The following is a 70,743-nucleotide window of genomic DNA, read 5'->3' on the forward strand; positions in this document are numbered from 1 at the left end:
AACATGAGACAGACCAAGCGCGGCCGACAACAGACACGGCTGGAGGACTCCGCCAGCTTTACCGCCTGGAAGGACAACAGGGGACAGCAGTTCCCAGTCTTCCGATCTGCAGTCGGAGCCCCGGGACCAAAGCCCTTGGAGATCAAGAGCGGCCTCACTCACCAGAGCTCTGGATCCCTGCCAACTCAGCGGGCGCCACGCGCCTCCCCTCACCTGCAAAGCCCGTCACCTGAAGAGAAGTGGTGTCCAGAACCAACACGGCTCGGCTCCAATCCCGGCTCAGGGGGTCACTCCAGTGACCTTGGGCAAGCCGCTTCACCACTTAGAGCCTTGGTCTCTTCTTCTATGAAATGAAGGGATCACAGCAGATTCATGTCCTCTTCCATCCGTCGTGCTGTGGTCAGAGTCCGGGCTGCTCACACCGCGTGGGGCTCCTCTGATCACAGTGCTCGTCCTCGGACGCCCGCATACCGCATCCCCCCCCACACACGAAGGGGCACCGGGTTGGCACCTGGGGTGGGTTCTGGTGCCAGGTCTCCTAACCCACCGGTGTCCTGTTGCACCTCGGCAGTGGTGTTGAGCGCAATCTTTTCCTTTCTTAAAATAGACTTTCGTTTGCCCCAGTTTCCAGAGAACTCTGAAAACAAACCTGAAGAGATGCCCTTCTGATATTTGGTGCCTGTCCTCCCAGCCTCTGTGCGCGCACGGTGCATGTGCGGGTGCACACGAGTGTGCGTACACACATGTATCTGCACACAGACGCACATGTCACAATTCCTCAAATGCACAGTGGATTAGAAGCATCATATCCTTTAATCTTTCTGGTGACTTTATGATGCACGTATTATCACCCCCCCTTTTTCTAGGTGGGGAGTCATTGCTCAGAGAGGGTAAGGGCTTGCCTGGGGTCACACAGCTACTAAGCGGTAAAGGCTCCCACAGGCAGCTGGGAGCAGGTCGGGTAGAGTCACCTGAGTGGGCAGAGAGCAGGAGCAGTGGTGTGGACGGGCGAGGGTCCACTCAGAGCATGTCCAGAGGTGGGTGGGCAGTCCCGTGCCCGCTCCCAGTGCCGGATGAAGGCTGACAGACCACAGAAGGCAGAGGCCAAACCCGGGCCCCAACCCACCCGCCATCCAGAGGTGACGGACGTTAAGGTGATGGACCCACACTCCTGGCGGCATGCCTTCTAGCCGGCTTCCTGCACCTAGCAAGCCGCCGGGGACACCCCTGCGACGCTGACTGTGGGGATCCTTCGTCCCCAGTGCATGGACGTGACCCCAATTTCGGATCTTCTGGGAGGAACATTCCCATTGATGAACCTCTTCCCACATCCTCAGTTATTCCCGGAAGTTCTGACGAGAGGGATCCTGTGCCGCAGGGGCGCGGTGCAGGCGCTGGCTGCCCGCTGCGGGGACAGGATGGGGCAGCTTCGTCCGGGGCCCGGCCGCCCGCGTCCTGCCCGCTCAGCAGAGGCGGCCCACGCGACCGTGCCGAGGCCTTTCCACGACCCCAGCAGAAGGTGGGCATTCGGCCCAGCGCGTGGGATCCGAGCAGGGCGCGTGGTCTGAGTGGGCACGGGCGTCCCAGGGCAGGCAGCGCCGTCCCGCCGGGCACCCTGGGGCATCGGCAGACCCCGGGGACCTGGATTCTGTCTCGCCTGCTGTGGACTCTCCGGGGACCCTGTGAAAGTCGCCCCTCCCGTTGGCCAAGACCCTGGGGGAACTTCCAGGCGGGAAGCGCGATTCCCCGGCCCCAACGGGCAGGTGTCCCCCGAGCCAGTCGCAGGACCACACGGAGGCTTCGGGACTGGAGGCCCCTCACTGTGGTCACACTGCAAAGAGCAGCTGCACCCGAGCCCGGGCGCCTGGCCCCTGCCCTGTGGCTTCTTGTCCACGCTCAGCGCTGACGGGCATGTGCACGCGTCCCTCCAGAGGGGGTGTGTGTGTGTTGGTGACAACCGACGGCGGCCCACGGCTGGCGAGTGTGCACTCCTGTCTCGTCCACCTGTCCGTCCTGAGGCGGCGGCCTGGGCGTGTGCCCTCACGCGCACGCGCATCCCTGGGCTCGGCGGCATCTGGCTGCACCTCTGTCCAGGTGTGCACAGGTGAGGCTCGGCTCCAGCGGGAGCCTGGGCTCTGGTTTGTCTCTGCCCAAACATCCTGGGGCTTGGGCCACAGGGCTGCAGGACACCCGGGCGGGCAGAGAGGGCAGGGAACAAACCTGGCGTGGACCAGGACACTGGGGTCTAGGGCTGCTCAAAGCAGGCGGGAGGCAGCTGTGCAGACCTCCGTGGGCCCCAGAGCAGGCAGGGAGCAGGCGGGAGAGACCCACGCAGCCCGATCCTCCCGCCACCTGGAAACAAAGTGTGGCCGCTGGCCTGGCGGCCCACCCTGTGATCCCAGCCAGCAGGAGGCTGAGGTGGGAGGATCGCTGGTTCAAGGCCAGCCTCAGCCACGCATCAAGATCCTGCCTCAAAATAAAACATCAAAAGCGCTGGGATGCAGCTCCGTGGTGGGCGTCCGGGCTTGGTCCCATTTCCACGGCTCCTCCGTGTTTGTAGGATCAGGCACTTTGTCTCCCTGCTGCTCGATGGGTCACAGGTCTGTTAAGGCCGACTTCCTCTGACGCCTGTGCCAGGCACGGCCCTGGGAGCATCCCCGGAGGCACGGCCGAGCAGGAGCCTGACCTCCGGTAAGGTCCCCGCCCCCGATGGGCGCCGGCCACCCTGTCCCTCCAGCCTGGCTGCCCCTCTGCTCAAGGAAGAAAGGTGGAGCCGCCTCCACCGGCAGCTGGAGGGTCCACGGGCGAGGCGCAGTGTCCGAGGGGGGCCACCCGAGTTCAGCGCCCGGGAGAGGCCCGTCCACACCCAGCCCGGCGGGCGTCTCTCTCCTCCTGGTCCCTGGGCGGCGCCGCAAAGCAACCGCGAGCAGTGGCCTCCACGCAGCCGGCGCGAGCAGCCAGGTGTGCGCTGCCCACTGCAGCCCAGCCGCTGGCCACGGGGCAGCGGGGTCACCGGAGCCCGGCGTTCAAGGCCAACCCGGGGCAAAGCCAGACCTGCCCCCAAAAGGAAAAGGCACACGGTGACCTAGGAGGACTTAGGTGGACAGAGGGACCCGCGGGGTCTCTGGAAACGCGGCGCCCTTTCCCTGGGCCGGCCGTCCTCAGCCACGCTCCGAGGCTGCCCCAGGCGTGGACTCTGTCTCTTCAGTGAGTCCCCCACTGCCGGGCAGCTGAGAAGTCCCCGCCTTGTTCAGCTGTGAAAACCCGCTGCTCCGACCTCCAGGGGGCCTGGGTGCCCAGGTGGGCAGGGCGGGGGCACCGCCGGCTAAGGGAGCCGCAGGGAGGGGCAGGTGCCAAGGGGAGTGGCCAGAGGCCCACCTGGGGGAGGGGCGGGGGCAGGCCAGGCTGGACAGACGACGGGACCCAGTCCCTCAGGGTGGCTGTGGCCTGCTTCTGGGTTTGGACACTGGCCACAGGGGACTTAGTGGAGGGAAGCTGTCACAGGCCAGGGGACAGGGAGTGGCACATGGGACCATCTGGGTCATGAAGAAGAGCAGAGGGAAGAGGGCGGAGAGGCTGCAGCCCAGGCCCTGTGCTGAGGGACTCTCCCAGCTCCACTGCTTGGCAGCTGTGTGATCCTAGGAGAGTTGCCTAACCTCTCTGTGCCTTGGTTTCCTAAGATGGACTCGTAACAGTGCTTGCCTCTTGTTGTGAAGGTAAATGTGTCCCTGTGGATTGTCCCTGGACAGCTTCATGGTACTCTGTGGGTCAGCTGCAGCATCCACCAGGAAGGGATCCTGTGTCCTGGGAAGACAAATGAGCCCCTTCTGTCCTGTGGGGAGGTGGGTGGCCCCACCTTGAGGTGGAAGGGCTCCTTCTGGAAGGAGCTGGACGTGACAGCTGTATCTCCCTTCTCTTTGAATCTTCCTCGATACCCACGGCAGAAGACTCTAACCACGGACTGGTGTTTAATACATAGTTCTCCAACAAGCTCCCGGGCATATTTCTATAGAAACCCAACTTTTATTAGTCATTAACATTTTAGTGTGAATTAGAGTCCAGAGGCACTAACTGGGACAGTCTGGAGGAAGCCCACGTAAATTCTGTGGGTCCCGAGTCAGGATTAGGGAAATGAAGTCCTAAAGGAGGCCACGGGGCTGCAGGAAGAGTCAGAGCTGGAACAGACCCTGCAAATCTTCTAGGAAGGGAAAGGAAGCTCAGAGTCAGACGGGGGATTTTCCCAGGTTGCACCGCGTGGTGAAGGAACACCTGGGATGAGATCCGAGTCTCCCCGGGACCGGGCTGTACATACCCTCTGTGTGGGGAGGGCGATGGATCATCTCTGGGTGGATTCCTCTGGGGATGAGTTTCGGGCACTGTGGTTTGTGGTTAGCTTCTCTCATCCTCCCCGTGGGTGACGTGCTGGGTCGACTGATGCGTTGTCTGCTGACTCGGCAGGCGGCATCCTGCTTCTCGTGACAACAGAGAGATGGAGAACGGCCTCGCAGAGCAGGGCGGAGGTCGGCTTGTCCACAGGGTGATCGGTTGGTGCCACGGGCAGATTGTCCCCCATGAAGGTCAATGGCCGGCTCTGGTCCCTCATCCACCTGAGCCTCTTCCCCACTCACCTGCCCCCTGCCCGACACCACCCTCAGGGGAGGCCTCAGGGGAGGCCTCAGAGCCGGACTCAGCTCGGCGGAGCCTCCCCACCTGGCGCTCCCAGTGGCTGCTGGACCCCCTTCGAAGCGTCTGGAACTCGGCCGGCCAGCGGCGCTCCAGCTTCCAGCCAAGCCTGTCCTGCTGGTCCCCAGCTCGGATGGCAGCGCAGGGTGGGCAGGAGGAGAGCCCCACCCTGTCACGGTGGCTTGGATCTGGATGTCCCCAGAGCTTCATGTGTGGCAGCAGTGTCCAGGAGGCGAGGGGTGAAGGGTCAGGGGTGGAGGGTCAGAGGTGGAGGGTCAGAGGGCCTGACCTCCAGGCCTTAATTCACCCATCAACTCGGAATTGAAGGGACCCGGGGGGCCGCGGGGAGGCGGTGGAACCGCGGGAGGCGCTTAGCTGGAGGGAGTCTGTCGCCGGCACGTGTCCCTGGCCCCTCCCCCCCTGCTCTCTGGCCGCCGGGAGCCGGGCCACCTTGCACCCCACGCCCTTGACCGGGAAGCTCTGCCTCCGCTCAGGCCCGGAAACCGTGGAGCCAGCCGACCGTGGACGGAGCCTCGGGAGTCGTCAGCCCCAACAAGCCTTCCTCCTTCACGTCGCTCTCCTCAGGCCTTTTGTCACAGCGACGGGAAGTGACTGAGAGGCCCCCGAAACAGGGGCTCGGCCGGGGGTCTTGTGCAGGGAAGGGGGCTGGGCCCTCGGGAGGAAGGGGCAGCTTCGCGGGGCTGCACCGGGGCCCACCCGGAAGCTCTAGAGAGTGAGGGGGACACAGGGACCGGCCCTGAGGCAGGAGGCTGGCCTGGCGAGGGGGCGGGCGGGGAGCAGCACCCCAGGGCAGGGTGGCCGTGGCCAGAGCAGCTGTAGCAGCCGTGGCAATGCCTGGGTGGTGGGCACGCCCCTCACGCCCCAGCAGAGGGGCCAGCTCACTCCTGCAGCTGTGCCATCGAGAGCAGCGTCACCGCCCGCCAGGCCACCCTACCTGTGGCCTCCACCAAGCTCGTGGCCTCCTCCTCCAGGTTTCCAGCTTGGCCTCCTGCAGCCGTCCACGTCCAGCCCCAACCACTGCGTCAGGTCACTGTCCTGCTCCTGGACCCCTCCAGTGCTGTCCGCAGGAATGACACCCGACACACTGTGGCCTTCGGGGCTCTGAGTGCTCTGGCCTTCCCCGCCAGCCTCCGCACCCGGCCTCCTGGCACCCCCCACGCTCAGCCCCGCCCAGCCCCCCTGCTCCCTGGACTTGCCCAGCCCGTCCTGGCCACAGGGCCCTCGCCTTGCTGTGTCCCCGATGTCCTCCCGGGCCCTCCCGTCTGGGGGCTCTGAGTCCCAGCCCCTCTCCTTCCCCAGCCCCTCTCCTTCCCCCTTTGGTGTATCCCTGGCGGATCCTCTTCTCCGCATTTCAGCCACTTGCGAATATCCTGTTATTGTCCCCACCTGCTCACTTCCGGGTCCCCTCTGGGGAGCGGTGAGTCGGGAGCCTCGGGCTCCTCTGCAGTCCCAGGGCCTGGACTGGGTCAGGATGAAGACAAGGGGCCGGTGACTAGGGTCTCTCCTCCCGGCTCCCCCCGCTCCTGGCTGTGGACAGAGGGCCTGGCTCTGGGGGCCTCCCCCACCCACCATGGGCAGCGCACGGCAGGAACGGACCAGGCCAGGCCCCTCTGCTCCCCAGGGCTGGCCCGACCTGCACGTTTCCTTTCTCGTGCGTCCTGGTTGAGGGTGGCAGAAAGTGGCAACTCCGAGCTTCTTCTCGGGACTGGAGATCACACCCCGGACTTGGTGCGCCCGAGCAGGCTCTGCCCCCGAGCCACACCCAGCCCCACACAGCCAGACATCGGGCACGTCCCTGTCCAGTCCCCAGGGCTTTAGCTCTTGATGTCAAACTGGAGTCACAGATGCGTGGGACGGCATCAGTAATGGCTGGATCCAGGAGCTCCAGTGATGGTACCAAGACCCTGGCTGCCTCTCCCATCCCTCTCTCCCTAATTTTCAGCACCGCTTCCTTCTGTGTTGTTGACTTAAATCCCCGATAAACTTTTCTCCACAGGGTGAGAAAAACAGTTCTGCTACATCTGTGTCCGCACTGCTTCCGATCCAATAGGTTGCCTTCTCCCAGAGCCCGCACCTCTGGAGGGAATCTGATTGGCTGCCTTTAGATCAGTTGCATCCAGAGGGGTGAGTACCACGGCGAGATGGTGGGCAGAGAAGGGTGCTGGAATTAATGTTCCCACTGCAACCACACGGATGCTGTTCTCAGGCCCAAACAGTCCTGGGGGGTGTAACACTGCGCGCCCCACCCTGTGCTCCTGGGGGGCAAACAGAATCAATGGTTAATTAAATACAGGCTAAAAAAAAATCTATCTGGCTTCTTCATGCAGGACTTCTCAGAGTCTTTACTATGCTAATGAATCCTGTGACTTTCCAAGAGGGAGAAAGAATTGGCAGCATCTCCCAAATGCTTTGCTGGAGAAGTTCCTGTGGCATGTCATGTGATAGATCTCAGCCAGGGGAACACTTGGAGATGGAAAGAGGATGGGGTTTGGAGCTCAGCTCTGCCACCAGGCTGCAGTGACCTCTAGCTTTCAAGCCTCAGTTTCCTCATCTGTAAAATGGGGTCATTATTGTGATTGCTTCGCGGGTTTTACCTTTGCCTTGTAATGAGGTCATGGGTGCCCACTACCCTGCAGAAGACCTGGCACAAAGCTGCCCTCCTCTCAATTAAATTTTGCTCTCGCAGCAGAATCACCAAAGGAATTGCATATTGTCCCCTGGTGGGGACAGCCTGAGAGTGTCACCCACACTGAATCTGCCAGGTACAGACATCTGGTCACTTTGGGAACTCGAAGGCTTGCGGAGAGGTGAAGGTCAACGTCAAGGGCCTGGGCGCACACGGGCGGGGAGGTCACGTGAGTCAGGCCCAGAAGCCTCTGAACAGCCTCTTCGTGCAGGCGCCATTGGGGTCTACCCCGGGGACCGTCAGACTCGACGTCAGAGCCCCTGAACATCTTACGTTATTAAAACTTCAGGGGTCACACACTTTATAAATCCCACCCGGCGCATATCATGTGGGGTGTGCAAAGAGAAAAATGCTGGATTTGGTCACATTGACACTCCGTGCTGCAGTAGCCAGGACACAGGGCTGGCTCAGAGGGCATCTGCTGGGAACTGTACCCTGAATCCACCCCTTTGGCATCCACCTCTCTTCTGTGGCATTGGGGGGATCCTGAGTGGCTTCCAGGAGTTGTCAGGGTCCTCATCCCTGCTGAAACCAGGGGAGCACGCAAGAGTGAGATGCAGGTACAGATGGCCTGACCCCCAAAGCTGGCCTTTAAAAACTCCAGCTTCACCTGCCAGTGAACACATTCTGTTTCCCTTGAGCTGAGTCATGTTCTGCCTCTTATGGACTCAGAGTCTTGATCCTTAAAAGAAGTGTTTGAGCCATTTATTCACAAGCAGTCATTGAACAAATGTTCACTAAGCACCTACTATGTGCCAGACCCTTCTATGAACCCTGGGAACACAACAGGGAACAGTGCTGGCAGGTCCCCCGTCCTCCTAGGCCTGTCTGAAGCACAGACCCTGTGGACAAACTAACCTGAGAACATTATGCATAAAATGAGTCCAAACCCCACGGCACGTAAAATCGGTGGGAAGAGACACACCAAAAAAAGTAGATTTTAAAACCCACTTAAAACCTCATTATCCAGGACAATCCATGTTAACGTTTTCATGTATTGGGGGGTTTTTTCTCCCCAAAACAAATATGTACAGTTTTTTCTTAATGAAATAAGATGGAATATATAGTTATCTTGTGTTTCTATGAAAAGCACTATGGGTATTTTCCCATGTCATGAAATAGTCTTCAAAAATTTGGTTTTGAAAAAACATGATTTGAAACAACAGCATTGTATTTTATTCCACGGATAAACAGGATGGAAAAACATGAATCCCCTGCCGTTGGACAGCTAGGTTGCTTCCAATGTTATGCTGTCATAAATAACCCTTGAATGAACTTCCTCATGCAAACAACTTTTCCATATCAACGGATTTCTTGGGATAATACTGGAGAGGTACAATTTTGCTAAAATTCATGTTTTAGTGTTTCTTGATTCCCATTGCCAATCTGTCCTGCAGAGAGCTGTGTAGATTTGTCCCCACTCCAGTGGAACACAAGGGGCAGGGCCCTTTCACATCATCCTACCTCTCTGGGGATTTAACTGGGCCGGGATTAAGAGAGGCCCAGGAGACACCTGCCTCGGGCACAAACTTTCCAAGAATGCTAAAAAAGTCAGTAATCAAGATAAATATTATTTTAATGTGATAGTTTCGAAAAAGCCAAAGCTAATGCAAAAGAAAGAAAATCCACAATGACGCATCAAAATTGAATAAGAATTAAATCAATGTCAAAATTAAATATAAACAATATTAAAGAGTGCCCATCAGTCTACCCTGGTGGAGGTCCAAGAAAAATGTGTGCCCTGTGTACACAATTTATACCGTTTTCAAAAATCTCTCTTCCAGGGGGTTGAAGTGTTGAAAATAGACGGCAAAGCTGAACAGTAGATCCACTGAAATCCACGACGGGGTTTCAGCCTAAACCTTTGGGAAGTATGTTCCTATCTTTTGCTAATGTTTTGCATTTATCAAACCTATTTTCCAAGTGTTCTCTCATTTGTCGTGACTCACAATTCCCAACTGGAAGTGAAATAAGCAAAGAAACACCTTTTGAATTCCGATTTTTATTAATGAGTTTGCCTCCATTGAAGTCAGCAAAGCTTACAGTATAATAAATTCTGATTTAAATGAAATCGTTAACGTCAGTTTCAATACCTCTTCCTTTCATGTTTTTGGTATTCTTTATTGCTCTAGAAAGAAATTATTAAAAAATGATATAAAAACATGTAGACAGCGGCCCATGTGTCTCCCCCTGCTGGGAGGTACTGCAGGGCTCTGCTCATCCCTGGGACTGGGAAAACAGCAGTGGTCACATAGTCAGTCATTCAATTTTGTGCACATTTTATGCTCCTTCCTGGGGCAAGGTGGGGCCTACAGAGCTGGTGCATGCCTGGAATCCCAGCCACTCAGGAGGCTGAGGCAGGAGGATTGCAAGTTCGAGGCCAGCCTCAGCAACTCCGTGAGATCTGTCCCAAATAAAATGTGTAAAAGGGGGCTGGGGGTGTAGCTCAGTGGTGGAATGCTTGCCTAGCATGTGGGAGGCACTTCGTGTGATTCCCCAGGACCGGGGGCAACCGTGAGTAGAGAGGACTGGGAATATTTCCAACCTAAAGAAATGAAATAGCAGATATTCAAAGGATTTAGATGTCTGAGGTGATGGACCTGCCGCTTACCCTGACCCAGCCATGACACACTGCACAGGTGTGAAATGTCACACTATTTCCCATGGACAAGCGCAACCGCCATCTGCCAACTGAAAGTTAAACTATTTTTAAAATATTTAAAATTATTTAAAAATATATTTTAAATATATTAAAAATAGAAAAAGGAAAAAAAAAAAAACAGCCTCTCTTCCAGGTTGTGGAACTAAAACAAGACAATAACCGTACATTGCCCCTGGCACAGCCAGGCACTGAGAAGGGGCGACCCTTTCCTGCCCACACCAAGGGGCGTGGCCGGCACCCCTATAACAAAAGAGGGGAGGGTGTGAGTTTATTGGTCGTTTACACAACACAAGAGCCTTCAGATGAAGACTCCATGGCCCAGGAGGCCCAGTGAACCATCCTGCTGGCCTGCAGGCAGCCCAGGGAGCGCAAGGGGCAGAGGGAGGCATCCACAAGCCCACTGCCCAGATGCAGGAGGTCGGAGCAGGACTTTGCTCCTGGGCCTTCTCTTGGGGTATCGTTTCTGAGCCCCAGCATGGGCACGATAATCAATACATCCAATTACTTCAAGTCGTGCGTTCTGCCAGTGATTACCCGGCACTGCGATTAGCTCTCAGAATTGTGCCAACAACATTTTCCTTGCCCTTCAGGAATTTATGATCCAGAGAACAGCAGACACACAAATGGATACATCATAACAATGTCGCAATAGCAACCTGACAGAAACTGGGCTTTGCAGGATGAGTAGGAGTTTGCTGGGAAAAGAAGAGAGGCCAGGCGGGAAGAGCTGGGAAACAGTGCAGACTCTGTTGGGCCTCCACGTCTGGGTGGCAGGGAACCAGCAAGTACTTTCTTCACCCTTGAAAGAGTCCTAGGAGACCCGGGGGGCCAGGGCTGAGCTCAGCCCTTCCTGTCTGCCTGCTGCCAAGGTGCTGAGTGGAGGGTGGGGGGGTTGTTCAGGGCACAGAGCAGGGCACTCCGGGGAACTCAGGCAGTGAAGGCCCCTCTTCCTGTCTCTGGGGAAGCCAGTTCGCCCTTCGTCCAAACCCATCCCTTCAAAAGTCCCCTCTCCTGCCACCACGCACATGGACTGTCCCCGACATCTGGCAAGAGATGTGTCCAGAAGCAGTGGCCTGTCGATCGCACGGTCAGCCTGGAACCCAGGGAGGCCGATCAGTGCTGAACTCCCTGCCCATCTCCCCCACCCTCCTGACACCCTGAATCCCCAGGAGGGTCCATGGCTCCCGCCTAGCTGCTCCCCCAACACTGGGGACTGGGTGGCACGTGGAAGGTGTTGGACAACCTGCGTGGAGTCGGCACAACCCAGGTGACTGACCACCCTCTGGAAGTCTCAGCCTCCGGATGACCAAGGGGGTGGCCTCTCTGCCTCCTTCCCCGGGCTGCGCCCCACGGGGCCTCCCAGCCGCTCAGTCTGGAAGTTACTGAGCTATAAACAGACACTTAAATGAATGAGTTTAGCCCTTAAAGAATCCTTTGAAGCAGGACTGCAACGTGACTAATCGTCCCCTAATTTATTGGTCTGTAAATTTGCATTTCCCTACAATACATTTTTCTTCTTCTCTGGGCTCAGGCCCCCCTCCAGGGCACAAAGGCAATTTCAGCTGGGCCGCGCATCTCACTGGAAGCCACAGAGGCCTGTCTCTTACCGCATTACAGTCATTATATTGTTTTAATGTCCATAACGAGATTATAGGCTGGTGGGAGGGGCGGGCTGGGGCGGGGCCGGAGGAGGCGCGGGGGAGGGGCGGGCAGCCCCTGGGGCCTGCCGCGCTCGGTACCTGGGTCCCCCTGCCCCGCCCCCGCCCCTCCCCCATCCCTCAGCCAGGGGACAGGCTCAGGCAGGATTTATGGGCTGGCCCCTGCGGAGAGGATCCGGGGATAAATCTCCGCTTATTTAGGAGTGTGATCTACATTTATTGCACTTAATGTGATCTTTAACGTGTCCAAAAGGGGCCCATAAATCCCGGCCTGGCTGGCTCCGCCGGCGGGGCCCCTGGGCCGGCCCCTCCTTGCTGGGCGAGCTGGTGAGAGTTCCTGGGTCAGTCGAGCCCCCTTTTCCTGCGCTCCCTCCGGGCTCAGCAAGAGGGATCGGTGCCCTCCCTGGCAGGCTGAAGCCACCTGGCCCCGGCCGCATGTGCCCGCAGGAGCTCCCCTGGCACGGACCGGGCTCTGCTGAGACCCAGGGCCCTCCCGGGGTTGGGGGAGAGCGTTCGCGCCTCTGCCCGAGCAACTCCCAGGCTGCTGGCCCGGCGGGCGGGATGCGGTGACTGACCCCGGGAGGCGGGGCGCCCGCTGGAACGCGTGCCCGGGGCAGAGGCGGGGGCGCGGGGACGCCGCGGTTGCCGGGGCTTTTACGAACGTGAGCCCGCGTCCGTGCCATAACGGCGAGCCCTTCGGGTGGGTGGCGACCGCGCCGTCCTTCCTGCGCCCCCAAGAAGAGGAGGGTTTCCAAAGGGGCCGCGACTCGCTCAGATCGGCTGGGCTGGGGGCTGGGACGGAACGCGCCCCCGACCTTGTGCACCGGCCGCATCACGCGTCTGCCGCGCGCTCTGCTGCGTCTGCGCGCACCTGCTGAAGCGCAGCCCGCACGCTCTGCAGACCCGCAAGGTCACCGCGCAGAGTTCAGCGTTTGTCTCTGGTTTCCCCTCAGTGCAGGGAAGCCAGGCCTCCTGTTAAGAATCTGTGCTTTGGCGTGCGTGTGTCACTTGGGTGCATGAGTGTGTTTTGGGGTGGGGAGGGGGAAGGATGGGGAGGGATCCCAGGGAGCCCCCTCTCCTGGGAATGATCAGAGCAGCTCTCTGATGCCAACATCTCTTCTCTGGGTTGAGATGACTGTCCAACCCCCGTTTTGCCGTCTGCTGGCGGCCAGCCCAGCCCTGAGAAACACATCTGTGTGCACATCTGTCTGCACACTCCTACGTGCACACGCGAGACCCCAGGGTAAGGCCAGGCCCCGGCAGGACCCATGCGATCATCGGGTCACGTGAGTGTCGGTAAATGGCACGGGGTCTCCATTAAAGGTTTGCGGCCAAGCGTTTCTAAATCCCAGGGCGGGATGATCAAGTGTGCCCCTCTGGGTTTAATGGGGAGGTTATACTTCTGTGTCTGATTTTCTAATGATGACTATCTGCTGCAGAAATTTTAGAAAATCAGGAGAGAGTGGTTAAGAAAAAGAACTTATGCAAAATCATTTGCTGTTCTGTATGGGGCTGTCTCATTTTGGGCTTTCCAGCAGATACCCCATCGGACATTTTCCTACGCGTGTATATATTTCTTTAAAACTAGGCTTCTCCGATGAGGACGATTTCGAGAACTGTTAGCACTTGGGAACATTCTTGCCCAGAGTCCGTGTGTTCCTCCCCTGTGTTGTCTGAGGATGGATCTCATTCTGGGCCTCGGGGAGCCTGAGCGGACATTCCAATTGACTTCAATTTTCACTTTTATGGACAATTCTTGAGGCTAAGCTCCTGCATCCCAAGATGTGTTCCTTAGATTAAATTCCTAGAAGTAGCACTGCTGCGTCCAAAGCTAGGCCGCCTTGAGAGACTCCCAGAATTCTTGCTGAATTACTCTCTAGACATCAGGATCTGCTCGTGTTGGTCAGGGTTGGGAGGGCCCACTTGATAATGGGGTTTTGTTAATAAAGGAGAAGTTTGGGAGTCAGTCCTCTGGGAACAAAGGGCTGGGGTCCACCTGGCTCTTCTGTCGTGGCAGACATTGGAGCATGGAGAGATTTAAGAAGTTCTGAGGGTGCACGCTGGTAATCCCAGTGGCTCGGGAGGCTGAGGCAGGAGGATCACACGTTCAAAGCCAGCCTCAGCAACTTATTGAGGCCCTAAGCAACTCAGTAAGACCCTGTCTCTAAATAAAATATAAAAAAGGTTGGGGATGTGACTCAGTGGTTAAATGCCCCTGGGTTCAATTCCTGGTACCCAAAAAAATAAAGAAGGAAAGAGAGAGCGCGAGAAAGAGAAGGAGAGGGAGAGAAAGAAGGAGACGGGGAGAGAGAGAGAGAGAGAAAGAAAGAAAGTTAGTTAGTTCTGCCACCCTTCATCCTTGGCTGAGGACTGGCCTGGCTGCCTGCCACCTGTCCTCTGTCCCTAACACCACATTGCAGTCCTGGTGCATGGGGCGGGAGCTGAGTCAACACTGTTGAGCAAACAAATATTTGTCGAATGGCCCAATGTTTGTTGAATGTTCAAAAGTTTGCTGATTGAACAAATGTTTGTTGAAAGAACACTATTGTTCTTGGAAAAGCTGCTGCTGATTCACAGGCTGTTTTCCCTTCTCTGAGGTTCCTGGACTAGAATGTAAGCTCGGAGTCCCCGCAGCAGAGCCACTTGGGGGCCGGCAAGAGCCTTGGTCTTGCCTGGTCAGCAGCTTCTGGAGGGAGGGCTGAGCACATGCCGTCTCTTCCTTTTCCCTCTCCCCCACCCTCTTAAAGAAATGCCAGTAAGGTGGCCACAGTGGTGCACGCCTGTAATCCCAGCGATTTGGGAGGCTGAAGCAGGAGGATCACAAGTGGAGACCAGCCTTAGCAACTTAGCGAGACCCTGTCTCAAAATTAAAAATAAATAAAGAAAAAAGCTCAGTCTCGGTGGTGGCGTGCCCCTGGGTTCAATTGCCAGTATAAACAGAAAAAAAGAAATGTCAATCAAGTGGATAAATGAATAAATGACTCGGTTTTAGCTCCCTGCTTGACTGACCACTTCCTGTGGACGTGACATAGGGTGGGTGGCTTAACCTCTCCAGCCTCCACTATCAGATGTGAAACAAAGAGACCAGCCTCGCTGCAGCTGTCTGGCTCATTTTTAGAGCAGTTTTTTTTTTTTAATTTAAACAAGGCCCACTCCAAAGTGCTGCTTCTTCCCTCAGTGGAACCCCCCGGGGTTCCGTGGCACAGAGTTTAAGAACCTCTGCAACTGCTCAGGTCTAAAGTCCAGATTGACCCAAGGACACCCTGACTGGTTCACACTCGGCTTCAGGAACCCAAACCCTAAACGTGGGTCTGTGAGGAAAGGACTCGAATCCTGAGGGAGCACCGTGGACCAGACAAAAGAGGTGCCCACACTGAACGCCCTGGTTACCTATGGCAGGTTCCGTGGCTCTACCAGAAGGTCTTGTTCTTAGGAAACAGGGCAGATGTGTAAAGACCAGCGTCCAGCAGACTTTCAAATGGTCCCCAAAATGTGAAGACACGTATGTAGCGATAAGGCAGATCCAGCCCGTTACCGATGGCAAATCCGAACGGCAGACCTTCAGCCGCTTCTTGTGCTGTTCTTGCGACTTTTCTGTAAGTGCAAAATACCTCAAAATAGGAAGTTTGTTTCATTTTGTTTTGAGGTGCTGGGGATTAAACCCTGGATCTCAGACAGGCTAGGCAAGCACTGTACCACTAAGCCACACCCCAGCCCTCAAAGAGTTAAAGAATGAAAAAATTCCTCTTTTACAAATTACTTGTCAAAAAAAGTAAAAATTAGGTAGGGCTTGGTGACACACACCAGCAGCTTGGGAGGCTGAGGCGGGAGGATTGAAGGTTTGAGGCCACCTCAGCAACTTAGTGAGAAGCAGCCTCAAAATAAAAAATAAAGAGGGCTGGGATGTGGCTCAGTGGTTAAGCACCCCTGGGTTCAATCCCCAGTACCAGGGGGGAAAAAAAAAAGAATAAGAAAGAAAAAAAAGTAAGAATTTCAAATTTTCCTGTTTAAAAAACAATAGAAAAAGAAGGAAGGGACCCTGGATCTTTTTGGAACCCACCGGAGTTCCCGTGTCTGGCAGTTCTACTGGGGAATTTTGCTGATGAACAAGACCTGGACGGTCCACCATTTTCTTGCCTTGTTTATTGCTCTAGGGGAGGCTGAGGATGGAGGAGGAGGAAGGTGAAGGCTCGGAGGTACAGGAAAGGGAGGCTGGGCAGAGGGAGGAGTGAGGAGGAGTGCAGAGGAGGAGGACACAGGGTAGCAGCTGTGTCAGGGGTGCTGCTCGAGGATCCAGAGGTGCCGTCCTGGGCGAGGAGGAGCCAAGGATTCAAGGGATGAGCCTCATCCCTGGAGGGTCAGGTGTGTGCAGGTGTGCGCCTGCTCCTCCACGTGAGTGCACGCGCACACGCGCGCACACTCGGCTCCTGTGTGGGGAAGGCAGCTCCGACTCCCTCACAGGTGGAGACGCCAGGTGCCGGGCTGAGCTGCCCCTCTGCTGAGGGCCTGGCCGGGGCCTCACCGCCAACCTGGGGTCCAAGGAGCTCTGGAGGCCGGTTTTCTCCTCCTCGCTGTCTGTGAACTTGGGTTGGTGGTCTTGGTTCTTCCCACTGCCTGAAGCGGCTCAGGCCCGTCTGGGCTTGTTGGGACCCGTGGTAGATGCCCATCCCCCTTCTGAAGTCTGGAACGTTCCATAGACTGGAACCTCCCTGGCCCCCAATGAGGGTGAGGGGTGGTTTCCAGATCAGGCTGGAGAGCGCCCTGCGACCAGCCTGGCCTGCCGGGGCCTAGATGCTCCTCTCTGCAGCCAGCCGGGGACGCTGGCTCCGCCTTGAGAGCAGAGGGTCCGTCGTCCATCCACCCGGCTGGGAGACTTGAAGGCAGGGACCTTGGAGAAAGAGGGACCCGTCCTCTCCCCAGAGTGCAGCAGGCCTGCCCCGCCCGGGTCCCTGCCGGGCCTCCTGGCTCTGCCCTGACTGCCCTTTCTGCCCGTGTTGGTCGGAGCTCTGCCCGACCCCGGCTCCTTCCCAGGCCCAGAGCTGGTGACCCCGCGGCTGAAGCGCCTGGTCTGTCTCTGTTTAAATACCCAGCATGCAACAGCCCCCGGGAGACGGAGCCCCGACTGGAGCCCCCGCTCTGGGCCCCCTCTCAGCCACCCCGCGTGGCTCTCAGGTGGTTTTGTCACTCGGACAGAGAGGTCCCCAAGTGAGCTGGTTTGCAGAGGCCGTCTGCAGCCAGGGAGGTCCCTTCCAGGTGACAGGGGCCGCTCTGCTTATTTGGGATGGCCTCCGCCCAGCGCAGGAACAGAGTCCAGGAGGGCCGCGGGGACCTGGTTCCCTCGCACCCGGCTCTTGGACGATGATCCCCTCTGTCCGTTTTCTCTCCCGGGGATTCTCACGGCGTAGGACCCGGAGCAAGGTCCTCATGTTGAAAAGCATGACATAAAGACCCTCCTCTTCATGCAACTCGGCGTCCCGGATCACACTCATCCTGGAACCAAAGGACACTGGAGGAAAACCTGCCGTGATTGAATAAGACCCACGGCGTGGTCAGCGGTGCTGCGGCGGTGGTGTTGTGGATGAGTCGTCCTAGCCCCCGGTGACTTCCTCTGTCACTCACGTTGCAAGCCAAGGCCCCTTCCAAGGCTGTCAAGATCCCACGCGACCTGGCCCCTGTTTCTCCGGCCACACTCCCCCTCACTTGTCCCTCCTCTGCCCTGCTCCAGCCACACTGACCTTCCTGTCCTCCAGATGTGCCGGGCACGGTCCTGCCTCAGGGCCTTTGCACGTGCCATTCCCTGTGTCCACAATGCCCTATCCCCTCTCATGAGGCCTTTGCTGACCTTGCATAAAATATAACACTCTGGTGGGGAGCTACGGTTGCTGGTTTGTCTCCCTGGCCAGAAATCAAGTCCAGAAGGCAGAACTTCCATGCGTCCTTGGAATGCCCAACATAGGACTTGGGAAGGGGGAGTTTTTAAAAAACCATTTCATGATTTAAGTCAGAAGACTTGCTGGGCTGACCACTGCCCCAGACACTTGCTGCCAGCTCTAGAAGGTCTCAGGGCTCTGGTGGCCTGGCTCGCTGCCCTTTGAGCACCGTGGTCTCCCTGTCTGCCCCAGTGACTCCCCTGCAGGTGCACCTGTGGCCTGTTGGTGTGTGTGGACACTGGGGTGCAGGAAAGTGGGGGACAACAGGTGCTGCCAGGCCAGGTGTCCCACGGCGGCTGGGCAGGTCACTCATCTTCCCTCCAAGGACCCCTGTGACCTCCCAGGGTGAAAGTGGTTCTGGGATGGGGGCCCAAGGGCGGGGAGTCAGGGAGGCTGAGTCAGGGAGGCTGACTTCCCTCTTCCACCTCACCCCTCACCCCGGCTGGGTTCAGAGTGGAGGGAGAAGGGCCGAGTGCTGGTGGGGGCCCAGCCCTGGCCAAGGAGCTGTGGGACCCCGTGAGGAGCTCGAGGGGGTGGCTCCGGGAGAGGCAGGTCTGCCCCCCGGGCCCCTGCAGCTAACGGTCTGCACCAGCACACCCAGCTGCCCGTGCGCCGGCCCTTTCATTCTTTATCCTGTCCCCCACTTCCCCTCTGCTTCTCTGCTCTGGTCCCTGGTCCCCCAGCCTGTCTCCCCTCCTCTCCGCACCTCGCATCTGCCTCCTCTCCAGCTCGTGCCGGGTCCCCTTTGTCTCTTCTCTGCGTCTTCTCAGCCCTCCCCGCGCGCCCTGCCCTCTCCTCTCCTCTCCCGCTCGGGCTGCTCACTGGGCCGGCCGCCCCTCTCTGCTGCCCCGTCCTCTCTTCCTCCGTCTCTCCGTCACCCTGTCTGTCTCTCCCTCTGCTTTCCGGGAAGGCGGCGGTGATTTACGAGCTGCGGACAGGGCCAGCTGCGGGTACGGAGGCCCTGATTACAGCTTCCCAAGGAAGCGGCTGCCCGGGATGGCAGGGTGACGGCGTTCACACCGTGCGCCCCGCGCGGGCGCGGCTGTCAGCCCGAGACGGATGGGGTGCCGGAGGAGGCCCATTACTTCATTCACACCTCGGCGGGCAAACAGTAAAACGCTCACAGGCACAGGCAGGGCGGCTCCCGGGGCAGCCTGCCGGGCGGGCTCCGTGGGGAGCAGCGTGGCAGCCCAGCAGGCCTGGGCCTGGCTGCCTGCAAGGGAGCCTCTTTCGGGGCCTCAGCCTCCTCATCTGTGAAATGGGCGATCTCACCAACCAGGAGGAAGGAAGCAAACAGCACCACCGCCAGGCGTCAGTCAGGGGTAGCGACTCACAGTGAGGTCCTCCTCCTCCTCCTGGGCGGGAAGGAAGTGCCCGTCCTCACGGCGCCCAGGTCCGGCGCACCCCGAAGCTGCCAGGCAGGGCAGATCCCTACCTTTGGCGAAGGCTCCCTCTCCCGTTTCCGGAAGCCTGTCACCCGCCCCCGCGCCGCCCTCGGAGGCCCGTGGCCCCCCAGCACAGGTGTCCGTGGAAGGACACTCCTCCCCAGCGGCGGGGTTCCAGGCACCACCGAGGAGGCCCAGGGAGGACTGAAGGCCCAGCAGGTGCCGTGGTCCTTGGCTTCCACGGACCCGGTGTTTCTAGAAAACGAACTGCAGTGGGAATACCCGTCTCTGCACATCAAAATCCAAACCTCCGCTACCACCGCCGTTCGCCACGCCCCTTCCAGGTGCCGGGCTTGGGTCCTGTTCTTCCTGCTCATTGCTTTACCGAGTACCCACTGCGACCGCAAGGTGTTATAGTCCACGGTTCACAGAATGCGACACTGTGGCTCAGAGAGGTTAAGCAACTGGCCCACGGTCACACAGCTCGTGTGCAGTGGAACTGGCCAGTTAGTGGGCGGGGTCTGACCCCAAGGCCTCTGGGTCTTAGAGGTGACTCCTCCACTTCCCAGCCGTGTGACTTTGGGCAAGTGATTTGATGTCTCTTGAACTCTGTGGGAGGATGATAATGACTATCCCCGAGGATGGTAGGAAGGGTTGATTAGTCGGACGACGAATGGGAAGTGCTGAGAATAACCCCGGTGCATCCGGTAGCCGGGAGGAGGGCAGAGCGTCCATGTGCAAACCTCCGCCCGCAGCCCTGCGCCCTGACTCCCCGGTCCTCGGCCCACTAACACCTTAGGGGCAAGGTGGGAGGACGTGGCTGTAACTAGGGCTGGCCACGGAGCTCCAGCTCAGGGAGTGGAGCGCTTCACCAACCCCCAACACACACACCCCCCCACACACACACCCCCAACAACACACAACACACAACACAACACACACTGCACAACACATACCAACACACGACACAACACAACACACACTCAACAACACACAACACAACATACAACACACAACACACGTGCTACACACAGCACACATGCTACACACGACACATCACAACACACAAAACACAACACACACCCAACAACACACACAATACACCAATACAACACACACAACACACAACACACACACTCAACAACACACACCCCACAACACACACCAACATACAACACACACAACACAACATACAACACACACATGTGCTACACACAACACATCACAACACACAAAACACAACACACACCAACACACAACACACACCCCACAACACACAACACACACACCAACACATGAAAAGCACACCCAACAACACACAACACACAACATGCCCAACAACACACACAACACATACCCCACAACACACCACACACACCAACGCACAACACACACACCCAACAACACACACAACACACACATGCTATACACAACACAACACACAACACACACATGCTACACACAACACAACGTACACACCACAACACACAACACACCCAACACACTACACACACCAACACACAACACAACACACCCAACAACACACAACACACAGCACACATGTGCTACACACAACACACCCAACAACACACAACACACAGCACACATGTGCTACACACAACACACCCAACAACACACACAACACATACCTCACAACACACCACACACACCAACACACAACACACACACCCAACAACACACACAACACACACAACACACAACACACGTGCTACACACAACACAACGTACACACCACAACACACAACACACACAACACACTACACACACCAACACACAACACAACACACCCAACAACACACACAACACACAACACACCCAACAACACACACAACACATACCTCACAACACACCACACACACCAACACACATGCTACACACAACACAACGTACACACCACAACACACAACACACCCAACAACACACACATGCGCACGCGTGGCCACGCCAGCCTGCCTGGGGACAGAGGGGCCAGCAGAGGTCAACGCACCGAAGCGTCCACCCGCTTCCTTCCTTACCTCCAACCTGCGGAAGCTGGTGGCGCGGGGCAGCCAGGCCCGAGTCAGGAGCCAGCCCTGCCCGCTGGGCTCCCTGGGTCTGGGGTGGTCCACCCGGCCCTCCTCCGAGCCCAGGTGCCCTGCACAGTGGGACGGACGCTGCCCGCCTCAGGGTGGCTGTGGCCCCTGCCCAGTGACACCTGCTGTCACCCACGGCCCTCGTGCCAGGCCCCGGGGACACGGGGACGCCTGGGGAGGGCGGGTCCTGGGGAGCTCGTGCGGGGAGGGCGGTGGAGAAGACGGGAAGCGGACTCGCCCCAGGGTGGACGTGGCTGGACTGTCCCCCGGGGCTCGGCTCCCCAGGCCCGTCTCCCGCCCTGAGCACAGGCCGGCAGCAGGGAGGCAGGAGGAGCCCAGGGTCTCCCCGAGAACCTCTCCCCCAGGGCAGCCCGCCTGGCCTTCAGGGTCCCCTGGCTCCCGCCCCAGCCTGGCCAGCCTCAGGTACTGCCAGGCCCCCTCCGCTGACCCCCAGGAGGCCCTTGCAGAGCCCATCCTCCCCTCCAGCTGGGGTCAGAGGGCGGAGGTCACAGGGTGCAGCAGGTAGGGTTGCCGCAGGCCTGAGGGGCACAGGTGGCACAGCTGGCGACTGGCCAGGCTTCAGCCCCCGTGGGGACCTGGTGCAGGGGCTGCGGTCCCAGGCGCGGCCTCAGCACCGGGCACGTTGGCTCTGCCAGTCTGTCCCTCCTCCAGGGACACCCCACACCCCAGGGGGCTTCCTGGAGTCACTGGGGTGATTCACACAAGTGGCCCCCACCTCTTGGGGCCCCCAACTGAATGAGCCTGAAGAGGTTCACAAATGACCCTCCAGCAATAGGAACAGGCCCCAGACCCTCTGGGCTCTGGGGCTGGGGCGCAGGGGGGCCGGGCTGGACCAGGGGGTTCACTCTTCTGAACTGGGAGGTGAGGAACAGGAGCCGGGGCTGCCGAGCAGTCGAAAACGGCCCGTTCCAACCTCCTGAGGCCCCGTCCAGAGGCTTCCTGGACTCAGGTACTGTGATCCCAGCAACTTGGGAGGCTGAGGTAGGAGGCTCACATATTCGAGGCCAGCCTCAGGGACTTGGTGATACTCAGCAACTTCGTGAAACACGGTCTCAAATAAAAAAAAAAAAAAAATTAAAAGGACTGGGGTGTAGCTCATGGTAAATCCCTCCTGGGTTCAATCCCAGGACCCCAAACAAACAAAAACCAACACACACAAACAAAAAGGAGCTTCCTGCAGGGCCAGTGTCCTGGGGGTGAGAAGGTGACGGTGATCAGCCCTCTACTGAGCCTGCCCGCGGCCCCATGCCCAGCGGGCACCTCGCGTGTCCTACACGAGCTCCCTGGCCAGCCCCCGAGGCCCCCGTTACAGACAGGGACACTGCAGCCCAGTGAGGACCAGGGAGGTGGCTGAGGGCGGAGGCTGGGTCCAAACCCAGGCTTGTCCGTCCCCGAGGGCCGCGCTCCTCTCTGCTGGGTTCCAGCCACAGCAGGGACACAGAGGACAAGGGACCCACGCCCTGTGCCTGTGCCTCTGGTCCTGGGGACTCACAGGGATGTGGCGGGGGGAGGCACGGTCCTGCGTGTGGCCTCATCTCACGTTACCAGTGACCGTCCGCCAGTCCCAGAGCATCTGCGAGCCTCAGGATCAGCCACACGGGAGGCCAGCGCAGGGCCGCGGGCGGTGGCAAGGGAGGAGCCTGCCGCCCTCCTGGGCATGGACCCCAGAGCTCGGGCCAACGCTGCTGCTGGGAAGGGTGTCGGGTCAGGTGGCCTGAGGGAGGGCACTCAAGAAAGGCCTGGGAGGAATTCCCGGCCTCCTCGGCCTCCTGAGCCCGCTCTCGTGCACGCGGACCTCTCCTCCGGGGCCTCCGAGCCGGGCCCCTCTGGCTCTCCCAGCCCTCCGCACTTGCCTTGGCAGGTTTAGTGGCCCCACTGTCGGGGTCTGAGCAGCTGCGGTGAGGTCCCCACCTCCCTGACACTCAGACGCGAGGCCGTCTGTCCCCTGTCTCCACAGACACCGGGCAGGCCAGGAGGAAAAGCCTGCAGGTCCTTCCCTACGGGGCCGGGCAGGCACCGCCTGGGCGATGGCGGAGGTGCCCTTGGTGGGCACCCAGGAGGAGCCGGCAGACACTCGGGGCGGGACGCAGGGACCCAAGGGGTCTGCAGACGGCGGGAGCAGAGGGGCGGGGGCGGGAGGGAGCGCGTGATCCTTCAGGGAGATGGATGGTTCCAGCCGCAGCCCAGACAGGTAGACAGGGCCTGGGGCCAGACGGGGTCCTGCCCGCCCTGCGCTAGCTCTGCGCGGGTGACAGCTCCTGTGGAGGCTGATGGGAGGCTGCTGGCTGCTGCGGGCCCCTTGGCCGGGTTAGGCATGGGGTCAGGGGCTTCTCCATTGAGCCCAACGACATTGAGCCCAGGGAGAGAGAGAAGGGGCCTCCTTTCTGTCCACCTCCACGGGAACTGGCCCGCCAGAGCCTCCGTGCTGGTCGAGGCCCCCTGCTCCAGGAAGCCCTCCCAAACAGCCTCCACCCTGTTCTGTCCCACTTACTCGACCCTGAAGCCCAGCCGCCGTGGGCCTGGTCTGCTCCAAATCGCGGTCACTTCTCCTACCATGTAGAAATAGGAGACGGACCATTCTGAAGATGGCCTTGGGGCTGGCTCTCGCCCTTCCTGTCCCTGAGCCTCGGTTTCCTGCATCTGGCAAATGGCGTGAGGATGTGTGAGGGGCTTGGCCAGAGCCCCTGGGCGCCAGGGGCTGGGGAGACCTTCCTGTGCCAGGTGAGCACAGGGTCTCCAGGCAGCCCCCGCACGGTGCCGGGCGGCCCAGGCGGGAGGGCCCTGCTCCTGTTTCTATGAGGTGGAACCAGGATTCGGGGGGAGGGAGAGAGAGTGGGGCCCACACGTCTCCCTGAAGCCCTGTCGACTCCCGACTTCCTGTGGTTTGACCCCACGGGGGTCTCTGCGTCCTGGCCCTGTCTCCTTTGCTCGTCTCGCCGCAGGTCAGTGATGGCCTGGGGACGTCCTCTGAGGACATGCGGCCATCACTGTGTTGCTCTGGCTGGAGATGGGCGTCCTCTTAGAGTGGACCTCGATCACTCTGGACTCTTGAAGCCCACGATGCCCTTCTTTTGAAGCCCTTTAAGATCTAGTCGCGACACGTGAATTTGAGTTGACCGAATTTTAATTGCGTGGTTTCCCAAGAGAAATTTTCAGTTCCGTTTTTAGTTTCAGGACCACTGATGAGCTGTTGTTTTTTTAAATCACCCCCAAAGTGGGAGAGGCAGGGGCGGGGAGGGGCGGGGGCTCCAGCTGTTTGTGCGTCTGCAGTGGACAGACCGGCCCCGTCCGGAGGCTGACCTGGGTGTCCTGTCGCCTTCCCCAGGGGACACCGCCCAGGAGAGTGGAGACCGCGGGGCCAAAGAGAAGGGCCGCCCTGGCCTTCAGCCGGTGCCCCGGTCCTGGTAGCAGAGGGCAAATTAGGGCTGGGGGTGAAAATTCCGGCTCCGGGTCACTTAGGCAGGGGCAGCGGGAGCAGCACCCACCCCTCTGTCCCTCCACCCCTTGGCCATGGTCCTCCGCGCGGCAGACCCAACCACACACGGCAGACCCGCCACATGCCGCCCTTCATCCCGCCACTTGCCACCTCCATGCAACCCGATCCCCGTCCTCCCACCCAACGCCCACCCACCCCCCAGCCACTATCCGCTCGTCACCGTCCACTCGCCTACCCAGTGGGCGCCTGCTCATTTGCCCTCTGCCTGCTGGTCCGTGAGTCCCCATCCCTCCATCCCTCCGTCCGTCCCTCACTCACATCCAGACCCTCTCCATCCACCCTCCCGTCCATCCCACCCATGGACACTAGAAATGACGCTGAGATCCTGGTGTCAGGAGAGCCCGGGGGGCTGAGGTCCGGGTGCCACCAGGCGGCCCACGGTGGTGAAGGAGAGGTGGCGGGAAGATAGGCGTTCGCGCAGCCACAGGCGGGGCGGGCTGGTCCCGATGGGCCACTGCACGTGAGCTCAGGGCCCAAGGCCAAGCCAGCAGTGGCCAGAGGGCAGGAAGCCAGGGCAGCAGAGGCCACAGGAAGCCCAGGGACCTTGGCAGAGGCGGGCGCTGGCACTGGAAGGAGAGAGTCGGGTTTGGAAGCAGCAGGCCTGGGTCTGGGTTGGGCTGTGCCGTCATGGTCGGTGTGGCTCCCTGGGCTGTCTGCTCACTGGTGAAGTGGGCAAGTCCTCCTGTCCCCTGGTGGCGGGAGCGGCACATGGAATCGCGGCCGAGCAGGGCAGTGGGGTAGGGGGCTGTCCACCCAGGGGGCTGAAGCAGAGGGACAGGAGCGGCAGAGGTGTAGGGCCTGCCCAGGAGCTCAGCCGGGGGGCGGGAGGGGCCAGGCCCAGGTCTCCAGGCTCTGACGGTGGGTCAGAGGCTGCGACAGCCGCGGCCGCAGAGGGGACGCTCAGAAGGGAGGTTCTACCTGCGGCCCCGCTCGCCCGGGGGTCACGGCAATTTCATAAGGGGCCGTTTCCAGGGCGGCTTCCATCTGCCACCACCCTGGCACCCCGGTCACAGTGGGCACAGCTGCGGAGGGAGCGTGGAGGCGGGCGCCGGGGCAGCGGCGGGCCTGGGATGGGGCCGCCTCCGGCTGTGCGGCTGTGAGAGGAGGAGGAGGCTGGGGGCCGAGGCAGGAGCTCCCCATCGCTGCCCCGTCCCCCTCTGCGCTGGAAGGACTCAGGCTGATGCGAAGCGGCTGGCACTCGGGAAACAGGCCCTAGGGGCCGAGCCTGGCAGAGACCCGGCCCCTCTCCCCTGGGACGCCCGGGGCTTCCGGAGGCAGGACCTGCGACTGCAGACGGGAAGGCCGGGCGCCGCGGGGCTCCCTGCTCCGGCCTCGCCTGGGGACCTCGCGATACAATACAGCCGGGCCGCATGGCCTGCCCAGCACCCGGCGTCCCGGAAGCCATGGCGGTGACCGCCTCTTTCCATCTCCTCATTCCTTCAACAAATGTTTGCTAAGCGTAGGCTCTGGCTTCCCCGAGGGCGCGGGCCTCGCCAAGCCCCAGGGCCGAGGCGTGGGAGGCAGGGTGGGAGGCCTGGTCCCAGACAGACAGACCCACAGACAGACAGACCCACAGACAGACCCACAGACAGACAGCGCCACAGACAGACCCACAGACAGACAGACCCACAGACAGACAGACCCACAGACAGACCCACAGACAGACAGACCCACAGACAGACAGACCCACAGACAGACCCACAGACAGACAGCGCCACAGACAGACCCACAGACAGACAGCGCCACAGACAGACCCACAGACAGACAGCGCCACAGACAGACCCACAGACAGACAGACCCACAGACAGACAGCGCCACAGACAGACAGCGCCACAGACAGACCCACAGACAGACAGCGCCACAGACAGACCCACAGACAGACAGACCCACAGACAGACCCACAGACAGACAGACCCACAGACAGACAGCGCCACGCCCGCCCCAGGCTCAGTCGCTGTTTCAACTTTTCACATCTGAACCCAGGACGGCGATGTCAAGCTCGGGCCCTGCCGGACGCCCAGGCCCTCCCTCCTGGGCCTCCCCTGGAGTCATGGACGGTTCCGCCTGCCCGACACCCAGATCCTGCTTCCTGTGTTTACCTTGGCCACCGGGGCTCTCCCCTCCCACCCTCCCGGCAGCACAGCCCCCGCAGGTTCCAGCGCCTCCTCAAGTGCACGCCGCGCGGGTTGGTGCACAGGCGTGAGGGCGGCCAGGGCCCTGCAGGGCCTTGCTATCCTCCCGGGCTTGGTGCTTCTGGGGTGCATGGGGCGCAGTCCCCTCCGGACTGAGCGCCCACCGGGAGCCGGGCCAGCTGGGGTCGTCCTCGGCGCCCCCTCTTCTGTCTTTGCTCCCCGGGGCCCCGCATTTTGCTGGTGGGAGAGGGGAGGGGCGGGGACCAGCGGAGTCGGGCTTGTGCCCTGGCCGAGCGTCCAGAGCCCAAGGTGCGCTCTGGCTCCTCCCCAGTAGCCGCGCTGCTTTTTCCCAAGCTGGAGAAATAAAGAGCATGAAGAAGGAAACGGAAGTGCCGGCTTCCCCTCGAGATGGCCGTTGTCACCCGCTTTCTACCCACACGTCCCCAGGCCTGCCTCACGCATGTCTGTACCATCCACACGTGCGCAACTTCTTCAGTGGAAAAGGGGAATTCTCTCTCGCTCCTCCCTTCCTCCTTCCCTCCTCCCTCCCTCCTCATTCCCTCCTTCCTCTGTCCTCCTTCCTTCCTTCCCTCCTTCTTCCCTCCCTCCTTCCTTCCCTCCTTCCTCCCTCCTTCCCTCCCTCTCTCCTCCCTCCTCCCTCCTTTCCTCTTTCCTTCCCTCCCTCCTCCCTTCCTCCCTCCCTCCCTCTTTCCTTCCCTTCTTCCCTTCTCTCCCTCCTCCCTTCTCTCCCTCCTCCCTCCTCCCCTCCCTCCTTCCCTCCCTCCTTCCTCCCTTCCCTCCCTCCTCCCTCTTTCCTTCCCTCCCTCCTTTCCTCCCTCCTCCCCTCCCTTCCTCCCTTCTCTCCCTCCTCCCTCCCTCCGTCCCTCCTGAGGACCCCATGGCTGTTTCTGCCCTCCGACTCCCTTCCCCAGTGAGAGCGGAGGAGCCCCTCATGGACGTGGGTCCAGGCGGGGATGGACGTGGGTTTGGTGGTGAGTCGGAGTGAACCGCTGGGCAAGGTCCTGTCCCTGCTCTGATGGCAGCTCAGCGTGTGTCTCTCAAAGGAGAAGAGGGAAGGGCTGAGAGCTGCTGCTTCCAGGGCCGAGCACAGCCCAGGGACAAGGCCACCCAGCCACCTCTCCCTGGAACACTGGAGAGGGCCGACCCCCCAGGGAAGCCCCGGAGGTCACGGTGCACAGGGCGGTGACCCGCGGGGCGGCTGGGGGCTGAGCAGAGGAAGCCTTGCCCCCGTCCCTGCGTGTGGCGTCCTGTCCCTGTGGTGGTCTTGGTAATCCTGCTGGCTCTGGCCGCCCTGTCTGCCCAGCCCGCTCAGGGGGCAGGCGAAGAGGCTCCCCAAGCCTCGCTGTCTGGCGGCCAGTTCCCCTTCCACAGCCGCAGGGCTCGGTCACGAAGCGCCGGGGGCTTGGGCGGCAGGGGGCTTGGGCAGCAGGTGGGCACTTCTCTCCTCTCAACCCCCGTCTTCTCCTCCGTGACATGGGGACAGCACTTGCCCCTGCCCCCTTGGGTTGTGGTGAGCATCTGACAAGTTGGAGTGGGACACGCTCTGCCTGCCATTGGCTGGTGCCCTGGGAGCTGGACCCCCGCCTCTCGCCCTGAACTCCCCAGTAATTAAGCCATCCAGTCATTAGGCAAAAGTCCCTTTGGATCAATGTAATAAAAATGATCATTTAAATCATTCGTACTCATTAAAACAATGATTATAAATTGTGCCAAGTACATTAAGAAAACAGAATCCTGGCCGCAGCACTGACCAGGTTATTAGCTGGAGGCCGCTCTGGGGCGGGGGTGGCATTTAGTCGGAAACCCGAAGATTCGGAGGTCCTGGGAGGTGTGGGGAGAGGAGTGTTCCAGACTGAGCAAGTAGCTTGTGCAAAGGCCCGGGGGTGGGGGAAGAGCTTACCAAGCGTCAAGGAATGGAAAGGAGGCAGAGAAAGAGAGAGAGAGAGAGAGAGAGAGAGAGAGAGAGAGAGAGAGGAGAAAGGAGGGAGGGAGGGAGGGAGGAAAAGAATCAGTCCTCAGTTCAAATGGCTGGGCAGAGGGAGTGAGGCCAAGTGGCCGTTCTCTCCCTGTCTAACTTCAGGTTTGCAGAGTCCTCTTGCTGGCTTGTCCGTCCCCTCGTCCCCAGGGTGGGCAGGAGGCCTCTGCTGGGTGAGGCCCGACTTTGCAGCCCTGTGTTTGCCTGGACCAGAGCATGCCCTGGGCCGGGGCCAGGCGGGCCGTGGGAGGCCCTGTCCTGCTCTTTCATCTGCGGGCAGGATCTCTTTCATCCTCCTGTTGTTCCCAGCCTCTGCGCTGGGCTGTGGACACTGCAGGAAAGTTCAAGAACACACCCCTATAAATCTGCCCGGCATAAAGGAGGGTCCAGGTGTCAGGGCGTCTGACCACCCAGGGCCCCGCCCCAGCCAGCTGAGGCCTCCCGGGCCGGCCAGGGACCGAGCTGAGAAAACAGGACCTGTGGGGGCGCAGACAGACTGGGAGAGCCCGGGCAGCCTCCAGCCCCGCACCCAAGCAGGACCGGAACCGGCCCAGCCCGACTCCAAGGGCCCCTGCTGTGAGAACGCCCGGCGTGGGGCAGCCCGCCAGGCCAGCTTCGGGAGCCCTGGGCCAGTCCAGGCCTCCCTGGGCCGCTGGTCTCCGGGGACCTCGGGGGGTCTGCGGGGCTCTGGAGCCACTGTGCCTGCACCGGCCTCCCTCCTGTTCCTGGCTGTGCCCCTGGGCCGTCCCCTCTGCCCAGCCCCGAGCGTGACTCAGAACCTCAGTGACATGAGCCACGCAGCTCAGCATTGCCTGGCACCTGCTGGGACGCCTCGGCCACTGGCCGCTCTGGCCTGAACCAGGCCTCGGGGCGCAGAGTGGACGGTGCTGCAGCCGGCTCTCCCGCGGAGGCCGCTCGCCCTTCCACGGCCTCCCCTGCCCCTTCCTCTGTTCCCGAGGTCGAGGCGGCTGGTCCTGGGAGCGCAGGTAGACTGAGCTCCGTCACTGCCGCTGGGCAGCTGTGGCCACACGTGGTCCACCAGGACGGCAGGCAAAGCCACTTTCCAGACGGGCCCCAGGAGGCGCCTGAGACCCTTTGGCTCTCTCCTCGGTGGCCCATGGTGGCCCTGAGCAGGACAGGCCAGTGCCCGGGAATGGAGACCAGGCGCTGACCGAGAGGGCAGCTGGACATAAACAGGGTTTGGCCTCCACTATGGTGGAAGTCACGAAGGGAAAGGATGGACACCCGTGAGAAGTGACCAGAGGCCGCCACAGTGTGACCAGGGCCCCTCAGGGAGGCATCCTATGGGCAGGATAGCCAAGGAAGGCTTCCTGGAGGAGGCAGGCGGAGTGCGGTCTTAAAGCTGGAAGGGAGCTGGACAGGCAGAGATAGGGCCGGAGTCTAAGGTGTCTGGAACCCCAGGGTGAAGGACGGAGAGGGAAGACCCTGGACACCAGGGGCCATGTGGGCTTGGCTTGCCACCAGTGGGGAGCCAGAGAAGGACCTGGAGCAGGGGAGTCTCCCAGGGCGTGACCCTGAGGGCAGCTCCCGGCCCCGCCCCAGCTGCCTGCGTGCTGGCGAGGCCGTGCGGCCGGGGCTCCTCAGGAGCTGGAGTTTAGGCCAGGCCCTGCTTCCGCCAGTCAGGGGGCCGTCCCGGAGGTCCTGCCTTGAGACGCCGCTTCGCAGGGTTCACCGTTTCCTTTCCTTTCAACCTGCCGCTTTCCAGGGAAATCTGATTTTGCAAACATGTTTTCTTAGCCGAGGGGAAATGAGCGCTATGCAAACAGGGCGGCGTCAGGGGCGATAAGGGCCTGCGGCCGCTCTGGGAGCCTGGCCTGCCCGGCAGAGGGACCGGCTGCCCTGGCTGCCCTGGGCCTGGAGTGTCCATCGGGCCTCAGAACGTCAGGGCCTCGGGCCTCGTCCAACCTACAGATGAGGGAGGACACGGGAGGCCCAGGGAGGGACACAGCCTGCCCAGAGGTGCCCAGCAGGGAGGGCCTGACCCCTGCCCATGCGGTGCCCACACCAGCTGGGCTGGCTGACCGTGGCCCTGGGTTCTCTCCAGTGGGATTCACGGCGGGAGAAGGAGGCTGGGCACTGGAGGTCAGGGAGCGGGGAGTGGGGACAAGGGGAAGGCGTTCTGCTGCCCCAGCCTGGCTGCGAGCCTTGGTGGCGAGAGGGTGGAAGAGGCTGCCTGAGCCATCGTCACGGAGACCCTCAAAGAGCCAGGGCCTGGGGATGCTGTAGGTTCCAGGTACAATTCCAAACTGGGTTTGGCCGAAGTTCACCCCTTGACTACCTCACGTGGGCCCCAGGGCAGATGGGCACCTGGAAGCTCGGGTGGCCAAGGTGGAGGGGGAGTCTCTTTGGGAAAGTGCCCGTGGCAGAGGCTCTGTGCCCAGCAGAGAATGCGGTGTGCACCCCTGGGAGGCGGGAAGGGGTTCCGGACGGCCGAGGGCTGAGAACCCTCCCTCGTGTTACTGTCAGTGTGACCTCATTAGGACCTGCTTGCCCAGGGACCACGGGGCTCCCGTGAATTAACGTCCACCCCGACTCTGCCGCAGGTCCAGGAGCCCTGGGTCAGGATGAGCCAGCCCCTCGGGCCCGAGGCCGCCCAGCACTGTGCCCAGGAGTCCTCACGGTCAGGCAGGGCTTGCTCCACGTTCCACATGAGCAGACGGAAACTTCTAGCCTGCCACGAACCCCACCCCACCAGGGACCTTGCTCTGCGCTCAGCCAGGATGTCTGCGTTCTGGGAAGGACTGGTGGTGGGATTTCTGGTGTTGCAGCGGAATAAAGGCGGGGCCCCCACTGGGCCGCTGGCTCTCCTGGGGGCTCCACGGCCACAGCTGAGCACCAGGGACAAGGGCCCCCGACCCTTTCCACCTTGGGATCCAAAGGTGTGGGGTGCTTCGACCTCCTGAGGACCAAGCCCACAGCACCACCGCCCAGGGAGGCCCAGCCGCCGCCTCCGTGGCACAGGGAGATGTCAGTCATTTCAGGCAACGGCTCATGCACGAGGCCACCCAGGACATCACGACTTGGCCTGACTTAACTCTGGACAATGAGCCAGGACAGGGAGATGGAGAGTCCCGAGCCCTCCCCTTCTGGATCCTGGCCCTCTTCCCCTCTGATCCCCTCTCTGAGCCTCAGTGTCCCCACCTGTAAAATGGGGGTCCCAGAGCCTCATGCTCTCCAGGTCCCTACGGGCTTCCCGTCTGATCCTGGGCCACGGGGATCAGGAGAGACCACCACGGGTAGGAGCTCACATCCGGTGCCTCCTCTCACCTGCTTACTCACCAGGGGCCTCAGGCGGGTCTCTGGGCCTCTCAGAGCCTCAGTTTCCTCATCTGTAGAACAGGAATGACGATAGCAGCCCCCACAGCATGGTTCTGGGGGTTAAAGGAAACTCAGCCCAGGGTCGAGTATTTAGTTGGTGCTCAATAAACGTCAGCCACGAGTAGAGCTGAGAAGTCCATGAACAAGAGGGATGGAAAGTGTTTCCACCCAGGGAGGCCACATCAATCTCGCTTTATTAGATCGTAAGTGCTTTTAACAAGGCTGACGGCAGAAGGCGGGCAGCCCGCCAGGCAACGCCAGGAACCCCAGTCCAGCTCCCCGCGCCCCGGACATCAAAAACAGCAACGCACAAGGCCCGACATCAAAGGATGAGCAGCAAGTCCAAACATTTCACTGCGCTCTTATCTTAATTAAAGCAAGTCGCACACAGAGTTTTTGACGACACAAGTTGAAAAGCCAGGGTCTGGTTTTATTAGCTTTTGCTGACACCCACAGAGATGCCTGTGACTTGCCCAAGGTCACCCAGCACCCCGGGGCCAGAGTCAGGGTCCAAACTCAGGCCTCAGAGGCCGGAGCCAGGGATCCTTCCTTACCCCTCCCCCAGCCCTGGCCCGAGCCCAGCACTCTGGGGCCGGAGCATCCGGAAGACGCCTGGGCCCGTTGGCTCCTCCACACAGACCCTGTGCATACTTACCAGTGCCACCTTCCAGGCACCGTTCTAGACGCTGGGGACACAGCATCTGGGGACAAAATGAGGTCAGGGAAGGGGACACAGATACATCTGCACACATGACTACTTCATGCAAATTGTGGTACATGTCCAGTCCCTCCTCTTGGAGTTTAAGCTCTGGGACAGCGTGGCCAATAGATCGCACAGGCCTTTACCTGCTCTCCTTCTCTGGGGATGCCCACTTTTGGGACCTGGCCACCATGGTCAGAGGGAGACCAAGCTGCCTTGTGGAGAGGCCCACGTGGGGAGAGGCTGAACTCCTAGCCTGTAAGTGAGACTCCAGAAGAGGGAGTCTTCTCCCTGCCTGCCCGAGTGCGAATTCACCGGCAAAAGGAAGGATTATCGTCCTCAAGTCGTTCACTTTAGGGTTTGTTCTAGAACACCAGCATACCCTCATGAGGCAGCGTAGATCTGACGGTGAACTCCATTTTATAGGTGAAGAAACTGAGGCTTAGGAAGGTAAGATGACTTTCTCAAGGTCGCACAGGTACCGTGAGGCAAAGCGAGATCCAATGAGTCCAGTTCTGCCCATTACCATCACCCCGACAGCGCAGCAGCAGGGGGGTTTTGGAGAACACAGTCGACACAGGAGGGCTTGGGCAGGCGGAGGGTAGTCGGGGAGACAGGCTGAGGGGCCTGGCCTTCCTGGGGCCCTTCTGAGTGTACCCTGCAGGTGGATGTCTCTGAGTTCTTTCCAAGGAGGTCCCTGGCTACCTTTTGAGAGAAACAGACAAGGGGTCATCTCCAGGTCCCAGGCCTCTGTTTCCCAATCTGCTAAAGGGGAATGAGAAACACCCCTGTCTGGCTTGGACTGGGGCTGGAGATGGGCCCCATTTCCCCGTCCCCTTCCCCAGGGGTCCCTTGTCAGAGGCTAGCATTCCATCTGGAAAGAAAGGAGTAATAGCTGGGACTCCCACAGCGAGGACTTTAATGCAAGGAAGTCCGAGGTGGGCAGAAGGGAGAGCAAAGCCCAGTCCCCAAATTTCGCCTGCAGCCCACCCTCCAGCTTGCTGGGAGGCTCCAGGCCTGGGAGGGAGGCAGGGGCTCTGGGTTCTGGTTCCAGTCCTAACCTCCAGCAAGTCACTGTCCCTCCTTGGTCCTCACAGGGACAACAGGTCAGCTGATCTGCAAGATCTTGATGGTGTCCCGCAGGCGGGGATGGACCAAGCCAGACACCTAGAAGCTTCTCCACCCCCACCCAGCAGCTCCCGGAACCGAGCCCTGGACTGTGGCGAGAAGCCGCGCTGCGGCTGTGCACACCTGGCCAGCTGCCCCTCCTCTCCACGGTCACCTTATCATTTGCTTGGCTACACAGAGTTCTTCGTAAAGATAAAAATGTCATCCCTCAAAGCCCCCCAGCAAGCCGACCCCACGTGTGCACCAGAGGGTGGGCCGGGAGGAGATGCTCCCACCAGCCCTGACTCTTAGAAGGTCTTGCAAAGGTGGGTGTCCACATCAATGCCACGTGGAAGATAAGGTCACCCATGCCGTGCGGGAACTGTCCCCGACTGGCCCGTGCAGCATTGAACCCAGTCACTGTCCCCACGTGCCTGGCCTCATTGGACCTACAGGGTCATCAGTACCGTAATTCCTTCTGCACAGATGGAGACGCCAAGGCCTGGGGAGCAGTTAGCCACGGGTCGCAGACCCAAGCAGACTCAGAACTGCCTGGTTAGGCCAGCTGCTTCCTGGGAGGGTGGCCCGGCGGCCACGATCGCTACTTCCCTCCACTGAGGGCTCACTGGGGCCAGGATGTGACCCAGGGGTCTATGTTTTGTCCTAAGAAATCCAACTGCAGAACAAATTGACCCCAAACTTACTGGTTATATCTTTTGCTCACAAATCTGCAATTTGGGCAGGGCGGGGGGCCGGCTGGCCTCTGTCTCCCCCGGGATGACCCACACCTGGGGCCGGCTGGGCACCCCCTCTCTCTTCCCAGGGGCAGGGCCTCTCCCAGGCTCCTCCAGCACAGCATCCTGAGAGTCCTCCTTCCTCCCAGGGTGGCTGGGGACCCAGAGTGGAAGCAGCCAGGACCTGGGCCGGGTCAAGGGTTGGAAGCTAGCACCACAGTCAACGCAGATTCAGGAGGCGGGACTGGACGCGCCCTCAACCCCAGGAGCGTCAAAGCATTGGCGGCCACCTGTGATGCGCCGTGCGCCTCTCTCACTGAGCCCCTCGCCACAAGCCCTGGTGCCTGCTCTAACCCTGGAGACCTCCGCATGTGACTGGCAGCCGGAGGTGGAGGAGCAGGATTCGAACCCCAGTTACTCTAAGCAAGTTCCAAGTCTGCACTTGATGTGACCCGGATGCAGGGGCCCCCCCGGGAGTGGAGACACAGCGGGAAGGCCAGGCTGGTGGAGGGGAGCCTGAGAGAAGGAGGGAGGGAGGAGGGTAACGGCCCAGCCTGAACCTGTCGCCACGGCAACTGCAGGGGCCGTCTGGAGCCAGCAGCCTGCCAGGCCTTGGCCCCACAGAGCTAGCGAGGGAGGCAGAGGGGCGGTCCCGGGAGAGCATAAATCAGGGTGTTCTATGCCCTGACTCCAGGCAGACGATTTATGGGGCTGCTCAGAGCCGAAGGGATGCACCAGGGAGCGACGAGGGGGTCTCCCTGTTCCCACCGCCCCTGGGGCCCCTCTCGGGCGGGGTGCTGGGCTGGGCTGGGCAGGAAGAGGGGCTGAGCTGGGAGCTCGTACAGACCACCCTCAGCCTTCCTGGAGGGCCGCCCCGCGGGCCGCGGGGCCCTGGGTGCCCGCCACACCCGCAGGCCACGCCACAGGGCACATTTCCAGAGGCGGTCACCCTCACCGGCGTGCGGGGCCACCGAGGTGTCCTGCCCCACTCCGTTCTATCCCTGTTTCAAACGCTGGTCCCACTAAGTTCATGACACGACTCACTGACGGTCTGTGACCCGCGGCTTCGTCTCTGACCCAGAGGAAGCCAGATGGGAACACCGAGGCCCCCTCCCCCACCCGCACCCGTCATCCCTCCAGGCTCCCCACAACCTCCTGGCTCTGCCTCCGAGGCCCAGGTCCTTCCCCACAGACCGTGAGAGCTGCCGGGCAGAGGCGGCCTCTTAGAAGGTAAGGAGCTCCCCGTCTCAGGGGTCATCCGAGCAAAAGTTGAATGACCCCCTGCTGGGGTGCTTCAAGGGACCTCAGCAGAGGCAGAGGACGCCGCTGAGCATCCACAGGAGGACAGACAAGCACACCGACGGCTGCCGGGGACGCTGGGCTGTGGACAGGAAAGGGGAGAGGTGCATGCCAACCCCACGGGGGCCTCGGCCTGAGCGCGCCCAGACAGGCGGGGGACCCGGCAGGTCATCCAGGAAGCGTGCCTGGTGGGGCAGGAGCAGCTGGCCCTACGGGGCAGGGGACGTGTGCTTGCTCCTCCCCTCCTGGCAGGGCCGCGGGTCCCAGCCCCGGTCACACCTGCTTCTGCCTCACCTCCGCCCTAGGAGCGTGTCCCTCTGGCAGGCTGGTCGGACGACGGCACCTCCACTCTGCCAGAGGCCCTCCGCTCCAGCCCAGCCCCTGCCCTCCTGTCCCCACCGCGTGGCCGTGAACCCCCGCAGGGTTCTCTGTCCAGTGGGGCGACAGAAGCTACCTGGAGATCCCGGTGGGGAGGACGTCCTCAGCCTATGAAGTTAAAGGGCAGATAAGTCCCCATGTTTGTTAAACCACAACAAAATCCTGTAATTCTCCGTTTGCTGTACGCAGAAAATTTGGAAGGAAAGTCTCAAACAGCAGGACAGGGGGTGATTTTCACCTCTTACTCTCTACACCCCTCGATTACTTGAAAATTTTAAGCATGTATTCATTCCATGACAAAAAAACGAAGCTAGAAAACTCGCCCCTTCACCGCCAATCTTGTTATGAGGCTGGGAAGAGGAAGGGTCAGCAGGAGGCCCCCCAGGGCCCAGCCGCCGTTCGTTCCCTCGGCCCGGGGTCTTGCCCACCTCTGTCTCTTGTTTAAAGCTGCGAGTTAAAGACGTATCGGGGTCTAGCAATGTTACTGGGCTCGCTGGGTCCCGGGGGCTCTGCACGCCGCGGAGCGTGCTGACCACCGTCCGGCGCAGCAGCGAAGGGGCCTCCAAGCACCCAGGCCTCGGGCCGCACACCTTAGGGACCAGGCTGCCTTTAAACTTCACAGCAACCCGAGAGGTGGGCGTGTGATCCTGGCCATTCCCGAGCACGAGAAGGGAGGCTTTGAGCTGACCACCTTGTCCAAGGTCAAAGGGCACAAGGGGGTGGGGATGGGAGACCCCAGCTCCTTCCACCTGTGCCTGGAGCCTCTCCAGGCTGCTCTTGAATCAGGGGCTGGATGTGCCCCCCTGAGGCGGGAGCACAGGCATGGAAGGGGGAGGCCCAGCTCCGCCAGCCTCCCTCACGAGGGGCGTGGGCTTAGTTTGTCCTCCCGGCAGCCTCTGCGCCCTCAGGGCCTCCACACAGGCTGTTCCCTTGGTGTGGAATGCTGTTCCGCCAGGTGGCTGAACTGTGATTTTCTCAGCCTCCAGGTTTCGATCCAAAGGCTGCCGCAGAGAGGCCTGATCTGAGCAGCCAGGCCAGACAGGCCCCACCCTGGTGCCCCCACCCGGCCTGGCTGACCACCTACTGCTGCGTGTCCCTCTCCTGCCCGCTGGGCATTAGGCTGCCCCTGGCTTACCAGGTTGCCATCCGTGTCCCTCTGGGAGTGAGGTCGTGGGCGCGGTGCCGTCCTGTGGCCTGACTGCTGCATTCTGAGTACTTAGAAGGGGGCCCTGCACACAGTAGGCGCTCACTGAGGACCCAGCAGACACTCTTGGAGCCTCACCCTGTCCCCTCGAATCCTCCTGTGCACCCGACCCCAGTACTCCTGGCTGCCAGCCCCAGTTCTCACCGGGGGCTCCTCGGGGTGCCTGAGCCTCTCGTGCCCACACACTGGGCAGCAGGGGCTGCTCACTTTCCAGGAATGTCCTTCAGGCAAGGACGGCTGGAAGCCGGTGCAGATCCAGTAGGCCTCCGGCGGGCGGGGTAACTGGGGTGTGTCCACCCTGCTCCTCCCTCTGCCCACTGCAGTATCTGCTGGGCATCTCCTTACTGCCCATCCGTCTGTCCATCTGCACGTGCACTTCCCAGTGCTTACAGAGCAAAGCATCACAGACCAGGCGGCTACAGGGACTGACCCGCTCAGTCCAGGGGACTCAAGGTCCCTCTTCAGAGAGAGGATCTGTCCAGGCCTCGCCCCAGCTTCTGGTGACTGCCGGCTCCCTCGCCGTCCCTCGGCTCTGTCAGCCTGGCTCCAGTCTCGGCCTCCACCACCACAGGTATCCCCGAACATGGCCGTGCTTCCACAAGGCCAGCTCTGTCCCGCGTCCATGCACCCAAGTGCCCTCATCCTGCGAGGACACCGGTCACTGGAGTTGGGCCCACGCTGGTCTAATATGATCTACCTTAACTTGATCTGCCAAGAGCCTCTTCCCACATGTGGTCACAGTCACAGGGGTCAGGGGTCAGGGTCAGGGGCCAGGGGTCAGGGTTGAACACGTGTGCACGCACATACACGCACTCCCAGGGACCCGACGCCGGGCCTCGCGCCTGCTAGGAAAGCACTCTACCTCCCTAGTCCTTGAACTCACCTCTCAGGGGACACACGGTTCCCTGCACGATGACGTCCCCATCTCAATCTCCTCTTCCCGAGGCTCTTCCTGGGGTCACCTTCCAAGCGCTTCCTGGAACCCTGGTCCCCAATCCGCTTCTTGGGAAGCTCAGCCCGAGACACAATGTGTGTTGAATGAATGACGTTGACCGGGGAGGAAGCAAAGGTTCGAAGGGGCGACGGCCCCTGCTCAGGGTCGGAGAGGACACCGAGTGTCCGAGCTGGGGTGTAACCCCGAAGTCCCCAAGAAGAGGGCCGTCCATCTGGGGTTGTGTAGAAAGGTGGTCATCTCCCGTCCCCGGAAGGCCGCAGCCAGGGGCCAGAGAGGCAGTGCCAGCAGGGATCCCCGCGCAGGCCAGAGTCCGTCCAAGTGACCTCAAAGGCCCCGCGGCCCTGACATCCGAGGCTGCCTGTTCAAAGCATGTGGTAAGAAATGCAGACCTCGAGGTCAGTGAGCACGATGACCTTCCCCTGACCTCCCACAGCCTGCAGCGAAGCCAGGTTCTCCAGAATCGGCTTTAATTTGATGTCTCTTCTCGCTTATTAAAGGGGACACAAAAGAGAGGAAACCACTTGAACGGTCCCCAGAGTGGCTGCTATAAACGTCCCCACAGAAGGGCCAGCACCGCTGGCCGGCAATTACAGCAGCTGCGAGACCCGCCCAGGCGGCCGGCTCCAGCACCTCTCTGGGCTCCTCCCGGCCCGGCAGGTCACAGTCAGCAAGCGTCCCTCCTGGAGGGCAGGCTGTGGAGCCCACGGGTCCTCCCGCACGCAGCTGAGGGCCGTGCTCCACCCCTCAGGCAGCCTGGCTGTGAGGTCCAGGTCCCCGATTTCCTTCAAGGCCCAGACGGGATGGAGGGCAGGGCTGGGCGGCAGGGCTGGGCGGCAGCGGGGGGTCCTCTTGCCCCGCCCTGCCCCCGCCTCCCCGATTCCCAGGTGTGACACCATTTCAGGCAAAGGAGAAAGAATGAAGGCCAGACGCTCCCTTTCTCCTCCAGGGGTTCGCCTCTGAGGCTGAGGAAGGCCCCGCCCTCAGGCTGGCTAGAGGGAGGGAGAGGGAGGCTTCCCAGAGCCCCCGTGAGCCTGGACTCTGGTTCAATCCCCGGCTTCCACTCTCTGCTGTGTGACTTCAGGCAAGGGGCCGACCTCTCTGGGTTTCTGGGCCTGGTTTGTTAGACGGGTGGCTAACAGTGGTCCCTGCTTCACAGGCTGCTGCAGCTCCTCAGTTTGGAGGAGCCCTTCCCACGGCGCTGCCCTTGCTAAGACCCCCCTAAAGGCACGTTGGTGCCCACTGAGCAGGGGTGTCCCCGCCACCAAGACTAACCCGGTGTCCAGCTGCGAGGCAGCCCTCACCCTCCCAGAAGCCCATCCGGGAGCTGGATTTTGACCCCGTTTCCCCGACTCCCCGAATCCAGTAGCTGGGGCCTTGCTGGCCTCTGGCAAGAGCGCTGCCCCGGTAACTGCACCGCCTGCTGTTTTCTCTGCTTCCTCAGAAACTGCGGAGGAAACGTGCTAACAACCCTGGCTCGCCCGAAGGCCTCTCTCCAGGAAGCCTCCCACCATCCGCGGTGCCCGTGTGTGCCCGGCATGGTGCTGGGTGCCGGGCAGGTACTAACCCATCAGGTCGTAGAGCCCAGCCAGTCCCTGGACTTTCTGCCCCAAAGGGGCAGATCTGTCTGCCGACAAAGTGAATCACTTCCTGTCTCTCATCCTAGAGTCCACTGCCTATTTGTTAAAGCCAAAGTCCTTCCAGGGAGCGAACTTGACCTGCCCTAACCCTGACCTCGTCTTCTGCCACTCACTCTGGTCTGGCTACATTGGGCTCCTCACTCTTGTAGGTTTAACAAGTGCATCCCTGCCTCAGGACCTTTGCACGTAACATCTCTCCTGTCTCAAAGTCTCTTCTCTAAGGCACCAACATACCTGGCCTCTTCACCTTCTGTGTGTCACTTTACCATGGAGTCCTTCCCTGGCCATTCAGCTTAAAATGACAACCCCACTCCCACCCCACTCCTGTTAAAGGTCTGGGAATACTTCAGTCAACAAAAGAAAGAAACACTCTCAACCTCTCAGAGTGTGAATTCCCAGAAGGGGAGTGGAGGGTGGAGAGAGGAGTCCTAATCCACAGTTTAAAAACTTAGTGTGTCAGATGGTGACTACTATGAAGGGAGAAGAAGTGTCCTCCAATGTCATTCACAAGCTTTTTGGGCATCCATCTGCTTCAGTGAAAAGACTGTGCCGGAAATTCCCCCCATGTTTTCTTCTCGGAATCTCATAGCTTTAGATTTTGCATTTAGATCCATGATCCACTTTGAGTTGACTTTTTAAACATGGTTTGAGGGATTTGTTTGCTTGCACCTGGGTTTTCAATTATCTCCCCACCATTCAATAAAATCACTGTTCCTTCTCCACTGAATTTGCCTTTGCACCTGTGTCAAAAGTCAGTTATCTGTACGCATGTGGGTCTATGTCTGGGTTTTCATTTCCAGTCCATTGATCTATCTATCTTTATGTCCACACCATGCAGTGTTGATTACTGTAGTGTCCAAAGTGTTGAAATCAGGTAGTGTGAAGTTCCCCTACGGAGTTCTTTTTCAGAGTTGCTTTGATTGTTTTGTTTTGATTCGGATTGTGTTGACTCCATTGATCAACTTGGGGGGAATTAATATCTTAATATTTAGTCTTCTAATCCATGAACATAGTATATCTCTCAGTTTAAGTTTTCCTTAATTTCTCTCAATGTTTTGTAGTTTACAGTGTGCAGTTTTTGTACCTCATTTTTCAGTGTTTCATATTTTTTTTTGCTAGAGGAAATATTTTTGTTTTATTTCAGTTTACGATTGTTTATTGCTGATATACAGACTTTGCACTGAGTTTTGTATATTAAGCGTGTACCCTGCAGTCTTGCTAAACTCAAGATTAGTTCTAGTGGTTCTTTATATCACATAGATCAGGTCATCTGCAGAAGGTCTCCTTCTCCCATTCCAGTCTGGATGCCTTTTATTTCTTTATTTGCCCTTTTTGCACTGGCTAGAATTTTCAGTACAGTGTTGCCTAGGAGTTATGAGAATAGACATCCTTGTTCTTGAGACTAGCAAGAAGGCAATCAGTCTTTCACCACTAAATATGTTAGCTTTAGTTTCATTTTGGTTTTATCAAGTTGAGAAAGTTCTCCTCAATTCTTAGTTTCATGAGAGTTTTTGCAAAGAACAGATGTTGAATCTTGTCAAATGTTTTCCCTGCAAATATTGGGCTATTACTGTTGTTAATATGGTGAATTATATAGGTTGTTTTCAATGGTTAAACTAACCTTGCATACCTGGGGCAAACCTACTTCATTTTTACATATTCTTGGATTCAATTTGACAAAATTTCGTTAAGAATTTTTGCATCTATGTTCGCGGAATTTATGAGTTTTCTCGTATTTTTTTTTTTTTCTGGTTTCAGTATAAGGGTGTTGCTGGCTTTCATAGCCTAAACAAGGTAGTATTCCCACCTCCTCAATTGTCTGGAAGAGTGTAAGCAGAATTGATAACATTCTCCCTTAAATTTTTGGTGGAATTAAATAGTGAAGGCTGAGGCTTTCTTTGTGAGAAGTTTGCTAGTTTGTTAGCTATAACTCAAATTCTTCTCCTCTCTCTCTCTCACTCTCTCTCTCTCTCCTGACCTGACCCCAGGGTTCTGCTGAATTGCCCAGACTGGGTTCAACTGATGAACCTCCTTTCTCAGCCTCCCACATAACTGGCATCATAGGCATATACCACTGTATAATTCAATTTCTTCATAATTCATCTATTTCTTCTTACCTATTTCTTTTTGAGTGACTTTGGTATCTTGTATCTTTTAAGGAATTTTTCTATTTCACCAAAGTCATTGAATTTATTGGTACAAAGTTATTCATATTATATCCTTATTGTCCTTCTAATATTAGTGGAATTCATAAAGATTTCAACTTGTATTCTCGATATTGGTAATTTGTGTCTTTTCTCTTTCCTGGCCAGTGTGACTAGAGGTTCATCAATTTGATTAAACTTCTTAACTATCAGCTTTTCATTTTGCTGATTTTCTCTGGTTTTTCTGTTTTCTATTTAATTTATTCTCTCTCTTGCTTTTATGATTTTCTTTCTTCTGCTTATTATGGTTTTTAATTTACTTTTTCTGTTTTTTTTTTTTTTTTTTTTTTTTTTTTTTTTTAGGTGGAAGCTACAATCAGATACAATTATCAGTGTTTCCAGTTTCTACTAAACTACAGCGTTACTGGTGTCCCACAAATTTTAATGTTTTTTTTTTTTTTTCTGGTACTGGGGATTGAACCCAGGGGCACTTGACCACTGAGCCACATCCTCAGCCCTATTTTGTATTTTATTTAGAGACAGGATCTCATTGTGTCTAACAGGACCTTGTGGTTCAGAAGCCTTTGGAGCTAGTTTTAAAAGCTTTAGAATGTTGCAAACAAAGTTAATACATCACTACCAAAAGTGTTACACAGATTTAAAGAAATTCCTATTAAATCCCAATGGCATTCTTCAATGGAAATAGAAAAAGCAATCATGAAATTTATTTGGAAAACTAAGAGACCCAAAATAACCAAAGGAATCCTTAGCAAGAAAAGTGAAGCAGGAGGCATCCCAACACCAGACCTTAAACTATACTACAGAGTTACCATAATAAAAACAGCATGGCTTTGTCACCAAAGCAGACATGTAGACCAACGGTACAGAATGGAAGACAAAGACACATAAATATGGTTACCTCACACTAGACAAAGGTGCCAAAAACATTCACTGGAGGAAAGATAGTCTCTCCAACAAATGGTGCTGGGAAAATTGGAAAGCCACATGTAACAAAATGAAATTAAACCCCTATCTCTCACCCTGCACAAAACTCAACTCAAAGTGAATCAAAGACTTAGGTACTAGAACAGAGACCCTGTGCCTAATAGAAGAAAAAGTCAGCCCAAATCTTCACCATGTCAGCCTAGGATCTGACTTCCTTAACAAAACTCCTAAAGTGCAAGAAGCAAAATCAAGAATCAATAAATGGTTTCTGGGTGCAGAGGCACATGCCTGTAATCCCAGCAGCTCAGGAGGTGGAGGCAAGGAGCATTGAAGGTTTGAAGCCAGCCTCAGCAACTTAGACCCTAAGCAACTCAACAAAACCCTGTCTCTAATAAAATATTTATAAAGGGCTGGGGATATGACTTAGTGTATCTCTGAGTTCAATTTCTGGTACTAAAAAAATAAAAAATAAAAAATGGGATGGAATCAAACTAAAAAGTTTCTTCTCAGCAAAGGAAACAATCAATAACATGAAGAGAGAGTCTACAGAAAATTTTTACCACACGGTCCTCAGATAGACAATTAATCTCCAGGATATATAGAGAGCTCAAAAAACAACATAAAAATTAACCTGATCAAAAAACAGGTTAAGGAACAGAACAGACACTTCAGAGAAGAAGAAATACAACTGATCAACACGTATATGAAAAATGTTCAACATCTTTAGCAATTAGAGAAATGCAAATCAAAACTATACTCAGATTCCATCTCATCCAGTCAGATTAGCAATTATCAAGAATAAAAGCAACAGTAAATTTTGGCAAGTATGTAGGGGGAAATGCACACTCATACATTGATGGTGGGACTGCAAATTGGTACAATCACTAAGGAAAGCAGTATGGAGATTCCTTGAAAACTTGGAATGGAACCACCATTAGACCCAGTTATCCCACTCCTCAGTTTGTACCCAAAGGACTTAAAATCAGCATACTGCAGTGATACAGCCACATTGATGTTTATAGCAGATCGATTCACAGTAACTAAACTATGGAACCAACCTAGGTGCCCTTCAACAGATGAATGAATTTTTTAAAATGTGGTATATACACACAATGGAATATTACTCAGCCTTAAAGAAGAATGAAATTACGGCATTTACTGGTAAATGGATGGAGCTGGAGACTATCATGCTAAGTGAAATAAGCCAATCTCAAAGAACCAAAGACTGAATGTTTTCTCTGATATGTGGATGCTAATTCACAATGGGGAGGGGCAAGGGAAGAATAGAGGTACTTTGGATTAGACAGAAGGAAGTGAAGGGAGGGGAGGGGGTATGGGGGTAGGAAGGCTAGTAGAATGGATCAGACATTATTACCCCATGTGCATTTATGATTACATGACTGGTATAATTGTACATAATGCACAACCAGAAGAATGAGAAGTTACACTCCATTTATGTATGATGTGTCAAAATGCATTCTACTGTCATCTATAACTAATTAGAGCAAACTCAAAATAAACTTAATGGATGATCTTGGTGGGAATTCAAAAACCATCATGCTGAGAGTAGTGCAGACTGTGTTTATGAGGTTTCAGAGAGAAGTGAGGAATCTTTGGGGGATTGGAGTAGAGGTCCCTTGTGTCATATTCTTACTTGTCAAAATTTTTCATGTCCTGAGATTTTGTATGAGGATGAGGATGAATCTTAAAGTGATGGACTAATTAATCTGGTAGAGGAAATTTCAAGGCATTCAGTCAGAGGCATGGATATTGTTGACAATATGTTAGCCTGGTTTACTGTGAGAATCAGGAGCAGAAAATAGAGATAAAGGATTTTAAAAACTTGTAGTTTGGTCAGAAAAGTGCAAGTACAGCTGAAACCCCAGAAGTTGTGTTTATAGAAGAGATTATAGCCCCTAAAGAGATGCTGAGTACTTTGTGCAGAAACAGTAGGAAATATGTCTCAAGGTCATCTCCGAAATTTGTAAGACTACACCCAATATAGGCTCCAGGGTAAGAAGAGAAAATTCCTCTGAGAAGAGAACATGGGGGTTCCCTGCTCATACAGGGAGACCTGGGAGGTTGTTTCACTGTGCCGAGCTGTGCAGGCATTCAGAGGCTGCCACAGCATGATTCCAGGGGACCCAAGTATCGTGTAAGCTGATGGCAGATCTAGGCATCACTCACACGGTGCTAGCTCTGCAGGAATGCGGGATTCCGAGTTAAGGAGTCATGGAGGCTTCCACTGAGATTTCACAGGAAGGACTGGGAGGTCAGGCAAAGTGTATCAGGGTTGAAATCCTGACAGGTTATTCCTGAGAGGGCAACAAATGAAGGTGTAAAGGTGAAGCTGAAGCTGGAATGGAGACCCCAGGAATTAAGAGATGCCAGGAATATGGACTGCCTGCTTGGCATAGCTGCTGGCTGCAAAGAAAATCATGCTAAAAGAGAGAATCCATCTGTGCTTCAACCACCAAGGCCAAAAGAGGCAGAGCTACCTAAGCCCTTTGGAAATATCTCACAGGGAAGTGTCCTAGATGCTATATGCAGACTTCGGGGACCTGTTTGCCAGCTGGGTTTGCATCTTGTTGTGACCCTGTGCCTTCTTTCTGTGCCACTGTATATTGGATGTGTGTAACTTGCTTTTGATTTTTACAGGGACTCGCAGCTAAGAATTTGCCTTGAGTCTCAGAGGAGACTTTGAACTTGTGACGCCATCCAGCGGCGTCGATTTGGCACGGGGGACAAACGAGTAGCGAGGCTCTTGAATTCGGAATGGTTTATTGTTGAATCAGGGAACCCGGGAACCCTGGCTCTCGAACCTGGAACCTGGAATCTAAACCTGGAATCTCCAACCCCGAACCTGGAACTTGGGACCTCCAACCTCGAACTGGAACTCGAACTCCGAACTCCAGCGCTCGAGGAGAGCTGGCTTATATCCCCTCCAGGAGGTGAAGGGTAGGGCTGATGCCAATTATGCAAAGATTAGGCGAGGAGCCAGCTGCCCAATCATGGCAAAGGTCAAAACGAGCAGGCATGATCAGGAGCACTTGGGAACACTTGTGCACACGCTGTGTGTGTGGACTTAATTGAATACGGCCAATGATAAATCACCTGGGTGTGCTTATGTTCATCAACCTCCTCACTGCCAGTGTGACCAAAACAACTTCTGGCTGGCTGCCAGGCGCCATCTTGGCGAGTCCGCATGGCATAGCCCCCAAGAAACTTGGACTGGACTTTTGGGCAATGTTGGAACTGCTGGACTCTGAGGTTCTTAGAGATGAATTAAATGCATTTTGCATTATGAGATGGGCATCAGCATTTGAGGACCAGGGCGGCATTTTACGGTTTGGATGGAAGGTGTCTCCTGCAAAGCTGTCCTAGTTCAAGTGGACAGATTGGGTGGTAACTGTAGGCAGGTGGGGTACGACAGGAAGAGATGGGCCACTGGGTGCCTATTCTAGAAGGGTTATTCCTGTGGTCCCTTTCTTTCTCTCTGTGTGTGTGTGTGTGTGTGTGTGTGTGTGTGCTTCCTGTCCTCACCACAAACAGCACTTTTCCTCTGCTGGTCCCTTCCGCCATGATGTGCTGCCTCATGCTGGGCTTAGAGCAATGGATTTAGGTGTCTCTGGACTGAGACCCCTGAAACCATGTCCCCAAAACAAACTTGCCCTCTTCTAAATAGGAATATAATTTGAATTCCTCTGCATAGATTTCAAGAAGTGGGATTTGGGGATCATGTGGTATTTCTCTCTTTAGGTTTTTGAGGACCTTCCCTACTATTTTCCATAATGACAGTATGAATTTACATTCCCACCAAGAGGATAGAGGGGTACCCTTTTCTTCACATCTAGTCAGCACTTAGTAGGGTTCAGCTTTTCCATCATAGCCAGCCTTTTCAAAGATGCGAGTGGTCAGTCATCTTTCAACAGTACTTAAATAAGACAATCAGAGATATTATTTCCAGTGCTCTTTATTCTGTGGTATAATTCCACTTTCCATCTGGTACCATTATTCTTCTGCCAAAAGAACTTCCATTGACACTTCTTGTTTTATGTCTGGTATTTATTTTATTAAAAACATAATCCAGCAAAGGAAGCAAGACAGATGTGAAGTAAAGTGCCTTGCCCATCCTGGGCACACAGGAACCAAGGCAGGACAGGGATCAGGACCCTCACTCCCCTGTCATTCCTACAATAACCTCCACTATTGTCAGAAATGGGAAATTGGAGAGGCACAGAGACCAGTCACCAGAGACTGGTTTCTCATTATTTTTGCTCAAGCGAGCTCTGCAGGTTCTGCATCCACACCCACAGACCTTTCATGGCCACCTCTTTCCTTACTTGATCACCCACATCAGTCAAGCTCCGGGGATTTATCACAAATGGGAGTTGGGCCCTCCTGAATCTTTCTTTTGCCCTCTTTTGTCCCAACATGTCCCTCCAGGGGAAGTCAGTAAGCCATCAAGTAAGAGGAACCAGGATGAGTGAACACAGGTAATGCTTTCTCCAAAATCCTCTGAAACAACCAAATCCTGTTGGCTCCAGTTGAAAATCTGGTGGAAGAGGTAAGAACTTCAGCTCTCATCTTCAAGATTCTCCATGTCTACATCCTCAAGGTGGTAGGGGTGGCTATCTTCTTTTGTCGTTTGGGCTGTGGTTCACTAGTCCTGGCTGCTTTGAAGGGTCTTCCATTTTCATTGCTGCCTTCTCTCTCTGGGCAAGCCAGGTCTGCCTCAGGAGTTTCTGCGTTCCTTTCCTGACAGAGCAGTATTGGCATGCCCGCTGGATGTCCGCTTCTTGAGGTGATGCCGTGTGATCAGCCCTTGGTCTATCACAGCCCCGACCACCAGAGGCCTCAGTCGCTCCTCCCCACCAACACCCACCAACCCAACTGTTCAACACCCGCCAACATTTGAACAACTTCTTCAAGAACAGTTGATCTCCCTGCCCCCATTAACAATTCTTATGTATGAGACTTATAATCATGAGTTATTTTGGCATTTGTTGTCTGAAAAAGTCTGCATTTCATCTTCATTTTTTGAAGATACTCTTTCTGGGTCTAGAATTCTGTTTCATTTTTCCAAAACTTTTCAAATGTTGTTCCACTGTCTTCTCATTTCCATTGTTTCTGATGAGAAATCTGCTGTCATCTTAATCTTCGTGCCCTGGTATATTCTGTGTCTTTTCCTCTGGCTCTTTTTAAGACTTTCTTTTTCTCACTGGTTTTGAGCAATTTAATGATGACATATGAAAACTACTTAGTGTAGTGTTTTTTTTTTCATATTTATTTGCTTGGATTCAGTGAGATTCTTGACTCAATTTTGGAAATTTATTGGACTATTTTTCTTCCTATGTTTTTTAAAAATTTTTATTTGTATTAATTAGTTATACATGATAGTAGAATACACTTTGATATATCATATATAATGGAGTATAATTTCTCATTCTTCTAATTGTACATGATATAGAATCCCACAGGTCATATAGTTATATATGTACATGGGGTAATTATGTCTGATTCATTCTTCTGTCCTTCCTACCCTCATACCCCCTCCCCTCCCTTCACTTCCTTCTGTCTAATCCAAAGTACCTCTATTCTTCCCTACCCCACCCCATTGTGAATTAGCATCCACATATCAGAGAAAACATTGGTCTTTTGGTTTTATGGGATTGATTTATTTCACTTAGCATGATATTTTCCAGCTCCATCCATTTACCAGCAAATGCCATAATTTCATTCTTCTTTAAGGCTGAGTAATATATCACATTTTTTTATCCATTCATCTGGTGAAGGGCACTTAGGTTGGTTCCATAGTTTAACTATTATGAATTGAGCTGCTTGCTATAAACATCGATGTGGCTGTGTCACTGTACTATGCTGATTTTAAGTCCTTTGGGTATAAACCAAGGAGTGGAATAACTGGGTCTAATGATGGGTCCATTCCAAGTTTTCTGAGGAGTCTTCACGATTCTTTCCATAATAGTTGCATCAATTTACAGTTCCACCAGCAATGTATGAGGGTACTTTTCCCCCACAACCTTGCCAAAATTTATTGTTTTTTGTATTCTTGATCAGTGCCATTCTGACTGGGGAGAGATGAAATCCCAGTGTAGTGTTGATTTGCATTTCTCTAATTGCTAGAGATGTTGAACACTTTTTCTTATACTTGTTGATCAATTGTACTTCTTCTGTGAAACATCTGTTCAGTTCCTTAGCCCATTTATTGATTGGGTTAATTGTTTTTTGGGGTTAAGTTTTTTGAGTTCTCTATATATCCTAGAGATTAACTGTTTATCTGAGGTGCATGTGGAAGAGATTTCTCTCCCACTCTGTAGGCTCTCTCTTCATGTTCTTGTTTCCTTTGCTGTGAAGAAGCTTTTTACTTTGAATCCATCCCATTTATCGATTCTTGATTTTGCTTCTTGCACTTTAGGAGTCTTGTTAAGGAAGTCATATCCTAGGCTGACATGGTGAAGATTTGGGTTGACTTTTTCTTCTATTAGGCACAGGTCTCTGTTCTAGTGCCTAAGTCCTTGATTCACTTTGAGTTGAGTTTTGTGCAGGGTGAGAGATAGGGGCTTAATTTCATTTTTGTTACATGTGGCTTTCCAATTTTCCCAGTACCATTTATTGAAGAGGCTATCTTTCCTCCAGTGAATGTTTTTGGCACCTTTGTCTAGTAGGAGATAACTGTATTTGTGTGGGTTGTCTCTGTCTCCTATTCTGTACCATTGGTCTGTGTTTCTGTTTGGTGCCAACACCATGCCATTTTTGTTACTAGGGCTCTCTTTTTTTCCTCATTCACATTCTCTGTTTCCCTGATGGGACTTGAGATTGTCCTGCAGATCACTAATATTCTGTCCATTTTTATTTTTGAGACTTTTTCCTCTGTGTTCCTCATTTTAGATAATTTTTATTGCTATGTCTTCAAGTTCACTGATTTTTTTCTTCTGCCATGTCTAGTTAGTGGCAAATCTCATGAAGTTTGTATCTCATCTTTAGCTCATAATTTTAATGTCTAGAGGTCTGGTTCCAATCCTTCCTATATTTTTATTGCTCTGTTAAATATGTCCAATCTTTCCTCTAGCTTTGTTTTGAACACACACAATGCAATTACCATGAGTATTTTGATGTCCTTGTCTGAGGACATCTGTGTCCGTACTGGGAGGGTTTTGATTGATTTTTTTCCCCCTCATTCTGGGTAGTATTTTCCTGTTTCTTTTCATGCCTGGTCACTTTTTAACCCAGTGCCAGAATTGCAAATTTTGCCTTATTGGGTGCTACATGTTTTTGCATTTCTATAAATATCATTGATCTTTGTTCTGGGACACAAATTGTGTAGAAGCAGGTTGATCTGTTCGAGTCTTACTTCAGAGGCCAATAGGAGGGATCAGAGCAGCACTTGACACAGGGATAAGAGTTCCCTCTATGGAGGCAAGACCCTTCTGAGGACCCCTCCTCGCACCTCGTGAATTGAGGTTTTCCAGTCTGGCAGGTAGGGATACACTGTGTGTGGGTGTTGGGGACGGTTTCCTCTGATTTTGGGGGCGGTTCCTCCCCATCAGGTCATTTCCCCACATGCACATGTGACTCAGGGGACCTTCCTAGGTCTTAAACTCAGAACTTGGAGACCCTGCTTGTGCACTTACTACCCAGGGCCTCTGTCTTGTTTTCTGCGGTTGCTGCAAACTCCAAACATCACGGCAAGGAAGGCCAAGGTCACCCGGCAGCCCGACCCCTACTTTGAATCTAAAAGTAAATCCACTGACGCTGATGTGACTCGGGGCCACCGTAGGCCAGCCAGGTGCAACCCCCACCCCCAGGCCCAGGCCCACATTTGCCCTGACTGCTGGGTCGGTACCATGATCAAGCCCGACCGCAAACCGCTCGCTGAAACAAGGGGACCCTGTGCAGTAACGAAGATCTGGCTCTCGCTGACCAGAACCGGGACTGACCTCCCGGAGACGTCAGCCGAGGAGCCACGTCCCGCCGTCCGCTTCGCAAGCCGAAGTTTGCTTACAATCCGACCCCAACAAGATGCTATTATGGTTTTATCATCTGTTAGGTGTTAGGGCCCTGGACGTGCCTGTGGTGTGGACCACCTCCACTTCTGTCTTAGGAACCTCTCGGGTGGGGTGGGGTGCGACACGCTGCGTGTTCACTTTAATCAGGCTCTTCACCCAGCCCGTGGGCAAACAGGGGTCACGCGGAAACATGAGGAAGGAAGGTTGGCCGCGGGCAGCTTCCGCCCTCCCCGCTCTCTCCCCTCCGTGGGCTGCGCTTCTTTTTCCTTCCTCTTTCTCTTCCTGCTTCCCCACCTTCACCTCAGGTTAAGAATGCCCTGGCTGAAGGCCTGGCTCAACCACCTTCTTGCTGGTTGACCTCGGACACATGATCTCATAACCTCTCTGAACCTCAGTCTCTTCTTCTTATAGAAGGACGACACCACCTCTCTGGGAGAATGGCCTTGAGCATCCGAGGAGATACTGGGTGTGGAAGGCCCGACTGCGTGAGGAGTTTCTGGGCCTAGAATCCTGGATGGACGGTTTGGGTTTCGATAAGCATTTGTGGAACTCCTGTGTTGTGTGATCCTGTCCCCGGAGCCGGAAATAGAGGAAGAAAGGAACTGAAAAAGGGATGTAGGTCGACAAGTAGGTCACACTGAAAGATACGACAGAGGTCTGAATAAAGTCACAAAGGCAGGGCTGGCCCCGCGCTGGGGCGCTCACCCTGGCTGGGGGAGACCCGCAGAGGGCCGTTTTGGGGCGATTTCTCCTTTTGCTGCCTGGTGTCTGGGTTTGAGGGCTGGGCGCCAGTGGTACCTCTGAGCTTCATATAGAGGTGACTCCACCCCACGCTGGTGAGGGTGGCAGGCCTGTGACTAAGCCTAGCCACCGGGAATGTCACGTCCCAAGAGCTTCAAGGGACGTGGTAAGAGCCTGGGGCAGCTGGCGGGCAGCTTGCCTCTTCATCAGACTAGGAAGGAGACCGCGATGGAGGGAGAAGAGCTCAGGGATGCTCAGAGCCTCCGTTTTGATAATGTGGGTGGAACTGCTGGATCCGGCCATACCTGAAGCCAAAATCTCCTTGGACTTTGAAGTGAACTAAACCAGTAAAAAAAATTCCCTTTATTTTTTATCTAGACGAGTTTGGCTGATTTTTTCTTTCCTATTCCTTGTGGCCAAAAGACATTCTGCAGATTCTGAGATGCTTAGTACATGTTTGGTGGGAGCGGGGAGACGGGAGGCGCTGGGTGACCTTCCAATGCCCTTCCGACACGGGAGAGGCTCTGACTCCGGCACTGAAGGGGCTGAATGGGTGCTTGTTCCAGGGACGTTTCCCAGCGTTCCTCCCTCCCGTTCCCATTCCGGGCACTTCCTGGTGCCCGCGTGCCTCCGGGGCTTCTGGAACAGCCTGGAACAGGGACACACTGGCGCCCACTGCCCCCTCCCCGGGCGCTGGGGGCTGTCGCAGGACCTCTGGAGGATGGAGACCTCGACTCCCCCTCCCTCTCTCCGTGTGGTCCGTCCACCTGCTGGGCACTTGGCCCTTGAGGGGCGCCCGGGCGGGCAGGAGAGGAGGGCTGGTCCCCGTCGCCGTCCTGCGGAGGGGGACCCTTCTCAACAACCCTCGGCTCCAGCCCCTCCCCTGAGAGCCCCACCTGTCAATCATCCCCCAGTGCCTCCATCAACCCGGCTCCTCCCTGAATCTACCTGGGGGCCCAGGTCGCTGGAAATGTCGAGGCAGCAGCGATGCAGGGAATGGCTACCTCTGTGACCCCTGGCCGTCCAGGAGGCCAGGACAGGAAGAGCTCCTTCTGTGAGCTGCCATTGTCGGGGCACAGAGGACGATGCCCCACGAGAAGCCCAGGAGCAAAGTCCCGCTCCAGCCTCCCGCCCTCCGGTCTCCATCCCTCCCCCTCCCCCAGGGAAGCCGGGGACCAGAATTCCTCTCCCCCAGGGGTCCCAGGACAGCGCCCCTGCCCCAAGCCGGCCGTGGAATCTGAAGGCGTCCCTCCAGCTCCCAGGCTGCCCGTGTGAGAGCGGACCTGCCGGGAAGGGTGGCAGGTCATGAGGCCCCTTCGAGAAGGGTCCTGTCCACACCCAGAAGGCGGGAGCGGCCAGACAGGAGGCACCTGGCAGGCGGGCTTGTGGACACCTCTGCCGCCCCTGGGCTGCCGCAGGCCATCCGGCTGAGGATCAGCCGGACGGTTCACCTGGGCCACGGGTTGTGTGAAGCCATCCTCAACAGGCCCCTGGGGAGGGGTCCACTCAGGTCCCAGGGTCGTGGTCAGGCCGTGCTGGGTTTGCGCTGGACGCTACCTCGGCCCACACCAACCTGGTCTCTCCCTGTCCCCAGGCCAGCCGGGCACTCCAGGCTCAATTGTCAACCAACTGCTCTGAGTTAGCGTCACCCTGGCAGCGTCACCTGGACGGTCCCTGAGACCCTGCCCTCCTCAGACACCCCTCCCAGGCCCCCACGATTCTGAACAGGAAGCTGCTGTCACCTCGCGTTCTGTGACATTCTAGAACCACGTGCAGAACTCAGGAAGGCCACTTTACGGACATGCCTGGCTTCTCAAGGGAGACAGGGTAGGATCCAGGTGAGGACGAGGACACCTGCCCAGGCAGCCAGGGCCCAGGACGGGTGTGACTCATGGACCCTTGTCTCCAGCCCCTCCCCTGAGAGCCCCACCTGCCAATCATCCCCCAGTGCCTCCGTCAACCCGGCTCCTCCCTGAATCTCCCTGGGGGCCCAGGTCGCTGGAAATGTCATTAGCAAACGGAAGGCGTCACAGCTGCGGAGATTGCAGGGCCTTGCGAGCGGACGAAGACCAAACGTCGTAAGCGACGATGTTCCTCTATCTCCACCGCCCGGGAAGCTCCATGCCTGGGAACCCAGCGTGAGGACCCAGCAGAGAATTTCGTGGCGCGTGGAAGCGACACAGCGGGGTGGGTTCGTGCCTGCAGGCCGTCCCGCCCGGTGGCCAGACACCGGCCACAGCAGCCTCTCCGCAGGGCCAAGCTAGCAAGCGAGGGAGGCCTCCAGCCAGAGGGGCGCCCGGCCGCACTGGCCGCAGGAAGAGGCGGCCGGGCCCTCGACTGTTCTGTTGGTGAGACACCAGCCCCAACCTGCCCCTTCGAGGGGAGGGATGACGGACGGGCAAGATGGCAGGAGGCCTGAAGCTGAGGTGGCGCTGAGGGGTCCCGGGACCGATCGTCACCTGCCCTGTGCCAGATACTGTCCCAAGCGCTTTATAAACAGCTGCCGTTAAATCTCTCCAGGTGTCGGAGCGAGGGCTCATGAATGCAAAGGCCCAGTAAGACTCAGAGAGGTCGAACGGTTTGCCCGAGGTCACACAGCCAGCCGCCAAGCTCTGGCTGCCGCTCGTCAGGCGCTGGCTCTGAAGCCCAGCGGGGCCCCGTCTGTGTCAGGGGATTAAAAAAAAAGATCCAGATCAACGGCTCTGCTGTATCTGGACGATTCTCTAAAAATAAAAATCAGGGTCAGTCCCCATCCCACGAGGGAAAGATGAAAGTGTCGGTATGTTTGAAGAGAGAAGGACGGAGGAGGGTCAGGGTCGCTGGTCGGGCGGCCAGGGAGGCCCAAGGACGGGGCAGACGCAGGGCAGAGCCGGCGGGCGCCCACCGGCCCAGCAGAGGGGACCAGAGTGAGAAGCGAGGCCCTGCCCACCCCTGCTTGGGGCCTCCCCCAGCCCAGGCTCCTCACCCCGCCTTACCTGGACCCAGCCCACCTTGGGCCTCGAGTCCTGGGCCTCCCAGGCTCCAGGCTCCAGCCTGACCAGCCCTGCCACCCGGCTCCTCCTACACATCCCTCAAGGCCCAGGCCCAACACCCTCCTCCGCGGAGCTGCCCGGCTCCTGCCGTTGCAGCTGCTGGCTCCCCCAGGCCAGGCTGAGCCCCATCCACTGAGGCCCGACGGTCACTGAGCACGGCTCCCCTAAGCCTGGGTCCCTGCCCCCTCACTGTTTCAGTTTCCGATCCTCCCTGCTTCTCAGATGAAGAGACAGAACAGAGAGGTTCGGTGCTTCGTTCTAGGACACACAGCCATTAAGGAGCATGCGGCCAGGCTGGGTGCCCTGGCCCATCTGCGCTCCGGTCAGTGCCTGCCACGTGGACGGCTTGTGGATTCAAACTAAAGGACTCCTGCCAACAGTGACAAATGCATCAGTAGCAAGAGAGAAGGAAGCCGGCGGACGCCCCAGTGCCTCCCTCTGCTCACCCGCGCTGCCCGGCAGGACCGTCCCCAGCCCCATGAGCGGAAGCTGCAGGCAGCGACCAAAGGCCAGCCGCCCCCAGCCGTCCCTGGGCCCTCTCGCCTTTCGAGGTTGGGGGTTTCCTGGTTCCAGTCTTCTTTCTGCTGTCCACGCGGTCCACTCTGTCACCGCCCTTGCTGGGGACATGTTTGCCCGTCACATTGTCCCCTTGACTTGGATGCTGAAACTCTGACCTAGGGACACGCATCCTGGTCACCAGCACCAGGCAAAGGACTCGGCCCAGGCCAGGTGCCACCTCTGCGTCCCTGGTGCAGAGGGACTGGACGTCAGGCAAACGGCAGGTGCTGGGGACAAGGACAGGCCACGCCTCTCCGAGTCCTCCACGGAGAAGCTTGGCGGTAGCCTGCTGTTGCCCGAATGCTTGGGCATGACAGTGCCGAGGTCCTTGTGGACCCTCGGGAACGCAGAGTCAGCGGGCTCAGACGCCAGAGCCGGAGGGCGGGATTAACGCCCCGGCCGAGGACTCCGACGCCCGCACTCCTAACCGCTGCCACGCTGTACTCCCTCAGACTTCACCAGGTGCTGTGTGACCTTCAGCAGGCGGACCAGCCTCTCTGAGCCTAGCTGGTCTCGTCTGTAAACTGTAGCCTCGGGGGCTATGGTGAAGGGCTGGGGAGCCCGGCCGAGCAGCTGGTGCCTGCAGCTCAGTGCCGACTCCATTTTCCGAGAAGTGACATGTGTTCGGTGCCTCCCGTTGGTGCCGGGCCCTCCTCAGGCTGCGGGGGCTGAGGCCAGCCGAGCTGCACCTCAGGCCTCAGTCTCCTCACCCGTCAGGGGCGGGTGGCGAAGTCGCTCCCGGGCGCCACGGTGCTGACATCAGCTTTTAAGCAGTAAAACACCCCCCTGGCCTCCGGAAGGCAGCACACGCGGGCCTCACCACGTCCAAGGACCGGCCAAATGAAGGCTGTAAATCTCCACCCCCGAGCCTCCCTCCATCCGCACTCCTTCCTGACGGCTCACACTTTCTCTGCTTTCAGGGAGGTGTTTTTCAAGCATCCTCCGCAGGGGCCCAGGGTCGCCAGCCTGCAGGAGCCCAAGCCAGCAGGGTCCCCGCGGAAATGGAGCAGGAGGAGGCTGCAGCCAGAGGTGCCAAGCAGAGGCCTCCCCCCGATTTCCAGCAACCAACGCGGGAGGAGGCCAAGGCCCGGCCCGGGCGCAGGCCAGCAGGTCCTGCCAAGAGGCTTCCCTGGGACTGTTCGTGGCCCAGGGTCCTCACCGGAATCCAACAGGCAGGGCCGGCCCCAGCAGGGACCTCGCCTGTCTGAGGCACAAACACAGGCTGAGGGGTTAATATTGCTCTTCCTTCTACCTCCTCACTTGGAACAAATGCCATCCATCCTGAGCCTGAAGAAGTGTCCCACACCCAGAACACAGTCTGCGCTGCGTGTGGTAGAAAGAGCACTGGATCTGGAGGAGAGGACATAACTGTGAAATTTGGCAGGACACTGAATAATGGGTATGGTTGTTCAGGTTGTGCACTGAATGAGGGCACCTGGGCCGATGAGGTGAATGGGGCTACATTCCATCCCGCGGTCTGCTTATCAAAGCCACAGTCACCTAGAGGGGCACATTTTTCTAATACTCACAACAGTGTCCTATGGGGTAACAATGGTCCTGACCTTGAAGCTGAGTTTCTGCCTCTGTCATGACCCACCTATTTTCCTCTGCAGAGCTATGGTGAGGACGTCCTCACAGAACTCAAGTGAAAGCGACCAGTGATTTCTCGTAAGGAATCGTCCACAGAGGTTTAAAGGTGGCTTTGAAATCACCCCTGGCTAAATAGAAACTATAAATACGCGCGGTACATAGACTGTGCCGATGGAGAAGTGCAGACGCAGGTCACGCCCAGTCCCTCCGCTGTGCCTCCAGCAGACATGACTAATCGATGGGCTCTGGCACGCACCTTGCCCAGGTTCTGAAAGTCAGTCCCCACCTTGGTCCAAAGGAGATGAGGACGTGTACACAGTAGGTGCCCCATAAATGGCCATTACTATAATTTGGAGCTGGCGGAGGGGAGGCGGGGAGGGGAGTGGGATCGGGAAGCCCTCGAGGTGGTGCCTCTGTTCTGGCCTTGAACTCCAGGGTGGGCAGACCACGCCACCTCGGGCGAGTGCGTGCCCGCCACCGGCGTCTGCGACCACAGTCACAGCCTGTCCCAGGCTTCACGCAGACGGCCTGCCCTGAACTCCGCGTGAACTTGTCCCCGTGACCCATCAGAGGCCCCATGCGCGGTCACCCTGGGGCACACACGTGGCCAGTGGAAGTGGACCATCGGACCCCAGAGGGGCTGGGGTCCTGGCTCAGGGCTGGAGCGCTGGCCCAGCACGTGTGAGGTCCTGGGTTCGATCCCCGGCACCGCATAGAAAGAAACAAATAAAAAATAAAAAGGTATCATGTCCGCCTACAATTTAAAAAGTTATAAAAATTAAAAATCGAAAAATAGGACCCAGAGCTCTTTCCTCTGTGAGGGGGGCCTGACCCTGGGGGCTCCGCAGTCCTGCCCCACCTCCCCGAGGTCGCCGACCACCTGGCAGCACTTCCTAGTCCAGCTGGACCTCCAACAGGAAGGGCCGCCTCCCAGCCCTGTGGCCCAGGTCCCCCGCGACTCCATCTGAGACGCCCGGAGAGCCAGGTTCCGGGCCAGGCTGCGCCCCCACAGGGAACCCTCTGTCCCACCACAACCCAGGCATGCCCAGGTCCAGAGGGCAACCCCGAGACTCACCCGGGCAGGTGACGTTTGTGCAGGAGGTTCAAGGACAGGTCCCCGCTGTCCCCCAGCCTGGGCTGGGGTGCAGCCCCGTTCCGACCCAGCCCTGCTGTGGGCAGCCTTGGTCTCCCCTCTGTGAAGTGTGAGGCAGGGCCACTTCAAAAGCCCGCAGCAGCCGTGGCCTGCAGCCTCGGGAAGATGGAGGAGCCCGGCCTCGGCCGGGGGAGGCAGGGAGGCCCCAAGGCTCACCAGCAGCTGCCCTGGGCCTGGGCTGGGGAATGCGTGGGAGGCAAATCCGGGAAGGGGCCCCGGAGTGGGAGGAACGGGCTGGCGGGTGACCCAGGGGAGGGCGGCGGGCGCATCACTCAGTGAGCTGTCTCCCCGTGGACCCGGGACCCTGGCGGCCTGTCCTCCCGGCTTCCTGTGCGCTGGGTCAATATTGTGATTTCCTCTGCGTGCCGCCGGGGCTCACGGGGCCTGGGGGAGACAGGGGTACGGAGAGGTCACCCGCTGCCTGGAAGATGACTCAGGAGCCGCAGGCTGCAGGCTGTGCGGCCGGAGCCAGGAGCCCGGGGGTCTCACCTCCGCCAGCCCCAGCCGCAGACGCCCCCAGTCGCCTCTCGCAGCATCAGAACCAGCATGGTGCCACATCAGGGCCATGCAACCCCCTCCCATCCAGAGGGACCAACGAGGCCCAGGGGGGCCGGGACTTGCCCAGGGTCACACAGCAAGTCTGCAGTGAACGAGGACCTGAACCCCATCTCTCAACCTCGAACCCTGACCAGACCCCATGTACCCTCCCCCTCCCCCGTCCAGGTACATGGTGGCAGAGGAAGGAGGGCGAGAGGGACCCTGGCCACATCCCTGTCACTCAGCCTCCCCTGCAGGAGCCGGGAGAGCGGGAGCCCCTCCCTGGGCACCAGAGCTCCTCCCGGGAGACGGGGCTGACCTCTCCTCCGCTGGCCCAGGCTCCTCCCGACCCAGCAGCTTGGCCTGCCTGCCTCCTTCCAGCCCACCAGCCTCCGCCGGTGGTGGGGAGCTGCAGGGGGTCCGCAGCCTCCCACCCCCTAGGCCGGCCCTGGCCCTGAGCTTACGTCTGTGGAGTGGGGGACAAGAAAGGGGTCCCAGCCTGCCTTCATGCACCATGGGGCAGCAGCTCCAGGGACCCCTGCTCACTCTGCCTGGCTGTCTTCTACGCTCCTCCAGATCCCTACTTATCCATCACTTCCTCCTGGAAGTCCTCCCGGATCGCCCTGCCAAAACTGTGACTGGAGGCCCTGCTTCAGTGCCTGGTCTTTCCCTGTCCGTGCTCTTCCTGGGGAACATACCGGCTCGGCGCCTGTTCCTCCCGCGTAGACTGAGCTAGGGCCTGAGTCCCCATCTACGAGTCAGTGATCCCTGGTGGCACGATTGTGACTATAGCTCAGAGTCTGGTGCAGAGTTGATGATGGATAGATGGATGGATGGATGGAGGACAAATGGTTGGGCAGGCAGGTGGTGAACAGGTGGATGGATGGATGGATGGATGGATGGAGGACAAATGGATGGGCAGGCAGGTGGTGAACAGGTGGATGGATGGATGGATGAATGGAGGACAAATGGATGGGCAGGCAGGTGGTGAACAGGGGGATGGATGGATGGTTGGATGGCTGGATGGCTGGATGGATATATGGACACATAAAGGAATAGAGGGATGCATGGATGGGTGGGTAGATTGATGGAAATATAGATGAAGGATGGTGGATGGATGAATAGATGGATGGATGAATGGATGGAGGGATGGTTGGTTGAATGGATGGATGGATGGTTGGATGGATGGATGGTTGGTTGGATGGATGGATGATTGGATGGATGGATGGTTGGATGGATGGTTGGATGGATAGATGAATGGTTGGATGGTTGGATGGATGGTTGGATGAATGGATGGATGGATGGATGGATGGATGGTTTGATGGATAGTTGGTTGGATGGATGAATGGATGAATGGATGGATTGATGGATAGTTGGTTGGATGAATAAATGGATGAATGGTTGGATGGATGGTTGGATGGATGGATGGATGGTTGGATGGTTGGATGGATGGTTGGATGAATGGATGGATGGATGGATGGATAGTTGGTTGGATGGATGGATGGATGGATGGATGGATGGATGAATGGATGGATGGATAGTTGGTTGGATGGTTGATAGGATTGATGGTTGATTGGTTGGAGGTTGGATAGTTGGATGGTTGGTTGGATGGATGGATGAATGGATGGATGGATGGTTGGATGGATGAATGGATGGATGGATAGTTGATTGGATGGTGGATAGGATGATTGGTTGGAGGATGGATGGTTGGATGGTTGGATGGATGGATGAATGGATGGATGGATGGATGGATGGATGGTTGGATGGATGGGTGGGTGGATGGATGGATGGATGGTTGGATGGATGGATGGATGGAGGGATGCATGGATTCCTCATGGAGAACGTCTTGTACTAGGGATTCATGAAATGTTGGCAGACAACCACGATGGTAAAGGTGGCTGAGATGGCTATCTCTTGTCCCTTCTCTGTACAGCATCCCTCACCTTTGTCCAGTAGGTCCCCAACCTTTGTCCACTATCAGCCCCTCTTCTCCTTTGAGAGCCTGTCCTTTCTTCCCCTGCATAATTCTCTTGAGCTTAGAACCTCAATGCTCTGGCCACGTGACTCAGACTTGGTCAGTTACTGCCGTTCACTTCCCTGGCAGCAGGGACAATTCCAAGGCTGGGTTCATGGCCTAGTTGAGCTCAATCGATCTTTCTTCAGGATTGACGGGGATCCCAGGAGAAGGCAGTGCTTTCGTTTCGGAGTGGGGTTGCCAGACCAGGTTGATGGCAGCAGGTTTCCTTGAGAACACGGCCCGCCCAGAAGGGAAGCAGAGACAGAGCGGGCGATGAACAGAGGGGACCCTGCTGGCCCTGAGTCCTGATTCCAGCTCCCAGGACCCCTACTGAGGGCCACTTTCCAGGCCACTAAGTTCCCGTGTTTGCTCAGGCTGATGTGGTGTGAGCTTCTCTCACTTGTAATGGCAAGAATTCTGAATAACATCAAACCCGGAGAACAGAGAGTCCATGCAGAGACAGAGACGTGGGCAGCCACTGGCCAGCAGAGTCAGAGAGATAAAGGAATCGCCTGCTTAGGGCTCAGCCAGAGACCCTCCAGCCCCACTGTGAGCAGAGACTAAGGACAAAGGCTGTCCAGCAACAGGAAGGACCTGCAGTGGGCCTGACACACTTCTCCTGCAAATGGCAGAAACCAACTCAAACTAACTGGCATTAAGCAAGAAGGGGAGTTTATTGACTCACATAACAAAATGCCCATGTGACTAGCTTCAGGCATGGCTAGATCCAGGTACTCAATTGCCATTGCCAGGAATCTCTCTCTCTGTTGGGTCCATTCTGAGGCAAATTCTCCCCCAAACAATGGCAGTTTGGGGCTTCCATTCAAACAGCAACCCAAGCTGAAAGAGAACACCTCTTTCCACACTGCTGCAGCAAAATTCCGGAACCCAATCTGATTGGACTTGATTGGGTCTCTGCCTATCCCAAACCAACCCCGAGACAGGAAGAATTCAGGCTCCAGCAGCCAGACCTGGAAAAAGGTCCACCCAAACCAAGGACCTGAGGGCGACGGGAGGAGAGGGATCCTGAAGGGGGCTTCCTCAGAAGGGGGACCACATGCTGGACAGGCAGAAGTAAGGACGTCCACGCACCTCGGAGGGGATCTTTGGCTAGAAGTTGCTCCGAGGGAAGAATGAAAGCCAGGAGCAGAGTAAGAGGCTCTTTGGGGAAAGATAACACTCCCCTTGGCAGGGACGGTCTCTGGGGGAGGGCGGAAGTCCCCCTGAAGGCAAGAGGGTGGACAGAGGCCTCCCGGTTACTCCCTGCCCTGGAAGTCTCTGGTTTGCCGCTGTGACGCCAATGGTCAGCCGCCAGACACATTCCTGGACGCAGCCAGAAGCAGAGACCAGGCTCCAGGAACCAGGAGCCCCTCTGACTCCGTGTCTGCAGGGCCCAGCTCCTGCCGCCCCGTCCTGTGGGTGCCAGGGAAACCCGCAGCCTGACCGTCCCTGGCCACCTGCCTCCTGCAGCTGGTGGGAGAGAACCAGGGGCTTCCTAGTGGTCAGAAGGTGGCCACATGGGGGTGGTCACATGGGGGTGTCCAGTTCCCCTTCGGGAGGAGGCTGCAGCTCTGGGGCTCAGAAGCCTGGAGAGAAAGGGATAAAGTCCTGATGGACTTTCCAGAATGCCAGTGTTCCATGCTTTACTGCCTGGCCTTGTCCCATGTCCCCCACCTGGCTGCCCTCCGCTGGACACTGTCCCTCAACGCCCTGCTCCAGCTCCTCTCCAGGCTAGAGCAAGGACAGAGGCCTCGTGGAGGGAGCTGCCCGCGACCTTGTGGGCGAGGCTCACGTTTCTCCGAGACTCAGGTTCCCCCACGAGGCCCTGAGGGGGGACGCCTTCCCTGCAGACCCCAAGGTGTGCGCGGAAGATCGACTGGACTGCAGCCGCGACCAGGCTTTGGGGATCACAGAGCCTGTCCCGGGCCTGCACGGCCCCTGGGGAGGCCTGGGGTCCTCAGCAGGGGCCCCCGGGAGGTGGGGAGGGGGTGGGACGGACCTGCCTGGTCTGGGGACAGAGGCGGAGGACGGCCCTTCCTGGGGGTGGTGCGGGCAGGCTTTCTAAATCCCCTCTGGGCCGCTCCCCCAGCCCCTCGGGCCTCCCTCCGGCCAGGCTGAGGTGCAATATGAGCCAGAAGCCATGAGCTGCCGAGTCTTCCCAGGAGACCTTGCCTGCCCGTCCAACCTGCCCACCGCCCACTCCCCGTGGTGACCTCAGAGTCCACCCACATCTCCCCGGGCCCGGGCTGCTGCCCTGGTCCACATCGGCCTCGCCCCCGCAGGCTGCCCAGCCCCCTGGCCGGAGCCTGCAAGCCCCTGTCGCCAGAGCGGGTCTGCGGAACCGAGCTGGGGTGCATCCCTCGTACCGAAACCCCCAGACTCGACCCAGGAGAAACGATGATCTGCTACATCTATTTTTTAACGAGGACAAAACACTTGACATGACATTGGCCACCTTCATCCCTCCTGGAGGCGCGTCCAGGTTGTGAGCCGTCCCACCTCCAGAACGCTCCGTCTGCACGTCCTAGAACCCGTGCGGCTCGTTTCTCAGACTCCGACTCAGGAGGACCTCGTGTGAAGGGATGGCTCCAGATCTGCCTTCCTGTGACTCCAGTGTCAGCTGGACAATGTCCTCAGCCGAGTGCTAGCCCGCTGTGTGGACCACCCTGCCCGGCCAGCCCTCCATCCCCAGGGGGCCCCGGATTGGCTTCCAGCTCCTGGGCCTCTGGGCCACGCTGCGTGGACACGGGTGTGCAGGCGTCTCGCGGGGCCCCTCTGGGGCTTCCACCTGGAAGTGCCGGGTCACAGGGTGGCCACGTCTGATCTTTCCAGAAACCACCCCCCTGCATTCCGCCGAGGCCGCGCCATTGGGCATCCCCGCGGCCGGGCGCAGGTCCTGGCTCCTCCGCCTGCTCAGCAGCATTTGTTTTCTGGGTCTTCGGCTTGTTGGTGTCTTTGGTTTGGGTGGTGGCCTCTTCACAGTGAGGTGGCGCGGCGTCCCCCTTGCCACCCTGTGGAGCTCCGTGCGTCCCTGCCAGCACCACACGACCTAGGCACACCTGCCGGAGAGGGGACCGGGCCTGCTCGCCGCCTGCTCACCCCGCCGGCCAGCTCCCTGCCGGCCGTCCCACGCTGGCCGTCCTGCGCTCTGGCTTTCCTGCTGTCCTTGGTCATTCCCTCCCCAGGCCTGAGCGGGGGCCGTGGGTACGGCTGGCCTCGTGGGGGGGTTGCCGGCCCTCCCTGCCGGCTCTCTCCTCTCCGTCCTGAGGCTGGGGTGACTCCTGAGAAGGGCGCGCAGCCCCAGGGCCTCCGGATCCGCTCCAGAGCCAAGGCCGGGGCCCTGGTGGAAGAGCTGCCGACAGCCCTAGCCCGACATGGGTGGGGCCCAGTGTCCTGTCCCCTCTCGGATAGACCCACAGGAAGGGGATGGACACAATACTGACCACCGGCACCGTCTATGGAGCGTCCATGATGCGACGGTCCCCTCCCGAGCCCTCTGCAGATGACAGATGCAGCGCCGATGGCCACCCTGTGGGCGGCCCTGTTCACCCCCACTTAACAGATGAAGAAACCGAGGCCGAGAACTACAGATCAAGTCGTCCAGCCGCGTGGCCAAGCTGTGGCTGAGCCAGCAGCCCAGAGCCAGGAAGGAGGGCCCTCGGAGCTGCCCGCCCCGCAGCGGGTGACATGGGCTTTGCCCCCAGAGCCTGGAGGGAGGTGGGTGGAGAAACCCCCGGCTCCGTCTCAGGGACGCCCCTGAGGCCAGCCTCCCAGCCTCTCCTTCCTGACTCCACCGGCTTTATTTCCCTCATTGTCCGAGGGTCACTTGACAAAGGTGTCCTGGGTGGAGACATAGGCAGAGGCCACCGAGGAAGGGCTGGTCAGGTGGACTTCCTCCCCGGTTCCCGGAAGACGGGAGTGGGTGATGGGGAGGAAGGTGGACCCACACGTGGACAAAGTGGCCACGCGTCGTGGGGGCCAGAGGAGTATTTAGGCTGTCATACACGGGACACCAGACCATGCACCCTCCGTGCCTCCACTCACTCCGTCCTGCCCCCGGAGAGCCGTCCACCCACTCAGAAAATGGGCACTGAGCTCTAGCATTGAGGAACACGGTAATCCCGGGCAGGAGGGCTCCCTACCCGTACAGAGCTCTCGCCTGCCTGGGAAACTCCTATGCATCCCTCACGGCCCTGTGCTAATGCCCCCTCCTATCTCCGAAACCCCTGACTCCTGGGGCCAGAAGGTGGCTTCTTTCCCAGGGCTGTCCCAGCACCCTGACTTCACGGGCCCCTGGAAGCCCACCGTGCCCAGACTGCACTAGGCACTTCCAGGCAACGTCCCACTTCTGGTCTTAGCCACTCAGCAAGGGGGCAAATAGCTCCTCTCCTTGCAGAGGAGAAAATGGGCCCAGAGAGGTGAGGTGTCTTGTCCAAGGTCACGCAGTGCGCTGGCGAGTGGGAAGGCAGAGACAGGAAGCCAAGGCCGTCGCACGCTGAGGTCAGCCGTTGTCCGTGCCATGCACGCCCGGGAGACGGGCCAGGTGGGTCTGTCAGGATGGCGCCTGGGCCGGGCACTGACAGGGCACTGTGGGTTCTCGGTGGGAGAGGGAGCGGAGACGGCCCAGGCGCGGGCCGGGCTGCGCTGCCCTGGCCGGGGGCTAGGTGGCGGTGTGCGCCCTCCTCCTGCCCCACCTCCAGCTCCAGCTCCGAGGGTCTGAAAGACGCTTCTGTCCTCCCGGCCTCCTCTCTCCGGCAGTCTCGGGACCGGCACAGACTCTGCCCCTGTCGCCTGGGACTCTCCACCCCAGCCGATGCTTATCACCACAGCGGGGCCGCTGCAGAGACCACCTTAGCTCCCCCGAATGTTTTGGGGTGGAGGAAGCAAGAGATGCAGGAAGGACCCACTCTCAGGTCACGGTCAGCCCCAGGAGTGACCCCCTGGCTCAGGCCAGGGTCTGCTAAGGACCCACCCAGGCCCAGTCCTCCTCCTCCTCTGTCCCAGTGGCCTTCCCTAAAGCCACCCTAAAGCTTCCCACGGTCACCGACTGTCACCTACAAAGTTCCAGAGATGAAGACGGAGCATCTCAGCCACACCGAGGTGTCCAGATGAGAGGCCGGGGCCATGAGAGGGACAGGGGCAAGGACAGGATCTGGTCCCAGAGGCCTCACAGTCGGGCGGGAGCTGGGGCAGGACCCAGGTGATGGGGTTTGCGTCCGGCAGTTTCCAGCAGCCTGAAGCTGCTCTGCAGGACGCGGGGCCACTGGAGAACAACGTGGCGCGGCCGCCATCCGCTGGAGTGGTAATAACGACAGCCACCCCGTCCGCAGTGGCCGGCACGGCCTGCTTGCCCTCTCCCGTGGGGAGGGGCACGAGCCGGCCCCTCGTTCTGTCCCTGTCGGTGCCGATGCCTGGAGAGGTGGGGTCTCACCCCAGTTCCCAGCTCCTGGGCCTCCTGGGCCTGGGCTCCTACCCCAGGCGGGCTGGAGGCCGGGCTTCAGGCGGTCACTCTGGGAACACGTGGGGGCTGCTGAGCACTCTGCCTCCTCCCAGACTCTGTCCCCTGGCCCCAGCTCTGCCCTGGGTCCCCTGCACCCTCTTCCTCCCTCCCTGACCCTCCCCTCGAGTGCCAGAGTCTCCGGGCCCAGGCGGCCATCGGGTCTGCTTTCCTGTGCCTGACCTCAGGCAAGTCCCTTCCCCCATCTTGGGCTCCATTTCCTGTCTAGCTGGACTTCCGTGGACCCTTCTGCCCTGGTGGTCTGCCCGCTCCAGGGAAAGGGGTGAGGGCTGAAAACCCCAAGGGAACAGCTGTGCGTAGGGCCCTGCAGGCACCAGGGGCCACACTCCGGGGCCACACTCCGGGCCCTGGGCTGGTGGCATGGAGCTGCCCACGGTAGACGCTGCTGGGACTCGGGGTCCTGGAACACCAGCTTTCCTGCTGTCCCGAGCCTCGGTGTCCTTGCTATGGGATGTCAGCCTGCTGGGCAGCCGTTCCGGAGGGTGGTGTGAAAACCTGCGCGAGGTCCACACAGCAGCTCCGGCCGCAGTCCATGCCCTGCTCCTGGTTCCCCCAGCCCATGCCGGGTGCGTCTTCAAAGAAAGTACCTGACCTGGGATCAGAACCCCAGGGGCTCCGCTCCCCGCCCTGTCGGGATCCCCTTATTGAACTCAATCCTCGTACACAGGACAATGAGGCAGGCACAGCTGTTTTCCCAACTGGAAGGGAAACTAAGGCACAGAGAAGCAAATTGCAGTCTCCTGGAAGCCTTTGAGGATGCATATGGCCCATTGATGGTGGGCAAGCACTCAGGTTTAGTGAGCAGCTACTATGCGCCCAGAGCGTCCTAATCTGCCCCCCACCGCCAGCCCCCGCCTCCTTCTTGGTACAAGGAGTAGCTACCAGCACCATCCGCACTTCACAGAAGAGAAACTGAGGCTCAGAGAGGTAGTCACTCATCCAATCAGAGGGTGGCTGAGGCAGGATTTGAACCCAGATCTGAGTGGCGTTTGGATCTGGTTCCCTTAATCCCTGCCGCCTTCACCACTGGAGCCTGGCAATCCCCGGAGTCCTGAGCAACACCCAGGGATGCAGGCCAGACCTCCGCAGTCACCGAGCCCTCTGGAGGAGCTGGGGCTCTGGGAGGACAAACACACCCCCCACCCAGGTCCCCAGCTGGGCAGGGAACAGGTGCAGGATCCTCCGGGCTAGGTGACTGGAGCCCTGTGTGAACCAGAAGAAACCCAGGCTGCAGCCCCTCAGCCCTGGCCCCTGGCGGGAGATTAACAAAACAAATGCCCGAACAATCTCCATTTCAACACGGGAGGGGGCCTGCGGGCACGAGGGGAGAAGCCCACCCCGCTTTCCCTGTTCAGTTTCACCCCAACGTACACTCGAGTACTCTTGAGTTCTTTTTGGTTTTTTTACATTTTTATTTTATTTTGACAAATGCTCAAACTTTCCTGCCACAAATTATTCTTGGCCCGGTTACAAGTCGAAGCCCTGTGAATCCTTCGCGGACACACGGCGGGAGCGGGGTTCTCGGGAGACTCTTGGTTGTGGGTTGGAGGCGGGGTTTTCCCCACGCGCTGGGCCTGGGAGCAGGGGGTTCTCGCCCCTGGCCCACGGGTTTGACGTGGCCGAGGTCCTCCTGGCTGTAAGGGCACGTTGGAGCTGACCCTGGCCACTCACCTTGTCCAGGCCCTGTAAGGTCCAGCACCAGGGCCATCCGGAGGGTCCTGTGTGGCAGGCCTGGGGATCGGGGCAGGTGTTAAGGGTGGACCTGCCCTGCCCTGCCCCCCCCCAGGACCCATGAAGGGGCTGATCCAGGTGGGAAAAGGGACCCAGGCGTCCGGATCACGTCATCCCTTCTAAGTTCTGTGACACTTCACTCCAGCCGTGAATGGCGTCTCCCAAACACGTGGGAAACGTGTTTGTGCCCCTGAGGGCCTCTCCCCGGGTCCTCCCTCCACCCAGAAGCCCCACCCCTCCTCTCTTGTCCTGGAGGCTCAGCTGGATGGTCACCTCCTCAGATAGGCCTTCCCAACAACCTCGTCCAAAGTGGAGACCCTGTCGACGGCCACCCCAGCCCCGGTTGGGCTTCTTCGTGACACCTGGGAGATTCGTCCGGGCTTCATTTGTCTGTGTCCGTGGGTTTTGCTGGTCCGGGCTGACCAGGGCGAATTCATGAGTAAGACAGGAGCTGACCCAGTGAGCGAGGGAATGAGGTCCAGCCCATGGCCCGAGAGGAGGCCCCAGCCCAGGGACTGAGGGCAGGGACCCCTTCAACCCGGCTTGAGGAGGAAAATCCCACAGGCACTTTTTAAAAATGGGTTCCTCCTGGGTTCAGTGGCCGGCACCCCTAGTCCCGGCCACCACACGGGAGGCTGGGGAGGGTCCTAGAGCCCAGGAGTTCAAGGCCAGCCTGGGCGACAGCAAGATGGCACCTAAAATAATAATGATAACACTTGAGACTCAACGGACCAAGAACCCCTGGCCACGTCCAGGCATGGGGCCAGTTCCTCCGACCCCAGCTGTCACCTGCAGAGCTACCTGAGGCTCAGCACCAAACTTCACAGGAACAACGTTGCCACAGTTTCCGCATAAGAGAGACCTCACACTGCTGAGCCTCCTGCCACCCACAGCCCGGACCACTGTTCCGTTCCCAGCTTGGGGCTCCCCTGTGCCTCTGTGGCCGCCCTTCGTGAGGAAGGCCCCAGAGGTGCTAGTCAAAGGCTTTGGGGGTCCGCCAGCCAGCGGAAGTCTGTGTTCCCCACAGGCGGGGTGAGGCGCTCCCGGGACCCTGAAAGCATCTGCGAAAATATTTCAAGACGGGCTTTTTTGGTGCTGGGGATTGAACCCAGGGTGCTCTGCCACCGAGCCTCACCCCAGCCAGGATAGTTTTTTATTTTGAGACAGGGTCTCCCTAAGCTGCTTAGGGCCTTGCTAAGTTGCCGAGGCTAGCCTTGAACTAGAGATCCTCCCACCTGGGCCTCCTGAGTCCCTTGGATTACAGGCTGTACCACCGCACCCCAGCAAGGCTATTTCTTATAAAAATAATAGCCACGCGGATCGGGGCCTTCTCCTCTGCCCAGTGCCTAAAGGTCAGGCCACACAATTTGAATTTAAGTAAGATGGAGTGTATTGAAATCACGTGTCTTAAATTGGTGGAAGTTTCCAGTGCCCCTCACACTCTCAGAGGTGCTGTGAGATTCTGACAGATAAGCAAACGGGCTCAGAGAGGCGTCATGATTTGCACTAAGACACCCAGCGGTTCTCTGGCCTCTGCCTTGTGGCCGGGTCTTTTCTCCGGCTTGACTTGTGGTCACCGCCATCGCCCGCCTCTCCCACTGGGGCAGGACAGACCCCGGTGTCTCCCTCCCTCACAACCCCGAGGGAGCAGCCCCTGAGCCCGTGGGGCCGCCTGCTCAGGATCCGCTCCCAGACAGCCTTCTCCAGCCTCAGTTTGCACAGACCCCAGACAAGTGTGGAGCCTCGGGATGGGTCCCTCTTAGCTGGCGAGGGTCGGGCGGCCCCCGCGGAGTGTGAACAACCGGAGGCTGGCACCTTGCATCCCTTAAGAGAAACCCGCTGCTCCTCTCCAGCCATTAGGATGGGGATTAATGGCCTCTTCCATTGGCTTGAGCTCAGGAGCAATAGTTCCAGGGCCGATTGCGGAGGGGTGGCCGTGGCAGCCCGGCCAGCGTGGCTCGGCCTCGCTGTGGGGCTGGGCAGCGTGACGGGGAGGCAGACAGTGCGCCTCCCTCTGAGGAGCTGCAGAGGGGCCGGAGCTCCCCACCGCTCCCGCCCGGCCCTGCACCTCTGCTGGCTGGTTTCCGGCTCCCGTGCCCAGGTAGGCAGGAGGGCCCTGGGGGACGGGGAGCGTGCGGCTCTAAGAAGGGACTGCAGGCTGGAGGGGCCACCACCTTCAGCAGGGCCCCTGGACAGGAGGGAGCAGGGGGGTTGGGGCACCCGTACCTGCCGGCACAGGTGCGTGGTCCACAGCGTGTCCTGGGGTGACCCTAGTATCCCCGCTGAACACCCCAGTCCCAGGCCGGGAGCGCCGCACACCCTTGGACCCCCTTCCATACACACGTGTTGTGCCCCACATGCCCCAGCACCCAGTGCTGGGACGCAGCAGGAATTGCCCCCCATCTTGTCCAGGCACACTCCTCCTGGCCAGTCACCAAACCCAGAAGCCAAGAAGGGAAAGACTGGTCCACTCAGATGTGGGGGTGGCCTGGGGCGTGGGGGGCAAGGGGAGCAAAAGAAGCCACCAGGGCCGCATGAGAGAGGCTTGGGCCCACGAAGCCCTGGACCGAGGGTGGACAGACAGGCCGCCTGCACACGCCTGCACCTGGTCACTCCACGCCGTTCCATGCCCGC

This window comes from Sciurus carolinensis, chromosome 1 (assembly GCF_902686445.1).
Source record: "Sciurus carolinensis chromosome 1, mSciCar1.2, whole genome shotgun sequence".
In the NCBI taxonomy this organism is placed as follows: Eukaryota; Metazoa; Chordata; class Mammalia; order Rodentia; family Sciuridae; genus Sciurus; species Sciurus carolinensis.